Source organism: Tetrao urogallus (genome assembly GCF_951394365.1).
Source record: "Tetrao urogallus genome assembly, chromosome: 13".
Classification (NCBI taxonomy): Eukaryota; Metazoa; Chordata; class Aves; order Galliformes; family Phasianidae; genus Tetrao; species Tetrao urogallus.
In genome coordinates this window covers 15,949,547-16,021,635 of record NC_136826.1, presented here as the reverse complement: position 1 = coordinate 16,021,635, position 72,089 = coordinate 15,949,547, and the positions used below count along the sequence as shown (strand labels likewise).

At 41.6% G+C, this 72,089-nt stretch overlaps 1 protein-coding gene across 1 annotated transcript; it reads right to left on the bottom strand.

The window, feature by feature from the left end:
• Window positions 1-25,785: 25,785 nt before the first annotated feature.
• On the bottom strand, window positions 25,786-55,946 carry KLHL13 (kelch like family member 13; the record flags this gene model as incomplete). Its single annotated transcript, XM_079541863.1, is given in 9 exon segments — window positions 25,786-26,273; window positions 28,425-28,538; window positions 34,974-35,769; window positions 41,106-41,302; window positions 41,392-41,524; window positions 42,650-42,791; window positions 55,281-55,383; window positions 55,386-55,393; window positions 55,867-55,946. Coding segments are annotated over 9 exon segments (2,061 nt in total).
• Between the last annotated feature and the right edge of the window lie 16,143 nt (window positions 55,947-72,089).

Here is a 72,089-nt window from a genome sequence, read left to right as displayed (position 1 = left end):
ATCACCCATCATTTAATTGCATCTTTCTTAGAATGATAGAATCGTCGAGGATGGAAAAGACCACTGAGATCCACAAGTCCAATCCCAACCAACCCCACCATGCCCATCCCCACATCCCTCAGTGCCACATCCCCACAGTTCTGGAGCATCTCCACGGATGGTGACCCCACCATTCCCTGGGCTGGTGTTCATGGTTCATGAAGAGCCAAGAGAGCTGAATTTCAGCACTGAAGCCCTACAAAGCCCAAAATCTCAGCTCTTGGGTTCACAGTCCAGCTCTAACTGAAGCCAAAAAGAAACTTCATTCCTATGCACTATGGATCAAACTTTACTGACGTTTATATTTATAAATATATAATTAATATTTCTGAAGGATTCATTTTGGGAGCTCTTGGAGAGCAGCTTCAGAAGAAAGCAGACTTGAAAAGAGAAAAGAGAGTTTGAGTCAATAACAGTATCTTTATCATCCATATATTAAACAACTGCACCTTTCTGTGCAGTTTTTAAAAGAGATCACCTTCATTTGCCAGCTGTGCATTTGTGAAACACCTTTGCCCTTCAATCCACTAGAAAAATAATTAAAATTTAATAGAATCCACCTACGTTCTAAGGCAGGGATTAGAAGTACTTATATTTAATAGAAAGTGCAGCTTCTAAATGATTATGGTATTTAATTTGCATTCTCTTCGCTATTTTAACTGCAGCTTTATTAGAATAGCATTGCAGGCTGCTGTTTTTATCTTTTAGTGCCATTGTCATGATAAGAAAAACATGGAAAGCAGATGAAAAACAGAGAAAATATAAAAAGACAGAGCGTAAGCAAAGTAGACTGAATATTTGATTTGTGTTTGGAGAAAAAGCATCTCAGATCTCTGTAAAGCTCAAATCCCCACTCTCCTTCTCTGTGAGATTCCAAGAAGTGAAAAGAAGATGTAGGATGTTGCTGGCTCATTTCCATGCCAATTAAACACCCATTTGGCTCAGAAGAGGTTGTCAGTGGGTGTGCACACAGCACTCCAGCAAGCTGTGCCCATTGGCACCGGTGGAGGAGCTGCCTCACATCCTGCCCATCTCCTGCATCCTGAGATGATGAGACCTAGAAATTCCTCCTTCTTTCCCTGCTCTCTCCCTCTCAGATCCAGCCAGGCTTTGTGGCTTGGAGCCATAATGTTTGTGTTTTGCCAGCTCACATCCCCAGCCAGAAGATCACGTTTGCAAACTTTGGTCGTTTTGAATTTCTGTTAATGAAATCATCACAAACAATCATCAAGACACGAGATAGCATCGGGCCCAACACAGCCAGAGCATCTGGCAGAGGGAAATCAGGGGTGAACGAGGATGGAGGTGACCAGTGGGGTGGGTGAGCCGGGACCCCATGGGTGCCCACAGCCCTCTGGAGCCCAGTCAGGAAGACTCCAGCACTCCCTGCAGCATGGGAGCTGAAATACAACTTTTTTAAGAGACTGGAGCAGCCCAGTATCATTCCCAGCTCCTTCATGCAGGATGATCCGTGAGCACACAGATAAAAGATAATTCCTGTCCTTAATCAAGGGCAGGAGCCCAGCTGAAATAGGAGGGAGACAAGAGGAAGCACTGCGGAGTTACTCTTTGGATTTGAAGGAGACATGCTACTGAACAAGTTAAAAGTCATAAAGCAGCCTTATCTGTTCTGATTCTTCAGAATTTGACATTAAATGCTCCTTCAACTTTGGCCACAGCAGAAGATATGCTCAGATTCATTTAGTCATGGAGCATCTTACCTTTGTATAGATGTCACTGAGTTCACGGCCATATGAAACCATGGCAAAGAAAATGTCTCCATTTGCTAAGAAACCAGATTTGCACTAACAAAATGGGAAAACTACCATGATTTCTTGTTTCTCTTTTCTTCACGGAGAAAAGTGACTACAGAAAACTGATGAATGATAGCCTGACTGGGAGACTAACATGTCCACGGGTTAAGATTTTGACAATGAGCATTTATGCCATCTGAGAATGGCTTTTTCAATGGTTTCTCTGTGCCTAAGCTAGAAAGATGCAATATCTGTCTTTGGCCCTTCTTTAAACACATTTCAGGATTTCTTGGTAGAAAAATTAGAAAGGAATAGAACACTTTGATTCCTGCTCTCTTTCCACTGAAAGGACTGCTGTCTTCTCCACCTCCACCTCCTCTCCTCCACCTCCACCTCATCTGCAGCAGAAAGTGGATCTGCTGAAGGGTTTCTCGGGGCAGAATTTCATAGGATAATGATGGAGCACAGCATGCAGCAGGTTCCTTCAGCTTTTGAAGTCTTCTTTTGAGCAGGTCATATCATCTGCTCAGAGTCAGGCAGGTGCGTAGAAGTAGGCTTTGCAGGAAATCATCATGGCAGAGAACTGAAACGTCTATACCTCATCACAATTTAATCAACTGATTTACAATTAGCCAGTTGTGTTAGGGTCCCACAGGCTGCCAGCAAGGCTGGATGAGCCATGCCATGAGGATGACACCTGGAAGAAGTGTTCCAATGCAGAAGACCACGTTCCAACACACATGATTGCCTTCTCCAAGCCCTCAGATCACGGCAGGATCTGCCAGGCTCCAGCTGTACTTTGTTCCTTTCCAACAGTGCTCAATAGTTTGTGCTCGCTTCAAGGTGAGTTCTTCCTTCAACCCTAATTTGACTGTCGGTGTGTTTTTGTGCTCGCATTTGAGTGAAGCTAATTTTACATGGCACTGAGCCAGTTCAGGAAACCGATACACAAATTCGTAATTATTCATGCATAATTCAGGAATTATTTGCATACAGTAAACAGACCATCAGGCTGATGAAGTGTCAAATGATAAAAAGTGCTAATGAAAGAAAGGAGGATAGACGAGATCATGAGACCAAGAGTGAGAAAGCAGAAGTGTAAATCTATCAAAAGTAATGAACTTTTGAAAGCCTCTCCTGTGCCTGACAAGCAACACCCAAGGCACCACTAAGCACAGCATGAATATCCATGGGAGCAAAGACACAATTTCAGTCCAACCTGAGGTTTATATGGTATAAGTCAGATCTTTTCAATCTAACTAGAAATTAGCTCTTCCAAGACCCAGCAATTGCAAAGGCCCACAGTTGCCAGAGGTGAATGTTCCATTATTAAAGGGTTCCTGGGCTGTCTCAGAAGGGCTCTGCGCTTTCCTGGTCCCTCGTTATGCATTATGGATGGGGAGATTCTTTTAATCCTGTCATTGCAAGAGCAAACATTTCCCTGCCTCATCCCAGTCTCTGCTTTGCCCTTACCCACCCTTATCCGGGGTGTTTGTGAGTAAGACAAAGTTACCATCTCTGACAAGGGTGAAAGCAGACTATATTATTATGAATGCTTGTTAACAATCTGATATTCAGTGACGGAGGAAAGGAGAAATGGATTCACACTCTCAGTCTGCAGCACTGGTTTATTCACATTGTTTTACAGTGAGCGTTGCAGTCAGTTGAGCGACCCAACGCTTACCATGCTGCTCTGAAGGGAAAAACAATCAAGGTTTCAGCCAGCACTAAATTATCCCTTTTAAAGTAAGCAGACTTCCTTATTATCACCTTGAGCTTTAAAATTTCCCTTCTTCTGAAAAAAAAATGGCTTGTAGCTTTCAGGATTTGAAATAAATCTGTCTTGTTTTTAATGTGTTTTTGCGTAGATTAATGTATCTACCAAACCATAGGCCTAAGTTATTTCAATATCCATCTTAATAAAATCCTCAGGGAAAGCTGTTGGAAAGTGCTCTGACGTCTTTCTAAAAAAATACTGATTTGAAAACTTATTCTTTTTTTTTTTTTTTTTTTTTTTTTAAATCATAATTGTCAACAAACAATTTTTCAGAGCTAGGAACTGTGCAAAAAACAATTAGAAAGCACAGCACCTGCACAGATTTACCAGGTATGATTGCTCTGTGAACATTAGAATTTGCATAAAATTAAATAGATGTGGTAATGGATTACCCTTGGTAGCAACTCCTGTTGGACTGAACGAGGCCCATTTGCAGTGTGTGGGGCCCACAGGTGCTGCAGGACTTTCTAGCACTTCTGTGCATTATATATACATGCGTTATTGGTTGGTTTCTCATCGATCAGGTTTCACAAAAGACCTGACTTTGCTATCTGCTTCTATTGAAGTGGAAATCAGTGGTATCTCCCCAGCCTCAATATGGATTTATTACACCTGCTCTGCACTGAAAACACACCTATTATTAACAGAGGGCCAGTTGACACTGTCACTACATAGAGGTACCAAAACATTCATTATCTCTAAGCTTTCTGATTATATTACAGTTTGCTCATTTATACTCTCACACCAAGAGCAGCAAGCCTGCATTCAGAGGACAAAAGCAGAGACAGGCTTTCATTGTGCGCACTTCTCTTTGCTTGCTCGCTTTATAAGCACGTAGGCTTTGTGGAGAGGCAATATTATTTACAATCCACACTTGCTGTTGTGTTGTTTTTCTGCCCATGAATGGGCTGCCAGGGGGAGCTGAGATTGGGAGATAAACACACAGGCTGCAGTAACTCCTGAGAAGAGCCGACAATCTGCGCATCCCTCTGTTTCATGCTGTTGTACGCATGATAAAAAGGATATTTTACGGTGAGGATGAGCTAGGAGAAAATGCTCTAAACATAACGCATGGCAGAGAGAGAGAAGGAGACAAAGGCCAGAAGAGAAAGCACTTTGTGCCATGAGAAAAGATTTCAACTTGTCAGAATGAAAGGCAGGGATTTTCAAAGCGCGTAATTTCTGGAGAATTACATGAGATGCGGATGGCTGCAAGGCTACAGCTCCTGCTCTGCCACAGATAAGTTTCAAGGCCAGAGCCTAATTTTATCCTGTGATGTAACTGCCTCTACCATGAAGCTGCTGTTGGAAGGCCTGTTGCCCAAAGCCATTAGTGCCTTGGTTTCCTTGTCTCGCCGAAGCTGCGGACAGCATGAGATTTTGTTATTGCTCGGTGACTTTTCTCATTTTGGCCTCGTGAAGCGTGTGTGTGACACGGTCATGTTCACAGACACCGCTCCGAGCAGCGGCGCAGCAGTCAGTGGTGCCTTTAAGATGTGGTGAAGGCGATGAGGGGGAAGGAAGCAAAGCTGAACCTCTTGCAATGGAAAATGCCATTCTTATCAGTCATCCCAAAGAAGCTTCAGCTTGAAATTTAACCACTTCAGGGCAGCAAACAGAAGTGCAAGGAAAGGAGATAATGTGGGCAGTGGTTTTGTACTCATGAGTTCAAGTTCATTCCCAGCTTGACTGTAATGTGTTTGGAACCGCCCTGGGAGAGCCTCTGGGGTGAAATTTGACTTGGGGCAAAGTTCCCCCAAAATAAAGCAAGGAAACACCAATTGCATGCCAAAAAGACATGAAAGTGGACCAGGAAGAATGGTTTTTGATGTCTGTTCCTGAAAGAGGGCAGTGGGACCTGGATGGGATTACATGGTTGTAAATGCTGGAAATTGCTCCACCTGTGTTCCTGGGATGGGACCAGGGCATGCAGATATTGAATGGTTCCTGCCTCGGAGCAAGCACTGCACAAAGAACCACCTGCACTCTCCATCAGCTCTGCCACTTAATACTTTAGAACTTCCCCTAATTCTGTTGGCATCTGCAGTGCATTCCAAAGAGCCAAAAGGAGCCCTTGTGAAAAAAGTTCTATTAATGTTTTTAAAGGTGCTTAGGAGGCTTTGCCTGATTCTCTGAAACATCCCATGAGATAAATCATGTTGTTGTCAGTGTAATTTCCATAAATCACACAATCATAGAGTCATTAAGGTTGGAAAAGATCTCATCAAATCCAACCCATTATGCATTGATAAATACCAACAATTCCCTGGGAGACGCTCAGACCTCAGAATCAATATGAAGAAGCAAGAAAACAAAAAACAAAACCATTTTGATTCTGGGAGTCTTAGTGGGCAACAGTAGAGAAAGAACATGGAGATTGTGTTCACAGGTATTACAAAAAGACCCAAATCAAAATAAAGAATCAATATTCACCTTCACTCACCTATGAATGTCTTCTTTCAGTTAGGAGAGCTGTGTCAAGCAATCAGAAAATGAAAAAAAGACGAGGAAAGGAGGAGGGGAGGAAAGGAAAAAGAAATCCTCTCATAGTTACTTTACCCATAAGTGATAGAGAGAGAAATGTGTGAAAATGCTCATAAATATATGTTTTCTGAACACAAAACTAAACCTACATATCACAAGAGCCACGTGGGGCTGTGCATCAAGTGCTGGGTTGGATTCACCACTGCTGCCTGGCGCCTCTGCAGGAAATTTCAGGTTTGCTGCCACTGCTATGTTCCAAAGTCAGCTCAAACCAAGGTTAAACAGAGAGATAAACAGTCAGAGGGAGGGACTTCCCCAGTGAAACTCATGGCAGTGTTTTCATGCCTTGACAGCTCTTTCTCTCCTGTTTGTTAGCTTCCCCATAGCAGTACTGAAACAGCTTCCTACTGACAAGATCAGAGTGAGATTTTTCCTTGTCTACACAAGATCACAGCTAATTCCATCCATGGAAAGTATTGACCGCTGCTTGGACAGGGTCACGCCTGGAGCAGCCAGGCAATGCTGTAAAAGACAAATTAAGTCTCTGCTGACAGTGGCAAGCACCAACACAAAGAGAGCTTTTCCTCTGCGTAAGGCTTTGTGAGAGGCTGCTAGATTGAATGGAAAAACAACACGCAGTTGTATGACCTTTGGGCAAAGGAAGAGCCAAGGACGGCTTCTTCCTGTGTGTGTTACAGCCCGAGGAGGTGCGGGATGGGGCTGAAGGCCTCTCTTATTTCCACAGCATGGAGAAGAGAGACAAGCTCAGATTTTGAGCCCTAACAGAGCTGACATCAGCCACCAGCCCTGAGTTTTATACCCAGGGCCATCCACACACTAAAACAGGTGCTGCCACTAAACCTTACATTCTTCTCTGCAAAGCAAAGGCTTCAATGTCTTTCCAATGTAGCCTACGTTTATTTTGCTTTGTGCTTCAGCCTGCATTTAGCTATTCTAAAATCAGCTAACCTTACACCAGTCCGGTGCTGATGATCATAAATTATAAATCATGCCACTAATGATCATAAATTCTTTATGTTATTTTCAAAGTAGGAGAACTTCTCAAGGTGGGAGTCCTCTTCTATAAGCCTTTTACCTTAATCAACCAAGCTTGTAAGCATATTATAAAGCAAACAATCAGAAAACTGGTATCTAATCGGTCCGACAAGGTTATCTCGTCCTCTTTTAATATTTCACTGGTTATGAAGTAGGATTTAAAATAAATGTCTTCAAGGTACCTTCAACCCTAGCAGATGGCAAAAAAATCACAAAGCAAGGGCTGTAATTGAAGAATTCAATACCAAACTCATAATTTACTGCCTCCCACCTCAGTGTTGGAAACAACGAGAGAGGTACCTGTAAGGGATGGAGGGGGAACCCATTTTCTGGACTGACTGATGGACTCCTGCTCCATCATGAGAGGCCTCTGTGCAGGATGGTCACATCCCACTGCAGTGGTTTTGCAAGCCTCCAGACTGCTCCGTTGTTTACAGGACTGATGCCAGGGAAAGAGGAGGAGTTGCATTCCTAAACCATAAAGATCAACCCTGTACCCTCCAGGTCTGCTCCCTGGTTTACTGATGCCCTAGAAGCAAAATGGAGAGAGAAGGCACGAGCAGCACCTTGCCAAGCTTGTGAGCAGGGCTGGGACCAGCACACCTGGCTTAAAATAAATGCAGAGAGACCTGTGTTTGGCTGCTGCGTATCCAGAGACTCCTTCATCTTTGCATTTGCAACCATATCCAGCATGTCACAGAGCAGGGCTGGAGTGCTGGGAAAGCAACCCCAGAAAAACGGTGTTGGCAACTAAAGGAAGTTGGGAACATAAATGTCTTTGGGGACATAACAGGGCAAGTGGTGCTGGGGAACAGGCAGCATTCAGGCAGGAGCAATTCTGGAAACATCTGCAGAGAGGGTAAGTGCCAGGAAAAAGCATTTTCTTTTATTGGCCCCTTTATTTTGATTTTATTGCATCTGAAGTATGCAATAAAAAGAAAAACATTTGGGGCAATAAAACAGCCACAGAGAAATAGCCTGGCATCTTCTGAAATACTGCAGGGGTGCGACCCGTGTGCTTTGAGGAAGGAGCAAGGTGCTGGCTCAGATGGAACAGAATCCATGGGACAGTGCTCAGCCAGCCCTGTGGCATCCCTCTGGATGAAAATCAAGCACCATTTACCCTTTGTCACCATCCCACTTCCACTATGCTTGCCCACGGGTCCCCGTGGTCCATGGGGAACACAATGGCGCCTGGGGAAATGGATGAGGAGTGCCTGATGGGGGGGGCAGCCCTGCGTGCTGCAAGTCACAGAATCACAGAATGGCCTGGGTTGGAAGGGACCTCAAGGATCATGAATCTCCAACCCACCCCCCTCCCCAGCCATGTGCTGGGAGATGACCCACAGATCCTCTGTGCCATCGCACTGCAGCATCAGGAACCAAAGCAGCAAAATTCCGCCCCTGGAGCAGTAATAATTCATTGATGTCAGATTATCCCTAAGTGCACTGGAGAAAGTTCAGCCTCACTTCTGCAGTACACAGGAAAGTCTTTTTTTCTTTTCTTTCTTTTTAGGAATTGTTGAGGTACCAACGGATCTGATGGTGCAGTAATGCCACAGAGCTCAGTAAGGCTGTTTGGATCCCAGTTCCCATCCTGCATGGTGGGAGCACTCTGTGGCTTAGCAGGACCAGAAAGCTCCAGAAGTAAAAGGCTTCAGATGAGACTCTCTTTCCGAAACAGCTCCATGCTGAGCTCAGTAACTACTTGCAAGAACCTCATTTATAGGAAAGACATGAAAAGCAATTTCTGCCTATGCACATGGGACATGGCTGTGTGTAAGGCATACCTGTTATCTCCAGCTGGAGCCGGTACACCTTCTGCACAGATCATACACACTGCAGAGCTGTAAAAGGCTTTTGATTTGGGCAAATTAAAGCTTGGCTGCAGTGTGCCTAATGATCAGTCATTAGTTGAAGATCTCAGCATCAAGGCCAAGGGAGAGATCCTGCAGCAGGGTGAAAGCACCAGAGAGGTATCGGGGAGAGGCACGATGGCCTTTCTTGTGGAAAGAGAGAGCTCAAACTCAAAGGCTGCTGTGCTGTGCCTTGGAAAACAGCTGAAATGAAAGAGGTGATCAAACAAAGTAAATGATGAAGCTGCTGACTTGGGGATGGAACTACAACCCTGTGTTTCTGGCTCCCTGGCACAGCTCTGCCTTGTGCAGAGATGATGTTCATCAGCTCCACGAATGGGAGCCAGCTGGACCAAGAATGGGGATTTGATGGGAACTGGTGACCATAAAGTTTGATCTTCTCCCTCTTTTCAGAACTACTTTTCCCTTATCTAGTTCATGCAAGCACATTCAACAACAAGCAGATATCTGTTACCCAAACCTCTTTTTCTGTCTGGCCCTTTATACCAGGGGCTGGGGTAATAAGGAGAAAATCCACCCTCAGCAAAATGAATCATAGGTGGGAAGCATGGGCTCTGCACCAGGTGCTTGTCTGGGGACTGCCTCCAGTTCCTGCTGAGCAAAGCAGGGAAGGGAAGGCTGCAGCAAGAAAGCCCTGCCTGGGGGGAGGGCTGGAAGAGCACAGAGGGGCTGCACAAGGACTAGGCATTGCATGGGCAACGGGCACGCAGAGGGCAAGTTACTCACTGAGGCTATCTTCCACCTGGGTCATTGAATCCTGCTGATTTCTGCTGTTAAAAGAGCTTCATAAATCCAACACAGGAGCAAAGAACGTAATTAGCAAGCAAATTACACCATGCAATGTGATGAAGAGTGAAAAGGGGAGAGGTAACTCAGCGAGATGATCTATCTGCAAATATGTCTCCTGTTGGAACAGGGTACATGAACCGTTTCTCAGAAACTCATTACATCTGTATGAGTCAGAATGGGCTTGAAAGCTGCAAAAAGGTACAAGTTCACCAAATCCTAATTGGCAGCAAACATTTGATCAGGCTCAGTTCTACTATCATAACTACAGTGTCATTATTAATGCAGGCTTTCCTATAGGTCGGGCAGCAAAACATGAAATAACATCCTCCTCCTTCTTTAATTTAACCAGAGAGCGTAAAAGATCAACCCAAAACCCTGATTTCCAGTAATCACGTATCAAGAACCAAGAACATGAAAGAATTTACGAAGAACATTTAATAATGCTAATGGCTGTCCAGCCAGCAACACCTGATTGGTACCGTCAGTCACTCCATGTCAGGCTTCTGTATGAGGCACAGCTGATGGCACTCACTTGTGTGTGGCACCAAGGAATTGCCACTGCTGGAATCACAGCTTTCGTTTCCAGCAGCTATTGCTGTTTATGATAGCCCTGATCTTTTTGTCATACATTTGCAGATCCCGCTGCTGTGTGCAGATATGGCACTAAATCCATCAGAAGGCATTACGCAGCATAGCTCTTGGCAACGCCGACTCCACCGTGTCGCCCAGCCAAAACAGGGCTCTAAATGAGAACAACTTGGATCATGTTTCACTAATTACACGCAAGAAGATGTAAACAAGCTCCATTAAGATTATTATGCACGAATTCATGTTTTCGCACAAATCACAAATTACCTATAGCTGCTTTTCTTGAATAAATCATGTTGGAACAATAAAGCTGACATTTTACACCCAAGACTATGACTTCATTGTGGCTTTTAGAGAAATTACCCTTAGATTTATGGTCATATTAACCCATGACCCTGAAAGATGTCTAATGAGACCTGTTTATCACCCTGGTCTGGAGGCTGAAAACAGTCCTATTCTTGATCCAGATGACTCAGTGCAGAAGCGTTATGGATCTGAACTGAATCCTTAACGAGGTGGCCTGAATAAAAAAAGACCCAAATTTATCCTCCTGTGGATGATTCTGTGCTGTCTCAGGAGGGAGCACAGGGGGTCATCTTTCCTTTAGCTTTAACAGTGTGCAAACAGATCAGGACAGATTCGTGACTTATTAATTAACTGTATTATCATTTTGACACTATTTTTCCCTGGACTCTTAGATAACAACTATCTAACCCCATGTCACTCTGCAAACTGCTTTAATTTGCTCCTACAAAGCACTCCTCCATCTTCCTAACCCAGTTATTGCAAAACACGCAACTGCAGCACGACTGAGTGCCCAAAGGCAGGAGGACAGGGCCGGGGTGCAAACCCAAACCAACACACACCTCCATGAGCTGCCAATGCCATTGAGTCAGAACAAGTGTGCATACCTACGAATGCATTTAGGCACTCATCTTTCAATTTTGGCTAACATAACGTACTCAAAAGGAGTGGTGAGGCCAGGGAGGTGTAAGGGTCACTGTCCCCAAAGGTGTTTAAGGAAAGGGTAGATGCAGGACCTGGGGACACGGCTTAGTGGGCAATGGTGACAGGTTGGACTTAGATCTTAGATCTAAGAGGTCTAAGATCTAAGATCTTAGAGGTCTTTTCCAACCTTAACGACTATCATTTGCAAGTGGCATTGGTGTTCTCCTTGACCGTGACATTCGTGGCCTTTTAACTGTATTTTAGAATGATACTAATGTATTTGATATCAGGTAAGGCAGATTTCCATTCCATTTAATCTTACTCATCCATCATCTATTTAACTTTGCATATTGTCATTCAAAGCAAGTATTTTAAAATCAAGGCTCCATTAAATCTATTCAATTATCTGTTGTTATGGGTGACTGTTATCATCGGCTCCAATAGCTTTTAATATCTGAAATAGCACACTATGAAAATAAAAATACAATTGTTAACCTTGGAGCATCCCTAGGCCCTCATTTTAAAGCCGCTCAGGCATTAATTCTGCAGCTTATAAATAAATGATTATTAAAAAAAGACCCGGAAAAGTTGTAGAAACAGACAACTAAGCAATGTCTTCCATCATTGATTTTGCTTTTTTAAGCAGGTAGATCTTTTTTCCATGCAGTGCACAGAATGGCTTTGATGTTTTATGTAATGCTGTCACTCACTGAAAGGCAACTTGAAGTTCAGCATAAAATTCAGACTGCTCAGAGCCCAGCTTCCCAGCTTCTGTGCTCCTATTTACGAAATGTTTTATACTTAAGAGTATTAATATTGCTTGAAAACTGTTCAGAGGAGACACAATTGTGGTGACTCAGTCTTAATCACTTTGCAATTAGATTTGGTCTTAGTAACTTCAAAGTAAGGGGAAACATTGGTCTATTTCCTTACTTTAAGTCATGCTTGTAAAAACTTCAAAGAGTTTTAAAAAACAGTCTGATTTCATACATAATTAGCTATGGAACTGATACTTCCAAACAGAAGCCTAAAACAATAGTGACTCCCTTTCAGTCATTTGACAAGGAACACAAAAAGGCAGAGACAACAGTAAGAATCTCTGATACCCAAATCATCTCCCATTCCTCCTAAGTGGGAAAGCTTGGGCTCAGACACCACACCGGCCACAATTCTTTAGGCTTCTCAGAAAAGACATCTTAGGTACTGAGATACAAGGGAAAAGGTCACAAGATAGGTGGCACAGAAACACGTTTTGAATGGAGATACAGAAAAGAAGCACGTACTGAAGGAAGACGTTCACAACTCAACTCTCTGGAGGCCAAGGGTACAGCATCGTACAGCACAGCTGATTACAGGGCTGGCTGGAGCATCGCACTGCTTACATACAGTTTTTGATTCTTTTCTGTGAGAGAAGCACAAACCCAGGACTTGCTCTCTCTCCTTTTTTTAATGCTGGTCTGTGCCACCCCACCTGAACGGCCCCAGCTGTTCACTCTTGGCTGGCAGCGGCTGCACAGCACAACCTCCATCATCTCAGCTGCTCTCTGCTACAAGAATCAATGCCAAATTCTATTAAAGCATATAATTTCTGCCGTTTCTCCACTCCAGCGCAGAGAACAAAAAATATTGGAGAAGATGCACACGTGAGATGAGATGAATTAGGGGCAATATGAACAACACGAACTCGGGTATTGACTAACCTTCCTGCTCACAGCAATTACTGCAGGGTGCAGCGAAGGTGCTGCCATTCCCCGAGTGCCTGCAGTCATAGCTCATTGGCCTCCAGCCAGATCAGCCTGCAAGAAGCTCTTCAATCACACAGTTCCCATAAAAAACAATTTGGTTTCACAATGGTGATGGATCTATCCTCTGACTAACCTTATTACTTACCCCCTTGCCATGAGAACACCCGGATTGGACAGCTTCAGATTTATCCATATGCTTTCAGTATTTTGTTAATCACTCTATCGTTTTATCGATGTTCCCATATCAGACAATTACCTCCATCTAAAGAACACTTTCTAATTGTCAATACGTGTGAGGCTGGGCATTTGTGATAAATCTAATTAAGAGGACAGCATCTCCGTTGCTCTACCTGAACACAATAATCACCTGCAACACAAAAAGATAGGGAAGAAAAGTGGAAAGAAGAACCAATTGTCATATGTTTTCATCTATGGAAATCAGGCCAGACCAATAGCACATCATTCCTTATAAGAGAATTGGACAAGGGGATATATTATACCTGTTCTCATCTATCCAGAGCATAGCAGTCAGTGAAATCCCCCTGTGGGATTCACAGCTCTGAGGTGAAACAGTAGGGAATGGATAATGGGAACAGCTCTGTGGGGTCAGAATTACTGGAGGGAGCAATCCCACTCGTGGTGTCCATTAAGGTGCGCTGGCCCAAGAAGCAGCTGTGATGTTTGAGGAATGTGTCAGGATTCTGCTCAAGGCAATCACTGTCACACAAAGTAAGATGTAAGATGAAGTGTAGAACTGCACTGTACCAGTAGGATTTGGCTTTTTTTTCTTTTCTTTAACCTCAAAACTGTTGAACTGAGGGCCAGAGGAAAGGGGGTGATATTGGAGGGACTGATAGGGCTGAACAGCGTGCTGCGAGGACGCATGGCCCCACATTGGGTTGGTAATTTGGTAATTACTGCCCCAAGCCCCTGGGAAGGGAAGCAATAAACAAATGCATTTCATCTCCTCAAGAATGAAGATCTGAAAGAAAAAAAAAAAATGTAATCAACGATGCTATTTGTTTCTAATTCAGAAACGTTTGTGGTCTGCTGCTGCAAGATAGTTCATAATGAAGCAATTTCTATCACCATGCTGAAAAAGAGAGACATATGGGCCAGGAACAAATAGAAAACCACTCCACCAATATCATCCACCCCGAAGAGCCATTGGTATTGCTGCTGAAGGGTCTCCAACACACACAGCTCAGCATTTATTATCCACACTGATGCTGTGCCAACCAGTCCAGCGTGGTCAGAGTAGTGCTGGCTCATTGTGTCGTGTTGAGCCTGGGGGCCCAGATGGCCTCTGAGCTCCTCCACGCAAGGAGATACGCAAGACACGGAGCATGAGCTGCTCCCATTTGCCTCCGAGAAAAACTTGGTGTCTAAATAATCACGCAGTGGAGGAAAAGAAGGGGTTTCATCACACCAGCTGTCTGCAAGGGCTCTGTGAGCTGAAGGCTGCAGGATTCCTTTGGCTCAGCCATGGTACCACTGTGGGGTACCACCAACCCCACTGGGAGCACACAGAACTGCCCAACCCCACTCATCACTGCACACCTCTGGCAGAGGGAGCTGCTCATCAGGAGCTGCTCGTCAGGAGCTGCACAGGGAGAAAAACTGGTGGTGTTTTTTAATTTTTTAAAAAATTGATTTGTTTTTTTATTGAAAATAACGTATTTTTCAAAGAAGGTCAAAAAAGAGAAAAAATAGGACAAAGCAGCTCATAAACAGAAATTAATTGAAGTATTTTTAATGGGACCTTAAGCACAAAGAGCTTTTATAAATATCTATGGAAAAATTACTGTTATTTTGGACCAGCTGTAGAGTCAGCAGCAAGCAGCAGATTCTGCTGAGCATCCATTCCTCTAGAAATCCTTCCCAGGATAGAAAGCAAAACTCCACAGCTTGTCAGCACACTGAATTTGCCAACTTTGCCCAAAGAAATCTACAACCCCCCTCCAGCAGATCCCTTTGCATGTCAGAGCAATCCCATGGAAAAGGCTTGGGGCAGTGGTGGCAAGGACACAGTAAACTCTCCCAATAAAGACAGAATCATAGAATCATTAACGTTGGAAAAACTCACTAAGATCATCCAGTCCAACCATCAGCCCATGCCTGTGTACCACCCTAGACCATGTTTCCTCAGTGCCTCATCTCCGTGATTCTGGAACACCTTCAAGGATGGGCAACCTGTTCCAGTGCATCACCGTGCATTCAGAGAGAAAATTTTTCCTAACATCCAACTCGAACCTCTCCTGGCACAACATAAGGCAATTACCTGTTGTCCTATAAATAATAATAATACCAGTAATAATAATTTTTAACAGTGGAACTGATGTGATTTGGCCGTACGTTTGAGCTGTCCCCTCCCCAGGGTAAAGCTGTTATACTATCAGTTACTTATTAATATAAGCCCTCATTGTAATTGGGATTAACCTCCTGCCTTGCACTGCTGAGAGCTACACAGAAGTATGGGATATGGGTGCATCACAGAGGATCCATGTCCAAAGGTCCCAACAGGTTTAAACAAACCATGGAGACTGGAAACATTACCAGAGTAGCACTGCTGCTCACTAGGAAGAAAGAGATGCTCAGAGCAGCATTCAGTCTTAGGAACATTAGTGAAATTAGTGGAAATAACATAGCCCCAAGAGTGACTTCATATTCAGGCAGTTAAGATGAATAACAGTTCGGCTCCACATTTGTGTGGTTGGTTTTTAACAAATCCACTGTCTGGACTTGAATAACAATCTGCCACAGGGAATGTTACTGGAACATTCAATCAATTTTGGTACCAAATCTGCCTGAGATAGAAGGACCACTTCTATTGACTTTGGAAGGTGCCACAGCTCAACCTCTGCTTCCCAAAGCTGCACAAAGCTGGCATCCTCCAGACTGACCTATATCTGCACAGGGTGCAGGCTCCATTAACAATAATGATGACAAAATAATTATCAAATCCCTACTCAAACTTCTCCTGGCCACTCGGGTGGGATGCTGCTTCCATTGACCAGAAGAAAAGGACAGGAAGTCAATGAGGCTGGATGGCAACTGTGCACTGACATGAGGCAGAATGAAGTTGTAGGGGTGTCACTGCCACAGCAGAGCTCTGCAATGCAGGCTGCAGGCAAACTTGTTTGAAAATAAAAAACAAATTGGAGAAGTGAATAGAAACTAAGAACTCCAATTGGGAACGTTAAAGACAGTTTGCCAAGCTAGAGAACACAAGGAAAACAAGAGATAAGAGAAGTGAGAATAAAGCTGGGAGGCTTTTAATGCTACATTTGTCAGGTAATCTAAATATAATAGCTAAATCCATTAAAGCACTGCCTTTAGCAGGTTTATGTCCCAGCCGTTTGCTATTTTTGGTGCCCACATGGACTCAATCAGCACCTTGTTTCTTTTAAAACAAAGAGAAATGTTGAATTTTTATCTGCTTTAAGAAGCCCAAATCACAGCGGGCTCAACAAGAAGATGAGAGTGATACAGAGAAAGATGTAAAACCTAATTAACGACCTTTGGCTGACGCAGAATTGAAAACCAATTAAAACCCTCTTTTTGCCTAGAAAAGTCCCAAAAGAAATCCCTACATCTTAATTTGCTCCAGTCCTTATCTCCGTGATGACAGGTCTGTGCAGCAGGAGAATAAGTGAAGGGTGGGCACAAGGGCTGCCTTCCCCTCCGCACGCAGAGTTCAGACCACGAGCTTTAATTACAGAGTGCCATCAGATAGAAAGCACCATTAAAACCAGAGTGCTGTTTATAATACACATGCCTTGACACCTTGCTGCTAAGTACAGCTTTGTGGCTGATGAGGGATGACATCCAGCCCGGGCTGTGCCCCCAGCCCACCTCCCAGTGCCAACAGCTTCTGCTGTCCTCATCTTGGGCCAGGCTGAGTCCATCAGCAGCACAATGAGGAGGTAAACCCACATGTTCAGCTTCATTCCGAAAACAAAAACATTGTAAAAGTCAGCTCGCTTCCGTCCTGCTGCTTGGGGACAGAGCCTCAGCATCTTGCAAGGCTCTTGGTAGTATTTTGTTTTATTACTGTGGAGAACTGTCGAGGAGGAAGGCTGGGAGTGCTCAGCCCTTTTACAGGTTTATATTTAATGTAAGAATCCAATCTAATTCCTTACTAGCTTTTTTTTTCCTCTCTTTTTTCCTTTTGGTTAAATTAAATCTTAATTCTTTCCACGCTCTTTGAACGAATTCACATCCATGGCCACCCAGAGAAGATGAAATTGCAAATTACAGTTCTGGGGGTGCCAGGCAGCACATGGGTAATTAGAAATCTATTTTTTTCTTTTCTTTTTTTTTTTTTTTTTGTCATAGATTTTGACAGTTATTCATTTCATTTAATACTACCTTTTGTTCTGTGTGAACATCTCGTTACGGCACGGATTCGGAAAGTCGCCACCACAGCAAAAGCGGAGACACGAGGGAGCCAGAGAGCTCCACTCACATTCCCACTCTTTTCCTTTCTCAGCGCTCCCTTATTCCTGTTTCTGTATTCCTTTATCCTTCACACTTCCATCTCTCTAGTACATCCCATAATTTTCTCCCCAGCCAAAATACTCAACCTTCTCAAGCTGTGCTAAGACCCAAGGCCAGGTCATAGAACTTTAGACCTGTTGGAGTTGGAAGGGACCCTGGAAGGCCATCTGGTCCAACTGCTGCACTGAGCAGGGACACCCACAGCTCCATCAGTGCTCAAAGCCCATCCAGCCTGACCTTGGGTGTCTGCAGGGGCACCCACCACCTCTCTGGTCTGTTCCCCTCATGGTTACTGGTCAGTCATGATGAAATAGCAGTGCTGCTAGTTACCAGTAACTACATACATCAAATCTTTTCCTTGAGAAATTACTGCCTTTATCTGATCAACATCCCATTTTAAACAGCTGGAATCACTATAGCAATATCTCTACAGCCCAGGCTCTTCCACACCACGCAAGGGGATTCTGCCCACTGTGCTGCCACTATCAGGGAAAGCTGACATGGGCACACAGGGGGCATTAATGTGCACTGCACAAATGAGTTCAGCAGCACAGTGCTGCTGTTGGAGATGTGAAGGCTGCAAATCTTCACTGAGCAAATGCTGCTGTTACAGTGTTGGCCATCAGCAAGCTGTGACCATGAGGCCTCACCTTCTGGTGTGCTGGGCAATTTGCTGCAGTGGTCATTTTGCTTCAGATGGGTACATCTGTAACCAGCCCACTGGGGTCATTTTCAGAAACAAGCTGATGAGCGCTCTGATCAGCAAGCTTGCTGCACAAGTGAGTCTTGCTTCTGCACTTATTACATGAAAAAGGCAGCCAGAAATTGGGGAAGGCAGCTTTAATAGGGGAGGAAAGCCATCAGGAGTTCATTCAGTGGGGTCCGGGGAACTCTGCATGTCAGCTCTCACGAGGTCAGGCAACAGAAGCATCTCCAATCATAAATTAACCCATTTTTAGTTACTGCTAAACCCCTGGGTTTAATTATTTTAAAGGAAGGGTTTTTAAAGGCCTCTTTTTTTTCAGAGACCTCCCAGCCTCTAAGCAGGTCTGTCTCCATAATGGCAACTTCAGGACCTTCTCCAAAGTAGGTCAGACGCAGAGCTCAAGGGCCCATCACCACCAGACCATCCAGGCACACGAGACCACCAGCCTGAGGGGTTCTTTGCACACTGTAAGAGCCTTTTTTAACCTCCAAGTTAATTTTCCTTTATGCTGAGCCTTTGTTCCTGCACAATAGATTGTCCTGAGAGGAGGATGGAGAGGCTCTGCTTGGAGGTTTGTGCATTGTAAGGTCACAGCAGGCTTTCTGTCCCTGACGTAAGGCACTAATAGCATGGCCAGACAAACTAAATGACATAAAAAGTCTGGAGTGGACAATTAAATATAATTTCAAAGTAATACTTATCCTCCTTGGAAAGAGAACTGGATTTACAATGCCTAATGCTGTGCATTACGTCTGTATGTTATATAGGGATGTTTAATGCAGCCACATCTCTTGGTGGTCTGGTTAGTCTATCTTTTTGCTAAAAATACTCTTGGTTTGTCTTTGTGAAGGTAGTTATTCTCATTAGCAAATCGTGGTTGGCCTTATCTAGTGGAACAGTGCAGACTAATACACGGAAAAGACATCAAAGAAATCAAATGATGACTTTATGCTAAGCAGTAAAAAGAGTCAGTGTTCCATTATTTTGGCTCTGAGCACCTGACAGAGCTGTAGGTAACCCCGTTCAATGCAGGGGAGTTGGACTAGCTGGCCTTGAAGGATCCCTTCTAACTCGAACACTGCTGTGATTTCCTGTTTAGAATATAACAGCTGAAATACCCACACCATGACATGGTGCATCAACAATTTCGTGCAGGTACAGGTTAATACTGTGCCCCTCCTTGTGCTCAAGCCTTGGGTCATACCTGCAGCTGCATCCTTCATTATCTGCATGGCAGCTTTTGGAGGTCTTCCAGCCACGTGGACCTGGCAGGGTTACACAGCAGCTGGGAACAACACGAAGTGCTCCACTTCTACACCAAGCTCATTTCAGGCTCTTCCTTTGCATCTTCCTAACGTTTCTCCAATAGCAGATCTTGCCTCTGAACCATAGAGAGCTGCTGGTTGAGTTTCCCCAAAGAGTTTGTTCCTTTCACACCAACCTTGCAGAGACACTCCAGTTTGGGGAAGCAGCACAAGCCCTGCGCAGCCCTGTCAAACATTTTGTCTTCATTTGCAAGAGAGTATGCTTTAGAGAAGTTTGGAAGCAAGTGTCTGGAAATTCTTTAGGTTATACCAAGAGCTTCGTGGGAAGCGTGCTGGTCAGAGGACCCCACTGTTGGACATGGTTGGGTTTGATCAATCAGTGCCTACCTTTCCATCTCTGTCTCTCAAGGTTTGTTCCCCCATTTATACTAGCAATAAGAACTGGGTGTCCAGAACACAGGACAGGAGAGAAAAGAGCAATAACCATATAAAACAATGTCAGAAGGACAAAACCAATCACAGACACAGGGTTTGCTTTTACTGCCCTAACAAAGAGCACTCAGCAATGTGTTGGTGCTTCTTGAAATGCACAGCGATGCTTTGAGGATTAAAAAAATTAGAGAAGAAATACAAAAGGCAAAATTAATTTCGTACCTTTGCTTCATCTACACTTCCATGTCAAACATCATTTGGACAGACTACAGAGCTTCCTTGTGTGCCTAAATAATATATCCATCGTTATGCTGTATGGGATTGCTTGGGAAACTGCTCATGTGGATGCACATTTTGTACAAAGAAGTTGCCACTGTAAACCACAGTCCCTCTGTAGCATCCACATGATGGAAATCAGTGATGGGAGATGGCCCGCAGGAACTGCTTTAGCACTCACAAAGAGGAGCAGTGCTCACACTGCCATATATTTGCCCAGCACAGTGTAGAGTTTTACAACCCATGCTGATGTGGCTGTAACCCAAATGAGCCTCTCAAGTGTCAGAAAACCCACAAACACAGGCTCTCCCCTTGCTGCGGTCCTCACACGCTGCTCACTTTTATTTTCCATGACGACAAAAACAAACAATTAGCACATCCAGACACAAAAAAATCACTGCGCAGCCTTTTGCCTGTCCCCTTCCAAAACACTGCTCTCCATCTCTGAAAGATGCTCCATGCCATTACTACCCAGTATCCTCCACTTGGGAGCACGCTGCCCAGTCTCTGCCGTTGGGACTCAAAAGGGCTGAATCCATCCCACCCTCTTCCTTCAGACAGAGCACAAGAAGTGAAAGGTTGAGAACAATCAAGCAAAGCCAAAGTTCTAAAACTTCAGCTGGTAACACACACACAAAAGTGTGCTAAGTTTTGGCTCCCACAGAATGCATAATGGAACCACAGACTTTCCAAGTGGCTTAGAAAAGGTACAGGAAAAGGAAAGGTCTTCCTTTAGCAAATGGGAGAGTTAAGGAAACCAGGATGTGTTACAGCCTCATGAGATCACCTAGTCCAAGTACGAACCCATCCCTACCACCCCCATAACCATGGCTCCTACTGGGACAACCGCTCAGCTCATGGGCTCTGCTCAACCCATTCCCAGGGGACAGGAGCAAGAGGAACACAGGGTTTAAACTTTAGTGCAAAGCCAGTGTTGTGTGGAGCATGCAGTGGAAAACTCAAAACCATGAGTCCCTATAAAAGGCAAATTCTGTAATTTTTAACTTGTTTACCAGCTGACAGACTCGTTTTACGCTGCTCAAAATGGTAACTATTTCATGTTGCTTCAGCCAGTGATACTGAAACTGAAGTTTTCCCAGCGACCATATGGCACACATCATCTCTATCAAGTTAGCTAGATTCCAGAACATCCATATATACACAAACATGGACAGGAAAGTGAAATGTGATTCCTTAAAAAGTGCATTTTCTGGAGTAATCCTAAGCTGCAAGATGCATGGTTTTTCATGCCATATGGTGTTAAAAGAAAACTAAAAAACTCATCTTGATTAGGAATAGACAGCAAAAATGAGGAGCGAGGGAGAGAAGAGATCTCTGCAAAACTCCCAGATCTAATGCCTAACCCAACAAACATGTTTACAAACAGGATGAGTTTTCTTTGGAGAGGAAGTGAGGAGGAGGGGAGCAAACAGGGCTGCGTCTTTTTGTCTTCATCAGCATCACTACAGAGGACATATGCTTGGTGACACAAGGAAGTCACAGTTATATTCTCAACTGCTTGGCCTCTGTGTGCCCGTCTGCTTGGACTAAGACAAAAAGCATGTAAAATATTCAGCAGCTGAGCAGAAACTGAAGAGAAAACCTGACCTGCTCCGAAATCAGTGGCTGAACCGTGCAAACCGTTCAAAAAATAGTATGGCTTTGACCAGAAATCCTCTCACGTGGAATCACTGCAACTGAACTCCAGCCTACATTTCAGAGAGCCAAGATCCAAATGATACCCATGAACAAACAAGGATTAAAATAAATGAAACCTACCTTCCTCCCTGGGAGCTGAAGGGATTTCCAGAACAGAGCCCTACTTATGTCTGCTCACACAAGGCAGAGGCATAGATGCCACTGGGGCTTCCTACATTTCCTCCACCAACTCCAGTTCTGCAGGGCCGAGACCTTTTTACTTCACTGTCACTTTCATGTCAAATGACATTCTGTCAGCCGTCCCCTCTGCTGCCTTCCAGCACATAGCAGCAATAAAACAGAATGGAATATTGGTGGGAAGGTTCAGCCTCCCTTGCCGCACCACCAACATCCACCTCTGATGTTGTGGGCCAACACAATAAAATAGGAGGCATTACTTTTGGAGTAGACCACATATAATCCAGCTGGTAGCTGGTGCTTCCTTTTCTTTGCTTTTTCTTGCTGCAGGATGAAATATTCACCAACAACCTCCCCCAAAACTCTCCACAGCAAAATCAAAATGCAGCACGGCCAGAAACGCTGAATGAAGAGCCAAGGTCTGACCTTTCACGCAGTCTTTGCCAGATGCAATAATGTTAGCAGTTTGATATCCAGATTGGCTTTCAGCTTTAAACACTGCTTACCAAAAAATCCCCAGCTTACATCCTGTAATATTCCATATAATTTTAAAACGTTACTCAGAAGTGACTACAAAAAAAACCCTGTGACTCACGGGAACAGAGCTTCACTCACGCGATGACAGCAGAGGAGGGTGGCACGTGTTACATGTGAGCACTTGAGCTATCACACACAGCCAAGCACAGCGTATCGCCAGGAGCAGCCTCTCTCAGAGGCACAAATGAGAGCATTTCATAAAATGACTTTGATGGAAGGGACCTCAAAGCCCACCCCACAGTGGCCAAGTTGCCCCCTAGTAGATGCCCAGGCTGCCCAGGGTCCCATCCAGTCTGGCCCTCGAGTTCTGGTGCTCTTTATGTTCCATGGTAAGTCTGAGATTAGCCATTAGCCTTAAGAGATTTGCCTCCTGCACTCCAATTTTAACTAGGCTTCCAAAACTGCAGGCAGCTGGTAGGATATATTCCAATCCCTACTTACTGCTTTTATCCAGATACTTCTCTAATTCAGGTACTGTAAGAGCAAAATGAAAGTGTAGATCTTGAGATCAACGAGAAGGAAGCAGCTGCATGTTATCTGAACATTGCTGGCACGAGATACTGAGGTTGGTTCATCCAAACAGCCTTAGGAGATGCCGCCATACACCCTGCATCTGCAGCTACAGACTCAAAAAAGTTTTGTTACAGTATGGCCAAGGAAAGCATCATAAGCAAAATCATTTTGTACTGCATTACAGAAGAAAACAGCAGCCTTTGGTGAACCTTTGGTGTCTGCTTCTCAAACCAAGTGAGTAGACATTAATGCAATTCTGAACACATTTAAGAAAGATGTAAGAAAAAAACTCAGATTAGTCTTATTGAATGCCATGTTTAATCCACCATGCTCTGTCCAATGCTGATGACAAAGAATTCTTCCACTTTAATAAGGATAACACACCCCTAAAATTAATCTCTGCCCTGTGGCAGTGTACCAGCTCCTGGCTTATTCTCAAGGTTCAGACAAAACCACTGCCTTGACTTCTAAATGCTTCATAATGGTCAGACTCCACCTTAAGCATTGTCAGAATGGAGAGCAGCAGCAAAGCAGCCCACTTGTAAGGAGTGCATCTCCTCACTTCCAGCATGCATTCAAGAGGATACACACGTGCTATCCAAAAGGAGTTTCAACCACTGCAACTGCTTTTCAGTTTAATAAAACACAAATGGAACAAGGATTTCAAGGTTTTCAACTGCAGCCTCTAAAATCCTGTAACAGAGTGAGGAAAAGAATGAGCAGCACATAACACTTGAATGACAGAGCAACATTTTGCTATCTGTGCTTTGCACAGCACAACAAGAGCATCCTTAAGGCAACAAGCATTGCCTGGCTGCACCCCAGTTCCACCAGCATCACATTTCCACCTGCAATAATCTTGCACAGCTACACAGAATCAAGTTTATTTTTCTTTTTTTTTTTTTTTTTTATTAAGAGGAAGAATTGCTTTTGATTTTAACCAAAACAATTATTAAAACCTAAAGCTTACACATACATTTTGGTAGTGATCATAACTGGTCAACTGCATTAAGAATAAATATCAATGTTTCCAAAACTGACACCGTAATACTGCTGCTTGGTTCATCAAGCAAAGGACAAAATACAAACAGCATACTCCCAACAAGTCTATTAAGCTTTACATGGTTATCAGTAATACGCAGCACAATAAAATAAGCCGATTAAAACAATTTTCCCCAGGTGATGCCCCTATGATCGTGTTCGTTAGGAAAAACACTTGTAACATGATGGGAAGTTCAGGAAAATCGTGGTGTTGTTAGCCTTAGAGAAGCACTCAGCTACCATTTGTCAGCAGTGCACTGTATTCTGGAGCAGATAAAAGACCTCTGTACAATTTGCACAGCTGCACACAAGCAGTAGTTGTCCAAGGAAGGAGTTAGGACAGTTTTTGTGGGGTTTCTTTCCCCCCAGTCCTTAACAATAAAACGGACACGTCAGGCCAAAATAGGTTCTTAAAAGTAGGTCAAAAATACCCAGTCATGATCGCTTCTGCATTGGTTTCCTAGCAAATTAATCTACCCACACAGATATACGTAATGCGTATCCTGGAGACAGTGAGGCAGAGGAAGAAAACCAAATACATTCATGAGGTAGCTTAGACTGAATAACTGCAGTTAAAAGTTTTATTGAACCAAAGAAGGTAAAACGTGGTAGTCCAAGTTCACTGAGCAAAAGCAGCTCTCCTGCCGAAGCTGCGCCTTGTGCTGAATAACCCTATTAACAGAGACTATACAGAGGACACGTTACGCAAGTTGGCTCAACAGCAAAGGAGAAAAGGTAGGTTAAATTTCAACTGATGGAACAATTTGGTCAAATTCAGTGGCTTAAGTGAACGTTTCTAGCCCTTGTCCACCTATATTCAGCACAAATGTACAACAGAATATACAGCTGCACCGAATTCCCATTTGTTATAGCGTGCTCCCACGCAAGCAGAAGCCAATTCCTGAAAAGACTCAAAAATACCCAAATATTTTAAGTCTGTTGCTTGAAGCATCACTTAACCGACTCATGAAAAAACACTCCATATGTTATAAAAAAACTCCTGACCTCTACAAGGTCCACTTCCTGTGTAGTACTGATTATTAAAATTATTTATCTCTTCCCTCTGCCTAAGGAACTTCATATGCTCTGAAAGAACCCACAAGATCAGGTGGGTCAACAGATATGTCACAAATACTCGGAAAGGAGGGAGGTAGCTCAGGACCCTTGGCCACCTTGGGACAGTTTATACTGATGTAGTCTACCTCCCTTTGTAATCTGCAGTTGAAAATGAACGGAAAAAGGATTTCAATTATGAAATTCAGTGAAAGAATGCATTCAATACAAAGTTCTAATTTGATTCATTGGGCTTCCAAATGAAGTTACGAGGCACCTCACACCCAGTACACAACATTAATAACGTACCTAATTCATACATTTTACAGACAGTATCTTCTCATCTGTTCAACGCTTGGCTCAAGTGAGTACAGGGTTTTCTTTGTTAACCACTTCACAAACATTCTAGGCCAAACAAACAGCACAAGTAATGTCAAAATCTGTTTTTTTTCCCAGTAATTGTACCAAACGCTGTAGGCTAAGCCTAACAGAAACTACTGAAGGGAAGTAATAGACTCCATGATGCAGTGCAAAGGTGTTACTACAACATCGTAAGTCAAGGGACGTTTCTAAGGTGCTGAAAGAGGAGATTCTCTGGACGGCGACCCTGTATTGTCCTCCGGTGGGAAAACAGTAAGAGTGCAGGCTCGAATGCCACCAAGCGATTCGGGAAGGTCAAATACTTTATGCCACTCATCTTTTTCTGGATCGTATTTCTGAACTATTTCCACCATACAGCGGTTATTCCAAGAATATCCTCCAACTACATAGATTTTATTTTCAAAGACAGCGACCCCAACATCACTTTGCCCACGTAACATGGCAGCAATTGGAGTCCACTGGTCTAGTGTTGTTGAGTAATATTCACAGCTTAGAACATCATCATAATCACTTGTTCCTCTAAAGTGATTTCCACCAATAACATAGAGCTTGTCTCCTACAGTACACATGCAATGCAGACCTCTGACTGTCGTCATCGGAGCTTTCTGAGTCCATTTGTCTGTGTCAGGGTCAAAGCACATAAGTTCCTTCTGGAAAGTATCGTGGGTAATTCCCCCTAAAAAATAAAACATGTTAGAATAGTGCTTACTCTAACAAGTAATAATTAAACAGCAAAATCATATATTTTAGTGAATTCATTCCATCTTACATAACGTAACTCATTACATACTTACTTACATAACTCCCCATTGGCTTAGATTAGTATCACATACGCATTCCATTTCAGATCACATTTTAATGGACTTTGTTCCTTTAAATCTGGATATGGGAGCCATACTCTATGCAGTACTTCATTAAATAAGAAGACTATGGCAGATTAAAAGAACAGAAACTTGTTACTCATTCTTCATTCTGGCAAAACTTTTGGTTTTTTAACTATTTGTTCAGCTCGCAAGTATTGTTTCATACCATGAATACAGAAGACCATTTCTCTGCCAAGTTCTGACTCAGTGGTGTTACATTTTAAATGGTCCTTACCTGTTGCATCCTGACAGAAACCTTTCAGTAATTTAAACTGAGAAGATATTTCACATATCCTGATAGCAATGAGTGCCTATAGTTCTGTATGTTTATACATTCCTAGTGATTCCCTGCAAAGGCTGCTGGAGAGGTTCCAAAGGAAGCAGTGGGATGATTTCCCCTCAGTGGATTAAGTACCCCCATCATCCCGCACCCTGACCTGCCTATTGATCACACAATCAAAGTCTGTAGGCTTATTGGCTATGGTTCATTTCAGATTGTGATAAAACTATCTGAGGTGCTGAAAAATACACGGAGAATGCTGCCACTGAACAACCTCCTGCAGTGCTAACCATTCAGCATTGAATTATGACCCTTGGATTAACTGACAGATTGCACTGTGTCCACAAGCATCGTGTAAGAAAGTACTTGGAGATTAAAAAGTAACCACAGGAAAAACAGAGGGACTGTAAAGCCCTGACACTTCTTGATAGCCATTGTAGTTGACAGGGCTTGGTGGCCTGTCAGAGAGCAGAAGCCTTAACGTAGTGATGAAGAACTGACAAATCAAATCTTCATGTTTTCACCCCTAAAGCGTCCCGACTCATGGGGATAACTGAGGGTAAAAGAAAAATGTGGGACACAGTATTGATGTGAACAGTCACATTAAGGAGTACACACACATTCTGCCTGCACTAAGGCGAGCAGAACAAGAAAAAAGCACAGATAGCAGCACAATGACTACAGGCTAACTAAGATTTGAGCACAGAAACACAAGTGTGAACCTGTACCATGTGGTAAATTTTGAAATAAATTCCTCCTTTCCTACTAAAGGGGCACAAAGCCCCTTCCATGCAAGTTATCCAGAGAATCAACTGGCCTCAGTGGATCTCCCCAAACTGCCTGCAGGTGGATAATCTTTCCCATTTCCTGCCCAGAATTCCAGGTTAGAAAGTAGAGGATACCCCACGAAACAGCAAGAGAACATACAGAGGACTACATCCTTCTTTCACCTTCTGTGATCACAGGATGGACCTGTGGATGACGCCAGACACTAATCTACAGGGAAATATTTAGATCAGCGAGCAAAAACATAGATTCGGGGTCTAGTTTTTCCCATTAGTAGTGAAAAACATCACTACTAGCTTTATTCCAACTTGATCACCAAGACTGAGACCAAACCTCCTTTAGGAAGTGAGCACATACCAGACTTTCAGAAAACCTACTTCTTCAGTTCAGGGAAGAAATGAAATGAAGCCATAACCTGGGTGATACAAGACTAGGTATATTACACTGAAAGACTACTGAAAGCATACACATCATTTGTAAATTGTGTTTAATATCAGTGCTTATCCCTTTGAGTCAGCTCAATAACAGCAAATGTCTGCCTTCAAAACACCAGAATTTCCAATGCTTTCCAAAATATACCAATAAGGATGTGTTTAATGGTCATTTGTTTAATGGTTATTGCCACATTAGTGACACAAAAGAGATGTTCTGATGGCTTAAGTGAATAATTGCTTTGCGATTTGAAGCTGTTATTATCTAAATGCATAACATTATTGGAAATCACTTTCTGGGACTCCACAGTATATAAGCCATTTATTTGGCTTCATACAGATGTGTGTCACCAGTTGGTATCGTGGCAAACATACTGCAAAAGGAGACTATCTCATCATTTCCCATGAACTAGGAGAAGTCAGATAAGTAATTATTTCATAGAAGTAACACAATTCCATGCAATTACCTGAAATGTACATTAAACCTCCATATACAGTTCCAGCATGACCATAGTGGGGTTCGTTCATTTTTGCAACGTAGCTCCATTCGTTCATTCTGGGATTGTAGCATTCCACAGTGGCTGTTTAAAACAAATGAGAATATAAATGTTGAATCTAACACGGTAATTTGGCTTTCAATACAGCAGCAGTGGCATTAATATATTCATAAATGCAAGAAGTATTAATAGGAAACATTGTATAGCTGAGAGTTAAGGGAATTAGTAAATACTATGTGTAGAGACAATATAGAAAAGCCTCAAGCATCGTCCCAAAGGAACAAAAAAAGAGAATCTTGCATTCTTGCCTTCCATTAATCCCTTTCCCATTCCTTTTTGATACATAACCTTCCCCAGCTAAAGAACTCTGTCAGAAGCAGAGTTGTGGGACCCAGTGCCCACGCTGTGTGCATCCAGCTGCTCTGCTCTTGTCTCTTGGAGAGTTTCCTCCATTGTCTGCTGGAGATTGACAGAGAACCCGAGCAAGCTGTAGAGATTGGCAGCTTGAACAGCACCATATGACCAGAAGGGTAAAAGACCTGAAAAACCTGCAATACAGTGACCTTCCAAGTACAAAGCAATTACCAATAGTCGTGCTATCTTAGAATTATTCAATCTCCTTTTAAATAATTAAAATGACGAATCAGATTCTAATGCTTATTAAATGACACTTGAGAGATGTTTGTGGACCACACATACATAATGCAATCTGTGGCATTTTACTTGCTTCAGAACAAGCTTTCGTTCAATCAAGTGTAGAAAATTTCAGGCACCTATATAGAATCAGCAGTGGTGACTGACAGTGTGGGATTTCCCATCAAAGAACACAGAAGCTGATATTCTTGACATTATAAAGGCAGAATCTCATTACAGCATCACTGTAAGGCTGCACACCAATATCAGTGAAGCACATCAATCAGGCCAGTAACACTGACACAGTGACTGCAAGACACCTCGCCCTAAACTGCTGATCTGTCTTTAAGAAACCCTTTGGAGCATTTTGGAAGAGATAAATTAAACCACAGCCACAGACTATCTCCAAAAGAACCCTGGTCAAGGAAAATTTAGTGAAGCATGCATTACAGTGGACTTCTTTTAATCCCTTTAAAATGTATAACCTCCTTATAGCCACAGAACAGGGTATTTTGCAACTCCATACAGTTAGCATCCCAAGGAGACACACATTCCAACCAGAAGCTTCCAATTCAAGTGTCAGGAATACCATCTGAGAACTGCTTCAGCACCATGCAAGATTAAAAGAGAATGACATTGCACAAGAGAACTGTTAAATTGTTTGTGTTTTTTTTCAGCTTTCCCTCCCACAGGAGCTGAAATTTAAATCTGCAAGATAAACTGAAAACCCAAAACTGATGTAAAGTAACTGAAGTGTCTCCATACACTACTGTTGACATGTCAGATCCGTGGCTTGTAAGACCAGCCCAGGTGGTGGTCAAGTTTCCAAGCTCCCTCTAAGGGCTCTCTCCCTCACTGAGCACTCCTCACTCCCCACAGCTCTCTTCTTACACAACAGCCCCATTTCAGCCATTGGAAATAAGTCTTTCACATCGTTTACACACAGATAGTTAAAAAAAAAAAAAATGCATGAGTGAAGGGGGAAAAAAAAGCACTCAAGCATTCCTCTGCAAATAAGAGCTTAAAGTCATGCTATATTTTTACTTGAAGTCCAAAATCTCTACTTACAAAGCTTGTTTTTATCCCCATTTAATCTCCTGTTACATCCATCTGGGATTTACACTGCCATGATGTCAGCAGGGCAGAAGACAGAACCTTACCCAGTTGGAAGCACAAACAAAAAAAACAACTCCATAAACTGAGTGTAAATTCAATATCTCAATCCAAGTTGGGTTTAGCAGTGGGATTCTGGTACCATGTGCAGTACCAGCCCAACTCTCAAAAGTTTCCAACCTCCTTCCTGTGTGAATGTATTCATCCATCTCAATAGCCTTTCCTGAAGAGGAAAGCTCCTTTATACTCTGTTCTACTTAGAAACCAGAAAAGCAAAGATATGCAGAAATTTCAAGAACAGAAAAAGATCAGACATGCAAGTAATTATAGGTGTCCCAGTTCCAACCTGACAGCAGACCCTTCCGACCTCCTGCTAGCTGCCATGGTGCACCAAAACCATCACTTGCTTTCACAGAAACAAAGGCATCTTCCTCCCCACGGTGCTTACATTTCTTGCTGAGGTGAGAAACTTACATTTCTAATACAGTATAGAAGCAGGAAAAGCAGAGCATGTATAAAAATCATGAAGCCACTGGCAATCAAAAAATGGCAATGGACCAAGGCAGAGGGCAGCTGTTTCTCTCAACTGGCACAGCACTTCTATTTGAGAGAATCTTTAGTCAAAAGGCCGCTTTAAGACACAAAGAGAAAATTAAAGATGCAAAAATGGATACACATCACTCTGCTGGAATCACTATTGCCACACAGTAAAGACATCAGCTCTCTGAGCAAAGATGCTGTTGAGTTCAAGATCCCTCACCTCCGATGAGGCTTCAAAAACTCTCCTGTATATTAGCTGTACACATAAAGACATGCTTGATAAAATAACAGACAAATCATCCAAACTTAAAACTCACATCCACCATGCTCTAAAACCACTCTGATTACTTCTGAGCTGAGAAAAGCCTACTGTTCTGCTTGGGTTTTCTGCATAGTTGTGGCCCTGTTTCCCAGTAAGATCGTTCTATCTTTGCTTTAATGCAATCTCCCACTGCACTGAAAAAGTAACTCCAGCTATTACTTAAAGGTGCCATTGTTTTAAGAAATAATTCTGTGTATTATCTCTGGCTTGAACACAGTACACAGAAAGGCTCACTCAAAAGAACTATGTTACTGAACCAAAGCACATATTTTTATAGGATGAGACAGATGGATTCATTTTCCAAGAGCGTGAATGATTCAAATCAGGCTTTGTGTTTTAATGGTGAAACTGCTGCTCTGGTCATTACCAATAACACAGGGAGGACAGGTCTCATTTTAAAGGACACAAAACTTTGGCAGCCCCATGGAATGCTCAGTCTGCCCTCACTTTATTTTGCCATATGCGATGCTACTTGAGGATATATAGATATGAACCACTTCTGTAGCCTCTAAAGAGCCTTGAGGTTTATTACAACAGCACACTTCAGCAACTGTGAACAGTGTTCAAAAACCTGGAATTTTCATGTTGCCATATTTCCTGACACAGCTTGCTGCTGTAGAACTCAAAGCCTACTTTGTTAAGCTGAAAGAGCTCTAAGTAATTTGGTTCCTAGCATGGTGAGAAAATCGCTTCAAAATAAGCTTGCACATGAGATCAAGCCCAGGCTGGATGTGGCTCTGGGCAGCCTGGTCTGCTGGTTGGCAACCCTGCACACAGCAGGGGGTTGAAACTAGATGATCATTGCAGTCATTTTCAACCCAGGCCATCCTATGATCCTTTGGTTCTCACTTCAGTCTGATATTTACAGGACTACACAGGCAGCAAACAGCCTAACATCTTAACAAGGCAGATTTTTCTTCTTACTCAACAACATACATAAAACTATGTATAATATGTACATCTATACTGTGTTCTTCATTATTACAAAAATATGTTGCTTGAACTCAGAGTTAGCATTACATGAGCTACGCAGAAAATGACTTCCCATTTAGAGGGCAAGGGGTCAGGACAAAGCATAGCTGTCTTTCCCTAAACTTGAGTAGCCTTCTGTCTTTATTGCAGCATGATGGATCTGCAGTTCAAACAGTCCAACACCCTCCAAAGCCCTTAAGAGAATCTCACACAATGCCAAACTCCAGTGAAGGCAGGCAACAGCAGAGCCTGAAACATCAGAACACGGACTGCTAAGTTCCTTATGCAAGGAGCAGCTTCTGCCAGCATCAGGAACAACTGAGTTCTTTCAGAAACAAAAACACACTTTTTTCTTTGAGAGGAAACTAGAATCCTGTGTTCTACACAACTAGAAGTGCCATACAAGCGCTGCTTCTGAGCATCTTTGTGACCACACAGTCTCTGTCTCCTTTCCCAAAAAGGGAAGTCTCTGTCTCCTTTCCTCTTGCATGCCTGGTTTCTCCAAGCTGCTCCATTCTCAGTGTCTTCTGCCCTGCTTAGACGCTTAAAAAGAACAAACCAGAACTACACACAGTCCTCCTGGGACCAGTGCATACTTGGAAGTTTGAATTACAATTTTTGAGTTCAGCACATTTCATAAAACATTCACCATACTCTGTTGCACCCACCACATCCACAGCAGTTTACTCATCCTTATCACTGAACCCAATTTTTCTCCAAGTGCCATAGATCATTGAACAGCAGCAATTTATTACTGCTAAAGTGCACACTGCTGAGGAAGGAAGTGATATTTACAACACAGTCCTCAGAAGATTGATCATTTGAAAACTGTTTGGGGAAGACTTGCTGTAGAGCCTCAAATAAAAATAAAATCTTTATCCCAGGACTTTGTCAGGAGGTAAAAAAAAAAAAAAAAAAAAAGAAATTCATTTTGTTAACTTGAATCCTTTGGCCCTTTTCCATAAGAGGTGATCTTCTGGAAAGCTGAATTGAGGTTTCTGTAATTTTTCCTCTTACAACAGATTGAAATTAGTTTGAACCCAAGGCCAAGTTCCTTAATACCTGTCCAACACACACCTGACCTTCTCTTGTATGAAAGCTTGAAGTTTTTCTCCTCTGATGAGAATGGAAAGTTTAAGCTGGATTTCATCTTTCAGCTGCCAAGGTTTATGAAAGAAACATGAAAATGAAAAGTGACTTGCCTCACAATTAACAAGAAAAGAAATTGAAGCCCTGAATCAAAGCATGAGACAGCTACAATGCTTAGCATTTATGGAGTGCTCTTCCCACAATGATCCAATGACATTTTCCAGCTCTGTGAGGAAACCGCTGCAGTATTTTAATGATATCTTTACAGAATAGTTTTAAACAAGTGATAGATTTTGTGTTTCAAAGTTGCAGAAGAGTTGAGCTCAGCAGAATGATACTGCATGATCAGATCTAAGAAAAACACTGCACTAAAAGCTTGCTTTAAGCACTGCTTGCAATGGCTCAGTAACAGCCAAGCAACATTTTCAGTGACATTTGTGCCAACTGCATAGAATAGGGTTATGAAGTACTTAAGGTAAGTAATCCGGCTGGCTGCTATTAATTAATGTCAGCAGAAAACAGTTCAATGGATGTCAGGTTTTCTGACATTCAAGGCAAGGATAAATACAACTCTTACATGGTAAGAAAAAGCGACATGTAAGAAAAGCTATGAGAAACTCCTGATTTAAATAGAAATATTGGTCAAGAAAATGAATTTTTTTGCCAACTATTTTCCAATGAAATTTTTTTAGGAAGCATTTTGAAATCTCATTTCGAGGAGATTGGATTCTAAACCTCACGCAGCCCTGTGTTGGGTCGTACCAGCACAATGCACTGATTCCTAAAAGCCTGCAGAAAGTTCATAGAGGACCGTTTACCTGAATAGAAGAGATGCACTAGTTTAAAAAGTTATGAGCTGCTACATAACAAATTCATGTCTGTATTGTTTCAAATAAATATTTACTCGAATTTATAAAAAAGCAGGGCTTAGCAGCTACTAGAGAAACAAGGCAGCTGAGTATTGGGATTAAGTGGCAAACAGAAAAAGGAAATGTTACATCCATATTAGATATATTACTATGATAAAATGCCAAGCATAATCACTGTAACTTTCCAATTTTAAAGCAGAGACACGAATTTACAATTGACTGCACAGTCCCTGATTTGGGTGTAAACTTTAACATTATCGCTTTGGAAGATCCAGTGGGTTCACAGGGGCCATCCACTACTGATTTCTTAATTAAGAGTTACATGGTAACTTTTAATTTAAAAACTTAGAGGAGTAGTATTAAGTATCTTTTGACAAGGAGAGAGATGGAGGCAACAAAACAGTCTTTTGTTGTAATGGTACATTACCTGTGTAGTCATAAGATTAGAGGCAAAAAAAAAAATAAATAAACATTAAGTGGTTTAAAAAGCACAGAATGTCAGGACATCCAAATCTCATTAGCCTGCCTTAAAAGAAAGCCTATCTAGCATTTCAGAATGACTGCTCTAGGAAATGTGCTCCTTTTAAAACACAGCCTTCCTGCAACAGTGAGTTTCAGTTGGAAAGCTGCATCTTCCCCTAGAGCGAGAAGAGTTGCTTTGGTTTCTCAGCTCAAATTATATAGCTGTGCATACACTTTTCATACATATTATTTTACATGTAGATACACTGATGACAAAGTTGAAGAGACTGGATATTTTGCATCAGGGTGTGAGATACAGGTATCTTTCTGTCTGTATGGAAGTCCTTCTAAAACAGCCAACTAAAAACAGCATCCAGACAACTGTATCTACGCATTTCCAGGATTGCCAGAAAGAAGCTGCATGCTCACAAATTCAGTTCTCTCTCCCTCCATTCACGGGGCAGCAGAGTACTTCAAGGCCTAAAAAGAAAGGCAAGGAGTCATACTTCAAGTGCTTACCTAGCTCACCCGCTGCATTTCGACCACCAACTGCATACAAATGTCCTTTCAGGGCACTTAGGTGGAAGAAGGTGCGCTTCTCATTTAAAGACGCGACTTGCATCCACTTGTTATAGCGGGGATCGAATCTGAAGACTGTGTCAACTGCTGTCTTTCCTTTTGTGTCGTAATTGCTCTGGCCCCCAACTACATAGAGAAAGTTTCCAATGACAGCGATGCCATGCTGGTACCTCGGTGCATCCATGGGAGCTAATGATTTCCATTCATGGGCTTTTTCGTCATACATGCGTAGTTCTTTGCTGACAACCAGCTGCTGCCTCAGCACTCCCCCCAACGTTACCAAGTGAGTGCTGTCTGATCGAATGGCAGTTCTCTCTGACTGCATAACCGGTTGCATGTATGGCATCATTTGGTAGTTGCTGGCTTCCAAAAGCAAGTTTACGCAGGTGTTGTCAGTTCTCATGAAGTCCACTGTTTGAACGTAGTTAATAAGATCCTGGGGTGTCATCAAAGGAAATCTGATGTTCTTCATTAGCTTTGCAGCATATTCCATTCGAGGCTCTTCAAACCGCAGCCAGCGACAAGCCGCCTTGAAGAGTTCAAGTTCAGTGCAGTGCTTAAGGCTATTACTTGAAAGCACAAAGGCGAGACGTTCAAAGGGGAGTTTCACAAATTCACCAGTACTTAATAATGCGGGGAAGTTCTTTAGGATGAAATTATTAACATATTTATCCACTTCTGTGAGATTGTATGTGTTGGCAATTCGCCCAACCTCAACACAGTTTTCCAAGGAAACCTAATGAGTAAACAGAAAGAGGAATTAAAACTCGTTCTTAATTCGGTGTCTGAATGATGATGTTGAATTTAATGAATGTTACAGAATCTGCAGTATTTTCATCATTTCACAGTGCTCAGGCCGATTTTCCCATGAGCAAAAATATTCAGTTGATGTATATATTCATGACCGCAAGGGGAGAGCCAATGTCAGATGCATCACACAATGATGATACATCGCAATTATACAGCTCTTCACCTTTGAAATGCTGTGCAAATGTCTTTGTAAGAAAGAAACATGGAAAATACAGTTAAAGGAAAGTTGATTAGCCTAAGGTTACAGAGAATTATGTAAAAACAGGGCTTGCCATTAGGCATTTTCAACCTTATTAAACTTCTATTGTCATAATCCCTTTTCCCATGAAAGGCTGGGACCTGATGATCTTTCGAGGTCCCTTCCAACCTACAAAGTACTCTGATTCCACGATGCAGCCAAGCAGAATGGCACAGTTACCTCCTCCAATGCTGTGAATTATGGACAATTTATTTACAGGGCTCAATCCCATACATATATTCCTTAGGAATGAATAAAACTGCATCTTTGCATCTCTGGTAGATGAGATTGAGTCTTACCTACTGCCTTCAAATTACAGACACAGCATACTCAAAAATAACACAGAGCTGGCACTCTTAGATAATCAACACATGAAATCCTTTAGTGTGGATCATATCCTGTCCGCAGTCAATACTCAAGTGAGCATAATATTCTCTTGTCATCCACATCTTTTCCAGCATCTGCCTTTCCTACATCCTTCTTACATTTCAGGATCCAAGAGGGAGAGAGAAAAAGACAGGAGGGATGGGACAGAACCAAGCAGGACTGCAGCAAACCCACACATTTCAGTTCTGCGAGACCTGCGTTACATATGCCAAGCAAATCCACTTCCAGACACTTCTTGTCAACAACTGCACCTTCTTTTTGCACTCAATTTTCAACCCCAAACTTCCTTCAGACATGCTTTACAGTCTCCTTACAGATCAGCCAACAGCAGGTCCAACCCCGCTCTGCACTGACACCACAGCTTTAGGATTGTCACATTTGTAATTCCAGAAGAATTTTAACTTCTAAATCTTGTAGTTATTTAAAAAAAAAAAAAAAAACAGTTGTAGGGTTGAAGACTGACTTGAAAACATTCAAACATGTTCCAGTCATAACAGATTACATTTTAGCACTATATTACTTCAATCTATCATTAACTTTTGGAATTGCCTGTTAAAGGTTAACGAGCATGGGAAAAGCAGACTTCTTTATTCACTAGAAACTCATCTAACTTATCCTGGAATTGAGATCTGCAGTCACTAAGACTCATTCACAACCCTGAAACACCTTCCTGGAATCAAAGGTTCCAATATCTTATTCTTATCTCATTCTCATCTCTAATATAAATCAATCAAGCCCTGTCTACAAGATGAATGTGTGGCAGACTGTCAGCATTTTTATTACACAACATCCATGCAGTACATACACAAATCATTACTGAATTAGAAGACTGCACTATTTATACCAAAATATCATCTTATCTGCTAGCAATACTTATAAAACATTCTGTTACTCAAGGAATATTTTGGTCTGTCTTCCAACTGTTATTGAGATACTACCAATTATCTGCGCATTTCCTTTGAGGCTCTGTAATACACATGAACTAAACAGAAGTAATAGCATACTGTAAATTAAGCAAGTGAAACTGGACACATTTACTCTTAAAATTTTATTCAAGATCAATAATAAAAATAAAACAACAGAAAAATGGCCCTCAGCAAACTGATTACATACTATAGGACAACTTTTAACTCCTGCTGTAATGTTATGGCATTCAAAAACTTACTTTGCAATGCACCTACTGGCATCCAACTACAGAGACAGCACTTTGTCCATGTCAAGGTAAGTAGAAACATATTATTGCATATAGCCAGAAGACATGTTTGGAGGAGAAAGATGATCAAGCAAAAGAAGGGGGACAGAACTGCATGGCATGGGTACCAGGCATTAAGGTAGCAATGCAATATTTACATACACTTTGGGATGCATGTCAGTTCTCAAGTGCCCAACATGCAAGACTATTCTAGGCTCGTCCCAGTGCTTGCATCCTAGTTAATGTACCACAACTAAGTTACATGGGAAATCTATGCAATTCAATATATTCCTGGAATGCCTGCACTTGAGAAATTTATTGACATATCACACACTGTTAATGACAGGAACATCACATCAGCAGTTTCCAGTGCCTCCTGACCTCATAAAATCTATGCTATTCTGCTTTAATTAACCAAACAGGATTGGACAGGAATCAGGTTTTTTTTTTTTTATTATTGCATTTGCAAATCCTCCCCGTAATGCTTATGAAATGATGCACTTTTTTGGCTTATTATCAATAAACCTACCATTCAAATCTGAGTACTACATTTAGTATTTCCTTAAAGTTTACTTTCCTCACCAAAAGTACCTTTACCAGCTTTACTCTGGCCTATGATAACATATCACAGTAAATTATAAAGCAAAATCTTATAGTTAAGAAAATACACTAGAGACTCCAAAGTCCTGGGTCAAAAACTCCCAGAACAAAATGAAATAGTTACTCACACAAATATACAAAATTGGACAGGTTAAGTTACAATAAAGGTATTTGAATAAATTTGAATAAATTACTTGTTTATTTTCCAAAAAAAAAAAAAAAAAAAGTGTGACTTCTGCTATGATACTTAAGAGAGGTGCAGAAATTGTTCTCTGTGGGAGTCAGTCAATCAGGAGCTCATCAAGAAACAGAAGGAACTGCTACTTCTGGCCATCCTACTGAATGGGAGGAAGGGAAATATCAGACAACGAATGCAACTGTTTGTACAATCTATCCAGTAAACAGCAAAGGTAGACACAGAAACAGCTAAAAGCCAGAAGTGAGCAAACACCGAAATGACTTTGTACAGTGCTGAGAGTTTTGGGTAGATCCTATTTTACCTGGGCACTGGTCACTGTGCAGAGCCACTCGGACACGTTGCTCATTGTTAATTGCTCGTTATACAGCACAAGTTCCAGAAAATATTTAAAAAATGTCACCCCAGCACTATGATACCATAGCCTGAAAAAATAAGAGCTAACACAGAAGTGCTTTCTTTAGAAAGCAGCTGACTTCATTCTTGGGAATTTTAAAACAGTCACTTCTCTTGTAAAAACTTAATTGTAAAATACTACAAAACTGGATATGGAGCAAAATGATTAGAAGTATGTGGATCCCAGAGAACAACATTACAAAAGGCTGATTTCTGGTGCTTGGCAGAACCAGCCCCAGTGTCAGGTCACTTTCCCACAAAGCTGAGACCATCTTGCAAGCAGACAAAAAGGTGTCGAAGGGCCCAATGATACTGCATCATCTCAAATTAAGAGACAGTTTTTGAAACACATCAATACAGAAACAGTTATACAGGGCTGAAAGAACTGAAATCCCCTTAGATATCAGTATAAATCAAAGGATTTAAGAAAATAGTGCAAGATCAAAGACGATCCCAACATTGTACATGGAGGAACCTTCAGAAAAAGAGCATTCAAACAACAGAAAATGTCCCAAATAAAGCAATTTAAGATGAAAGTAGCTCTTTCCCTAAGAAAGCAAACTCACAACAGCTGCCCTCACCCAACAGTGCCAAGAGCCAAGGAACAAAGTAGAAACAGGACAGAGCAGAAAGCAGCAAACAAACCCTGGAAGCCAAGAATTAGTTGTGGCACAGCCCTGATTAAAGAAAGGGAGGCTGCTCCAAATCACTGATTTGGATCTACAAACACCAAGCCCTTAATTCAATTTGGTGCTTTATAGAAATGTAAGCCCTACAGAGGCACACTACCTCATTTTGGAAGGTAAAACAACCTGAGCAATGCAGAATAGATTGTATGGGATTGAAGAGCATAAATTAAACACTATGGTGACTCTGAGAACTGGGGAACTAGTAAGCATGCCAAGATTAAACACAAAATAGTAGTATTACAGAGCCCAGATGCATCTTAGTTCTGCCATGGAACAGCTTTCTCTTGGTGGCATTTTTGAGTCCTCGTATTTACACGCTCTCAGGAGAGAGAACACATTGAAAACCAATGCTTCTTAATTTCTTAATGATTGCAAGAGATTCAATTAGTATTTTAATTCACAACTCATTTTAATACACCATGTTATCATCCAGATAAACGATGGGGTGTTTTCTTGTCATATCCTTCCCTGCCCATGAAGACAGAACTCTGGACAACACTCGCACGAGAAGGTGAGCACTCCAGGAAATGAATCTTTAACAGTTGTCATCTTCTTGGAAAAAAGGGGTTTTTGTCTAGAGAAAACTGCAAGAACTGCTCAGACATTCAGCCTGAATGGAGCGCAGCACTCTTCAAAGCACAGATATGAAACAGAGGATGCTGTTTGTTACCAGTGTCCCTCCCACGCTGGAGGCACAACCTGAGATTTTAATCTCTGTAACAAACAACACATTACCAAACTGTAAATATTGTATTGCATTGCAACTACAGCATGCTAGTTTGAAGGGCAAACTTCTTGTCTGTTCCAACGGCAGAGAAGTATCCGTGTTAAAAGCCCCAAAATATTCCTCTTTTAACAAACACTGACAGTAAATGAGGAAATGATTGCTACTTTGGGGGCTGTCCTCTGCTTACCAAACAAAGCACTTTGTTTGTTCATTGTTAAGTGCCCCAGTAGCCATTCAAGGCCACTTTCAGTTCTAGCAAAACATGGAAATCAACACAAAATTCTGGTAGTTCTCTCTTTCACGTAACCAATATTTCTGTAGCATCTTTGTATTAAAATATATCCTCTAAACAGACTACTAAAAGAACAGACACAAAGTCCAATGGTTTACAAGAATAATGATGGAAAGGTCTCCATGACAGTTGCTACTACAACAAGCATCACTCCACAAAAACAAAAAGGCTTTGAGAAAGTATATTAACAGACTATAACAGCCAGCTCTATTTTTTGTTCAAGTTTAACTCAGCAAGTCTCTTTCTTATGGAATGATATGGAATATGAGGGCAAGCACTAAGAAATAAAGTAAGGAACCTGGAAACTATAATAATATCACTACCATTACTGCAACTAAGGGAAGGATTTTAATGTGGTAAATATTTATCTCACACTCATACTAAAAACAACGCACAAAAAAACCTGCAATAAAATTAAAAAAATTATCCTGTGAATTCAAGTTCTAAACAATGGTGAAACAGAGTTCAAGTATTATAATGCCACAGTTCTTGATCTAAAATTTAAACAGCTTTTATAAGTGTGAACTACAAGTAGCAAGTCTTACCCCAGAGATAAGAAACACTTTACAGAAGTCCAAAACAGGTAAAATCTGCAAAAAACTGGCAGCTTCCAGAGTGTCCTGAAGGTTGTCCATGTTAAGGGAAAGCTTTGCAGTATAAATGAAATCAATGATCTTCTTCAGGCCTATTTTGTTGACACCATGAAGCTTGATGCACATTAAGTCCTGTTCCTTCATTCCTCCTGAGAAAGACATGCAGGTAAGTTTATAAGATCGTTTTGATAGGATTTGAATGATCTCAAACCTGTATGAACATCAAAATAAAAAGCACCTGTGAACATGGCCTTGAAGTAGTCACTTGCAGAAGCCATCATTGCTCTGTGGACAGGAAACACCTCATCACCATCTCCTGGAACCAGGGTCACATCACATAGCAAACCTTCTACTCGCAGCTGGTCAAAACCCTGCAGGGAGAGCACAATGCAAAGCAGCTGTTTGATTTGAGAGGAGAGCAGGAACTAACTTCTCCTTTCCTTATGTAAATACTAGTTTCATTTTATTTACATATGTATTGTAGTACCAAAATGAAAATCACTGAGGAATAAGCTGTCATTTTACAATAATTAGATGTAATTTATTCAACGAGAATTATTCATTGAAAGCTTAACCAGAACATTTTCTATAAGAGGTTGAAGACTACAAAGTACCCTGAGCCTTAGAAAGTTGCTTTATTCAGTTAATTAAGGTATTTCCAGGAAGGAATTTGCTTTGAAAACATATGTTCCAGCAATTATTTGAAGGCAGGCACTCGTATTTTTTTGACCTGTGCAGTTCAGACACACATGCACTCTAGATACAAATCTGCTCCATGCCACTTTAAGTGTTCCACCAATTAAGAGACTGTAAAATACCAAGGCTTGAAAGGAAAGCCGCTATCTGGTTCACTGCTTATCAAATTTATTAGCAAAGTTTACAAGGCAAAACTATGAAAAGAGCTGGTCTACTCCAAATTACTGAAAATAGCTAACTGTAATAGAAAAGGAAGTGGTCTGCAGCAGTACTTTAAAGTAAAATTTTCCTCTAAAGACATACCCTGCTGGGCACACTGGAAGATGCATGGAACACTGGCCTCCTTCATGTACTACAAAATAGAAGCTCCAACAAAATGATTCCCTTCAACCAGGCACGTCATCAGGCATTTTTCTCGTACTAGCAAGGCAAATACTGTCTTTTTAGATTCAACACTTGGAGAAGTCTTGGCCTCACCTCACGTCATTTAAGAGTTAAGATATCTTAAGGAAAGCCTGTGCCTTTAAAATTACATAGGTAATGCTTAAAAAGTCTGCTTGTAGCATATACTTAGAGACTATGAAAATAGAGTAGTCACTAAAGATTCCTAGAACTGCAACCTTTAACTTGCAGGAAAAGAAATTACAAGCGATGCTTGCTCACAGGCACCACCAGCACAGCACACCAACATGTTTTAAAGAATTCTTAGGAGTTACAGGTATGGGAAGGTTGTTGAGCACAGGTATTCTTTAGAGCATCCAAAATTCTCAGTGCGTATCTGTACTGACACAAACAATTACCTGTAACACCACGGAACTGTGAGTATTGCTGGTGAAAAATCTCGTGGTCCCTGTCTTCGAAGACTGCAGATGGGCAGAGACGCCCATATCGCTGCTACCAAGAGATACTTTCATATGAGGATCCTCCTCTTCCACCAGAGATCTAAGATGAGAAAAGAGAGATCTTACGATCAAACTCGTATTTTCATTAAGTGCTCTTTCACATTACAAACACAGTCCTCTGGGATGACAAGAAACAGAACCGAAGCAGTAGGTCATGAAAACCAGCAGGCAACAGAATCGATTCTTTTCGGTCCTCGCCAGCTCATCTAAGGAATTGAAATACCTACACAGCATCATTTCAAAAAGCTTATTTACAGGCAATAAATCCTGGTCCCCTCCCCCACATTAAGAGCCTTGCACACTTATTTCCATGCGTTCTCCCAGTATTTTATGATGCTTGCAGGAGTCCCATTCCATTTTCAAAATCAACTATTGCATCAGATTGCAGAGCAAAGTTAGAAGATTCAAACATTAAATATGACATTAAAGTTCAGTGAATTGCTTCTTATGGCATACATCATCTCACTCACACGTGAATAATAGCAAATAACTGATAGAATCTCAGCTGTAAGCTACTACAACAAGAAATCCTTCAGGACACAATACTCAGAGTTCTGCTACTAGAGGCAACCACTTCATAACCTTAAATTAAGATTTGCGTGTGTGAAGTTGTCACACATTTTGATTCTAAGTAATTACTGCCCAAATTCAGATGGAAAGGACTGATTTAAGTAGAACTGTTAAGGATTACAGCTCTGTTATTAGCCTTCCACTTGCATCTTGTGATGTAAATTGGATTTACATAGAGATATGCATATGAGATTCTAATTACCCTAACCTGTAATTATTATAAAACGTAAATAAATTTCCTCTCCAGAAATGTTACTAGTTCCCATGAATTCTTTAAGCTAATACATTACCTATTAGCATGCATACCAGTCTAATGCATATATACACAGTATTAATTAGCAAAGAAAATTCTCCTGTCTGTGGATTAGTGGCTTAATCATTAATAAAGACTCCATGTTTCAACACATATTCATAGCAATTTAAAATAAATGCTGCAAATCTCAGATGCAAAACATTTCCCAAATTTTAAACATGCAGGTAAACACACTGGTCTCCAAGCTAGTTTCAGAAATTACTTTAAGTGACAAGAACGTGTTTGAATTATTTGGGTTTCTTTCCCAGTTTTGATTGGGATTGCTGTGTAAGGATGACATGAGAGTCTGCAATTGAAAAACAAAGCGTTTGCTTTCTTTTTGAGCAGTTATTCCCCCCAACTTGTTCTGGTACATTGCCTACAGAGAGCATTTCTGAAACTTTAGAGTTCTCGATAGCACCTTGATAGCACATAGCTTTGTTCAAACCCATGGTTACATTAGATACAAAAAACATATCCATACAAATTCACCATTCCACAGCACACATGGGTTTGAAACAGGGAGACTTTATGCATACAGACAAAACAGATTGTAGGAACAAGGGCACATCCAGATAGCTTCGACTTGCAGTGTAGCAACCCAGTAGTGAGACATCTAAGAAAGTTAATCAGCACAGATGTACTGCAGTAAGCAATTCAGTCCTGTTTGAAACCAAATCATCGTATTTGTAACATAAATCCACACAGTGACATAAAAAAACTACAAGGTGTGTTTTAATTCAAAGTGCTTTCTAAGTCCCTTGCAATACAATAAATGCATACAACATAATACAGCAGCAAAGACCTAAATTCACTTTGTTCTACAGCATTTTGTTGGTTGTTTTTTTTTTTTTTTTTTAAGCTTGACTACAGTCTCATCAAGGAAATTCTAACAATATCAAGAGACATCTAGCCTTTAAATTTGGATGTCTTTCTAAGAGAAGGAATATGAAGTCACATTAGGAGATGTCTGAGCATGGGTGGAGAGGAACCAGAGTCACCTGGCATGAATGTCACTATATTTGCTCTTGAAAGACCTCTCAGAAACGTCACATCTGATAGCTGTTCTATGAAGGGGCTCTAAAAGCCTTGTACTAAACTTGGGTACATTGTTTTCTTACATTTCATGTGAATCTCTAAAAAGAAATATTGGGTGGATAGAGATAGGACGAGGTGGAACGGTTTTAAACTGAGACAGGGGAGGTTTAGGTTGGATATTAGGAGGAAGTTTTTCATACAGAGGGTGGTGAGGCACTGGAACAGGCTGTGGATGCCCCATCCCTGCAGGCATTCAAGGCCAGGCTGGATGTGGCTCTGGGCAGCCTGGGCTGCTGGTTGGTGACCTGCACACAGCAGGAGGTTGGAACTGATGAGCATTGTGGGCCTTTTCAACCCAGGCCATTCTAGGATTCTATGACAAAACTTCCACTGCTTTGTCCTAATGAGGTCCCTTATAGCATGCGACCTCTTGTTACTGCTGCATAGCCAACAGAGGGGATACAGTCTATGCTGAAGTACTAGCAGCACTCCTAAAGACCCATCCAACAGCTGATCCCCTGAATCCAAGTGCTGTGACATTTGTGGGCAATTGTTCCCAGAGCAACCAGAAATTAGGAGCATGTCATTGGCACTGCACCAGTGCTAACACTTATCCACATATAAGGCCAGAAATCCATCTTTGTAAGACGAAGTAAAAATGCATGAGCTCTTCCATACCGCGTGATACCAATATAGAAAACAACAGAAACAAGTCCTGCCTCACAAATAAGATGAATTTAAAACTGTCCTTCAAAGAAATTTCTGACTATTCAGAATAAAACTTTAGTTTTAGGGCTGTAAAGTGAATCCTCAGTAATGTCTCCACCACTCATGTCCACAACACATGGGTAACATTGTTCATATCCCAATGAATTCCCAATCAAAACACAGTACATACATCTGTCACATTTGCATGCTGCCACCACAGGCATTATTTATATTCATTAACATAGGTCTGCTAAGCACTATAATTAATTAGAGTATAATGAATGTAAATATATTGATTGGTACTTTATTGCAAGCACAGTATATCACAATAAAGCATACTACCAAAAAAGAAAGCTAATTCATTTTCCAATTAATTCTATTGTCCTGATCAATAGAAGTCATTAAACAAGAAGAACAGCTGTAGCATTCTTAATTGAGGTTCAAAAAGTTGGAGGAGGCAGCTACCCCTGCAACAAGACGTACTGATAATCCACCAGTAGCTGTAAACGTGGATATTACATCACTTTCAATGCATACAATTGCTCTGGATGGGCTTTTCAATTTTAAGCGTTAAGAACGAGGGGATGCTGGAGTTCAGCACACAGCATCAGCATTGCAACAGCAAAGCAGAGCAGCTTCCTGACTTGCTGCAGTCTCTCAGCAGTTCAGGGAAAGCCACAGGAGGTTAATTAGTTGCTATCACAGAAGAAGCTGTCATTCAGGAGTTGCGTTTTGGTTTGTTTTTGTTTTTTTTTAAACCTCATGCCAACTCTTTCAAGTTCTTGCCTATGCCAGTGTAACCAAGCATGCTTTGCATTCTCATGGCTCCAAGTTAATCCTCCAACTGATAATTTTGTAGCAATGAAATATGCAAAGCAGCGTGTGTTCTATGGATGTTATACAGCCTAATTCCATTGCCCCTGTCAATCTGAATGACAATTACTTTGCTTTTCACCATTTTAAAGAAATAACAAGACCTGGACTGCCCACTAACTCCATTTATTCCCTGTAAGGTATAATTTCTCACCTTTTACTAGATGAACAACGTATCTAAATACTCCAGTTGTGCAATCAGCAACTGGAAAGATGGCCAAGCCAAATGTAAAGCTACAAAAAAATACTGGTAATGCTGTTGAACTACTGCAAACACATGAATACACAGTGACTTCTTCAGAGTGCAGTATGCTGCTTCTGTGCAATCACACCTCAGCGGAGAAAAAGTTCAAATCCCACAGTACTCTTTAATCACAGGATCAAGGTGGGGGCTTGATGAGGGCTGAGTGCACCCCAGCATCACTTCTGGCATGTGCCAATACCATGGCATTCAGCAATAGAACTTTGTTCTACTTCATGCTAAGACATTCCTATAACAGTAGAGATCTTTACTATTTCATGATCTGTCAAAGATACGGAGTGGTACAGGGCTGCTCTGCATGCAGCTGTACGTGTATTTTGGTAATGAATCTATTAATGACAAGCCTAGTAAATACAATGAAACTCTTCTATACTATTAGATATAGTAATTCTTTGCTTTGTATACATAGTCCTCCAAAAAAAAGCTTACATGTCACCCGTCTTTCTGATTTTCCATTACAAACAGACGCTCCAGTTCCAGAAATAATGAACACAGGAGCTCTCTAACAAGTTACATGCCACCAATGAACATAACTGATAATGGTAGCACTGTATCAAATAAACTCATAACACTTCTGTTAAGAAATCCTAAAATCAATCTAACAAAGAGGAACAAATTACACTGTCACTGTACTCCACATTACTTCCACTCTGAATCTCCTAGTGACACAGCTTCAGGACATGTTTTATTCTGGTAAATAAATAACTTTCACACTTGTCCCCCACTACAACATCTCGTTTTTTTTCCTATTTCTAATGAAGAGTTTCTAACTTCATTCCTTGGTATCCACAACCCAGTAAAAGTAACTCATTTTATCAGCTTGCTATTTATTTCTTAACAGAAAATATCACAAAGATAGCACAAGGAATGCAAGCTTGCAATGAGCATGAGCTCAGCCAAAAGAGAAGGACAAAAGGCACTTTTTTGGGGGGTCAGGTTGACAAACCATCAAGAATGTTCAAATCTATTACTGTGCATGGCATAGGGCCATCAGTGTTGTATTCTGTACCCTCTGCTGTGGCTGAACACCTGGAAGTAGGAGAAACACAAGAACAGCACTGGAAGGATCTACAAAATGACCTGCCATGCATGTTTAAAAGCCATAATTTTAATGGATGAATTAGCAGCTGACATACAAGGAACACTTGTACTCATGCAGTTACCATCATTTCTCCAAACTCCATTTTCACGCTGCTCACCTGAAAGGCTGCTGCAATCAGAACATGCAAACCTTTACCCGATGAATCAACACTGTCACTGCTATGGCTGCCATCTTCAACAGTAGTTACAGCAGTTGGTGCAGCACCACTCACACCTTAAGATATTGCAATATCTTTGGTTTTATTCCTGACCTTTATAAGTTAGAAGGGCATTAACAGCTGAACACTTCAATATTTGTTTAGTACTATCCTGAGTTCTTTGAAATCTACGTTCAAGGAGCAAAGGCACAAAGCTTGAATTTGTTTCTTGAATTAAACAAATATTGAATTAAACAAATAGATGCTCCTGCATTTATTTCTCCACCCTTCCTTTAAAATCAGGTTGCACCCTAATAGTATAATATTGCACAATGAGAGCAGAAAAACAGTTTCAGTGTAGGAAAACAAACCATGAGAAGTTGCATATTACTCTCAGTAGGATAAAGGACTCCAAACCCACCAAACCCAGCAAAAGAATGACAAGGACAGCTCATGGATGCACGCTGAAGGGCAGTAAGCAGAGGTAGGTGCATCCCTGGCTCTAATTGCAGCTTGGGCACAGTTACACATGAAACGTACATAGCAATGAGCAGCTCCTGCTCCCAGCCCAGCTGCACAGCAAGAAAACGTTGCTTCAATCTGCAGTTGTCCTTGCTCCTTCTGCACACCAGGTCTTTGCAAAGAAAAGCTGTTGGGATAACTGCCAGAGAAAGCAAGCTACGACAGCAAGGAAAAAGCTGTAGGCAATATATAAGAGCAAGCCTACCATAAGGAAAACAGTGAATCAGTTCTGTAGAAAGAAAACTCACATTATATTTTTAGAAAAAGCAAATTCTCACTGAGCGATATGCACTACCTACTTCTACAACATTTTCACCACAGATTTAGACCGCATCTGAGGCTGACATGAATCAGGGAAGCAAAGCAGTCCGTGCCGTTCTACAAGCACCATCACCAGAATATGAAACCACCCAGAATGGCTCCGACAGAACCTCACTAACCAGTCAGGCTCAAGAGAATCTACTTCAGCTATTCTAGAGATACAGTTTTTAATAAACTTTGAGACAAAAGCATAGAAATCGAGCCATTCCCAGTATTTATTTTTTAAAAACAGGAAGTATGTGCCAAACAATGCCATTTGGACTCCAACACATCTCACCATCACCCTGACATGATGCACACAGCATGGCACAAGCACACGATGTCAGCAGACACCAACAAAAGCACTGGGAACACTCAGGCAATGAAAGCTGCCATTGCCATACTGAGTGCCAATGGAACCAAGCAGAACGGGGGATGTGGAAGTAAGGGTAATCCCAACATCTCTGAGCATTTTTGTATTACATAAAGCCAAGCTGGGACCAAAGACCAGCACTAAATCAGGTCCCACAAAGTCAGTAAAGGACTGAGCAACTGCTTAGGCCTCATTTTCCAAGTCGCATACATAGACCAAAAACATTCTCCACAAAATTATTTCTTCAACAACTAAAAACTATCCAAGCTCTCAAGCTGTTTGTTGAATAATTACAGCCCACTGGTTGAAGCAAACATGCTTTCCACAGAAACAAAGCAATATTTGGCTCAGTCATTGCGGTAAAGCTTTTGTTCCTCGCAGTACGCAGCCACCCCAGGAGCCTTAGTGCCACATCCACGTTTATCTATTTGACCAAGGGTTTGCATTCATTGAGCCATTGATAGCTGAAATTCACAGACACTGTTTAACAATGCTAAATTACAAGTGGCTCTCTAATGACATTTTGCCCAAGTTGGTCTTAGCGCATTGGTTCCCACCATTAAAAAACAGAAAGCAAAGCACATACACACGCTTTGTAGTTTTTCTAAAGAACTATTTTATGTCCTTGATCAAAACTGCAGAATTCAGTGACTCAGAGGCTTCATATTTTATGCTGCACTGACACATCCTGCCCCTGCCCTTCACGTTTGGTCTGAAGAATCAGAAATGTAAGCCCTAATTCTGTCTGCACAGCTCAATGCTTACTGCACATTACAGGAAACACTGAAATTATTCTGCATGCACCATTCTGCCCAATGTCATTAAATTTAGTTTTCATATACACAGAAATCAGTAAATTAGCAGAATGGTCCCATAGAATGACAGTAAAGCTACTGGACTAAAACCCATTCGTATTTGCAATGGCACCTGCACATTTAAGCTATGGTGATAAAAATATATATATATATTCCACCGTATCCCTGCAACAATTCCCATCCTTGTTCTCTGTCACAGATTGGTTGTTCTCCTGTATGCTACAGAGGATAAATCTGAGTGCTTCGAGGCCAGCAAATTAATACCCAATACTCCAACATCATGACTTGCTAATTAACCCTTGCTCTTTCTGCCTAGGACCTTCTATCACTCCTCTTGCTGTCACTTCTCACAGCTGTTTAGTATTCCCTGACTACGTTTCCCCTGGGAAGACTGGAGCTTTGTGTTTGGTTGGCTTGGTGTTTTGTTTGTTTCGTTTTAAGGTTGGAATTGTAAATTGTTTTCCCCCCACATTATTTAAGAGTTTAAATGTAAGCACAGATAACAGCTGTGGGGTACTTGTCAATTCCAGGATAAAGGATAGAAACTCATTTTCACAGCTTATATTGCAACAGTCTCAGTCACTGCTGGACTAAACATTACAGCCACGCTATGAACATGCACTTCCATTTTAGTGCTCTAACCACACATGAACCCCACTAATCTCAATCAGAACTCTGTTATTTTAAGACTCCACTATTCCCCATGTGCTCTCTACAGAAACACACAGCTACCCCCATCCACACTCAACAGAAACTACTGCACAACGCTGCAGCAAACATAAAGCAACTGCGCAGCAAGGTTTTCCCCACAATAATAAAATCAGGGCAAAAACAACATAGTGGTAGATGTGGTATTCTGGCTGAACAGGTCAAATAATATATTTCAGATAATACAGTGGAAGTGATTCAGCACAGCACGATGCCGTTATTGCAAGATTACATGGAAGGAGAAGGCAACTGGGAACATTTAAGTCATGGAATCACCTCTGAAGATCTGTCCAGAAAAACATCAGTAGCATTAAGACACCTCATGACAACCACTTTCTCTCTTGTTTTGCCAGTTTATTGTTACGATGAAGTTTTACATTTCAAACTTGGAATTAACTTATTGAAATACCCATTTTAAAAGCAAAAATAAGATTAAGAGAAGTCTACGTACTGGGATTAAAAGTAGCCTTCTATTTACAGAACAAACCTCTTCCAAACCCTACCTCCTCTCTTCAACTGTAGGCATGCACTGCTGGATCATTTCTAAGCAGTATTTGGGTTGACTGACATAACAGTCAGGAAACAATTGCTTGGAGTGGAAATCTTGCCAAAGGTGAGTGAATCTTTGCTTTGGTGTGAATGGAGCACTGTCTGTCAAACACAGGCGAGAGCCCAGCAGAAGGGTTTGCTACAGATGCCCAAGTGAGGCAGTAGACACACAATGTGGTCACAAAAGCCACCCGGACTCTGAATTACGCACACACACACACACACACACACACCTTGCCCTGTTTAAGCATATCATTGCACAGCACAAATTCAAAGAGCTCACTGCAGAGCAAATCAGAGATTCAGGAAAAAACAACACAAAAAGCATTAACCTACATAAGCAGCTAAAACCAACACTGATTGCTCCGGAGCATTAAGAACTCATTCTACTTTTCTACACACAGACTTCCATTACTTGCACCACATATCCAGTCGGACACATTTCAAAACCAGACCACTCTGGATGGAAATACTGTGCAACAACCCTTCTGACAAGGATATCTTCGTGCCACTGCATTTGTTTACTTCTCCTACCATCAGTCATTGATGAAAATGCATCCAAAGAACAGCTTCCATTTAAAAATATCAAAACACTGCTCAACAGAAAAGGATAGATGGCACTAAATTTAGACATTATTTCACATGGAGATTCTTCTAATTCAATTTCACTTATTTTTAAATACGGCACGTCGGGGACAAAGAACACTCAAATCAACATTTAGCTTTCCAGAAAATGTTTTGACTCAAAATAGGATTACAGAGGTTCTCATTATCCTTATTTCTACTATTGAATTATTTCTTACTATTTTTGCCACTGAAACGTTGCTATTGAATTAGTAGGTGCGTATCACAGTACTCTGATCTCCAGGTTTCTTCCATTCCTGTAAGAGCAAGACGTGCACAAGCCTCAATGACGTTCCCACTGTGAATAAGAACATTCTCCATAAGTCCCTCACGTACAAAATGACATTAGGGGATGACATTGTGAGCAATAGCATCTTGTGAGCGTATTTCATTACGCCTTAAAGCTGCTATACATAACCACACTGACCTGCCGTCCTCTGATTTAGAGCTTTCAGTCTTAACTTCTGCTTACTTCAATCTACATTTTGTTGTTGCTTTTTGTCTGCTTTTAAATTGCCTGTTTTTAAAACATGGCCATCAATAAATACCTACAATTCTGAGAAATCCTACATTTAGCATCATTCACTACTTCCTTCCCCCCGATTTACTCGCTGGAACTGCTCGCCTGCCTCCACCAACACCAAGCTACCTGTGCCCATCCCTGCACAGCCAACACAACAGCAAACACAAACACTTCCACCAGCACAGCATACACTTGCTATAAGAGCTTTGGCACTTATTTCAACCGAGGGCATTCTAAGCCCTGGAGAAGAAAATGCAAAAGGACTCCACGAAAGCACACACCTGCAAGTATATCTGCACACTGTGAATATTCACACCAAATCACAAGTTGCATTATACCCATGTATGCCGGTCACATGCCAGCAGTCCATTTCTGATATGGACTCTCCCTATGAAACGTTCCTGGATCTCTTGGTGGACTTGGGGCAATCTCAAGCTATTTGCGACTAGTCCCACCAGGAGACAGGTTGCCCATGCTTCTCTTCAGAGGGACCCTTCTCCCTCTGAGTAACATGAGGGCTTTCTGGAAAGGTCTCTAAAACTGTCACTATACTTGTAGCTATGGGAAACCAACAACCAAGCAGCGGTGAATCGTTGCTTCTCCTTCCGCTGCCTGAAAAGCAGTACCAGCCCCAGTGCAAAAAGCACATTTCCCCATACCAGAACCACGTACTTGCCTACAAATCCATTAGCTCAACTTCAGCAGGTCCCTTATTTCATATACTACCTGGACACAAGTTTCCTGCAGCAGAGGACTCTCGCAGGTAAGCTCTTTGCACGCATTCTGCAGTTTGGGAACAAACTTTTAAAGCAGAAACTGCAGTCAGACTTATCCAGCTGCACAGCCCGCAGGACAATTAACTGTTTTACAGAGGTACTTTGTACATAGATGCCTGCTTCATCTGAGCACTTAACGTGCTCAAGAGCCACAGCTCAACATTCCAGTACAGGGAAACTAAGGCAGAGTTCAGGTATCAGGTACACAGACCTCATAAAAATCCGCGAGTCCCGACAATGGGTTTATTCTCTAGATAAGTTACTTATAAATCAGAACTAGAATGAAGCTTCTCAAGCCAAGGCCAACTTTAATTCAAGAAAAAACCTGAAGAATTGGAATTTCAGTAAGGATGACAAAACCCAAGCCTTTAAGGTCTCTCTCCTTCACATTACAAAAAATCACACTACAAACCCGTAACATTAAGTTGCCAAATATTAAAGGGACTAAAGTTCCAGTTTAGGTTTGTATATTCTGGATCCAAATTATCAAACGTGGATGTGTTCATCTGTACATTCAGTAGTTTTACGGTCATATTTTACATCAATAGATGCACTGTTTTACATGTCACTTCTGAACATGTACTTGAAAGAAGCCCTTTGCCAGCACGCAGAGCATTACTTGGGGGGAGAAATCCTACAGCCGTGAAGGTGAAAAAATGTACCACAAAGCACTTAGCAAATTTAGCATCTTCTCTGCAACAAAAAGCATGATTCCAACACTGATGTTACCGATCAGTCTAAATCACAAGGTTGGCTGTGCCAGTCCACACCTCAATCTAATCAAATAGATGCCATTTTGTAACATTTCTCTTTTGTTTTTCCCCCTTATGAAGCACATGAATAACTTGGATGCTACATTTGAGAGTCCTGCTGATGTGAATAAATATCTCCATAAGCATTTGGACACACGGAGTCATTACAAAAATGATTAAGGCTGCTGCTCACATATTTCTCATGCTCCAGATAAGCTCAGCATCATATAGTTACGTCTGATCACTAAACCTGTTCCCATACTTTCAACACATTGAGGTAATCAGCTACACGATCCCCATCATAAAAGCTGAAGCACGCACAGAGCTAGATTAACAACTTAAAGGCAACATACAAAAGGGTTCTGTTCGAGCAGCAGACAGATCAGACCTGGCTATTTCTGATGTTGCTTACATTTAGCAAGTTCTGTAGTTTTAAAAACACATCAGACAACACCAAAGATGTTACTAGCATGAAATGACTTTCAAAGCCTCACAACTCTTTGGGTATTTTGCATTTAGTCATTAAAAAACACCTATGGTAAGCAACGATTTATTGGCAATAGCTTATTTTCTGGCAGCCTTAAGCGCATTGGATGTACTCTGTGACATAAATGCTTTAAGCCTTCCCGTGAAAATTCATCCTAAGACAGAAACATTCCCTGCTCAGGGAGTTGGAAAACCCATTTCTTATAGCACATCCCTACAGCAGCTGCAGCAAAGAAATAAAAGCTGGGAAGCACTAATCCAGTAGCTATCAGGCTGCAATACTATCAGAAAGTCGGTTTTCATAGGGATTTCCCAAATGCAGAAGTCACCTACACAGTTACTTCTGCATCTTGAAACAACTCATGATGAGAGAGCTGCTTCCTTAAAGGCACAAGCAGTTTTTCTTCCCGAGGTTCAGCTTTATTTCACAGAAGGCAACAAAGCCACCTGTATATTCTAACGCAGAACTTGCAGCAGCAAAAGGTGAACAAAAGCTCCGCCAAGATTTGGCAAGGCAAACAAAGCACGCTGCTCTCATGGCCACTGAAATACTCCTTTAGGTAAAGCCACTTTACAGGGACAAACTGAGAAAGTGCACAAGCATTGAGATACCAATGATTTCTATTTCTCTTTTAAGCATTTGTTTTAGTTTTTCAAAATTATTGAAGGCATTCAATCTGTATTAAGGCTACAGCTTGCAAGCATAAAAGACCAAAGCAAGATGATTTCTTGCTTAGAGGAACACGAACAGAAGTGCACTACAACGGAGCAGGTGATTCCACATTCAGTCTTTAATCAGGAGGAAATGTTAGCATATATACCACAAATTAAGCCTGCCTCACACCTTAAACTTCTCCATTCAGCTCTACAAATTAACATGAACTTTTCAAAAAAAAAAAAAACATTTACGATATTACAAATATTGGCTCGATCTGCACAATTTCTCTACGTTTCGACAAAGAGGGAAAGACTCGACACGACATCCATGATAAAAATCTCAGGGTACAAAACAAGGTAAAATTCTGGGTGCCAATGTCATTCAATACATAACAAGGTATTTTGCCACAGGGTAGTCTCACGAAAGAATTCCCACCTTAATATCCTCATTTCTCTCACTTACATGTATGCTGGAGAAAGTGGCGATGACCTGGATGTTTTAAGCACAGGAACTGGGAATTTCCAGATAGCAGGAGAGCTCGTTTTCCATTTCAATGGCATGTTGTCACCACGGTACTACAATAACAGTAAACAGCGTTTCCATAACAGACTACCAACTAGGACTTCCATTCCACACACTACTGACACAGCAGTGGCTGCTGCTAAGAACAAGGAAATGATTCTGCCAATGCCCTCAAACCGATGCTTCCAATCTGTAAGACGGGGCTGCAAGGCATCTCCTTTTAAATCCTGCTGTCCCCTAAAGCAATACGATGATTCTATCGTTCTAACTCAACAATAGTGCCACCTCGTTAGGGAAGCGCTGACTGCAGTATATGGATAAAAAAAGAAAGACTGCACCGTGCACACCAGCACAATGCAGCCTTATTTAATAAAAGCAACTAATTCTTTTAAAGAACTATTCCTGATGCTATTGTTCTACCTTAACAGGGACACTGCAGCACTGCACTGTATTCTCTCCCTATTAACCTCATTTCTGACCAATGAAAGCAGAAAAATGGGTTTCATATAAAAATGAAACAACGTACCTACTCAGAATACACTTGTCATCCTCTGAACATTCTTCTTTTGAGCTGCAACAATACAAATGGGATATAAATCTCAGCATAGCCTTAGGCCACGGCTAATAGAGATCAGTGACTAAATTCAGCAGCCTGTTTTCCTCCTGTGCAAGCTCTGACCAAACAATACAAGAAAGCCATTATGGAAAAAGCCCATTGCAGAAATCAGTCCTTCTAATCCATAGCTAGGAAGACAAAATAAAGCATAAATTGCTGCAGGTTTCTGCACGCTCTTCTAATAGCTTCTGCTTCAGGACGCTCTCATTTTCCTATTCTCATTTCCAGGGAGGATGAGCAAAATCTCATGCATTTTACAACACGCTACGGGAACAGAAATATCACTCTGCTTTCCGCAGCACAGAAGCAGAGCGGCGTGCTGTTAATAGCAGTCCTCGGAGGGACGCTATCAACAATCTAATCCTGAACGTCCCCCGGCCCCCCCAGCCCCGCAGCTCACGCATTGCCTGGAGAAGTGGGGAGGCAGCCAGGCACGCAGGTGTCCATCAGGGACCACTCTGCAACTCCGTGACCTGCCGGGGGCTGACGACAGCGGGGAGTTTAGAAGGCGAGCTATTAAAAATGGACTGGAGAATTTAATAGCGCGTTGTGCCATAACCCGATTGGGTTTCTAGGAAGAAAAAGGGAAAGCTTTGACCATATTGATTACCTCCCTTAAGGAAAAAAAAATATATCAGATCCCGCTTACGGCCACTGTAGACAGTATCAGCGCTATTGGAGACACTTATTCTACAGATTTCAGAACAGTCTTTGTGCAGTGTGACAATGTTTCTGTTCATCAGGACAGCTTAATCCCATCACAAAAAAGCCAACACCCTGCCGCACCGCTCAGCAATAAAGAACAGAACAAAGAGCAGGATTCCTATTAATTTTTAAAGCAATTTAATAGCGCTTAATAACACTCTGATGAGTTTTTCCAGAGGTGAAACCCACATTGTTAAGTTTGAGGGATGAAGTCACCGTGCAATAATTGCTGCTTCTGATGGTTATTATTGAAAGTGTTTCCCAAAAATAGTTTTGTGCATTTAAAACTGTTACCATAGCCACAAGCACTGAACTAAAATAATCCAGGAAGATCACATCCCAGGATGAATTCAAGGCTAGATCCACTTACTGAGCAAACCCAGTTCTCTGGGATTCATAATTACGTATTAGCAGCATTAAGACAGGAGCTGCTACTCAAGGAGTGCAGCGCGGACATGAGTTAGGACAGATTATTCATATGCTATGAATAATAAGAAACAGCAGTCCCACAAACAGCAAGTATGCATTTTCAGCATCAAGGAGCCCTACGCTTCCAGTAGAACGTATGCATCCACATGTCAACACCCACACTTGTGCACCCACAAATTGCACAAATGCCCACATGTGTAGCAGACTGCTAGATCGTCCTGTCCTGCACTGCTACACTGAAGGCCTAAAGCTTCATTTGAAAGACATCAGATAGCAGGTCCTGTAACCATACAGAAAACCCCAGGATTTTGAATGTGTATGTGAATTTCCTTTTTACATTTACCATCACATACAAACTCCTTTATAACAAGCAAATGATGCTGTTTTCTTTCTTCATTTTGAGCTAGTGCCATCACCTATTAGTCATCTGAAGTCTGCACCCCCCTGCTCTACCCAACCCAAGGAGTTCATTACAGGTTGCACTGAGAAGCGGTGGTGCCCCATCCCTGCAGACACCCAAGGTCATGGGCTCAGAACATTGATGGAGCTGTGGGTGTCCCTGCTCAGTGCAGGAGTTGAACCGGATGGACTTCAAGGGTTCCTTCCAACTCAATTCAATTTATGATTTCGTTTATCAACTGCAGCACTGCTAATATGTGAGAATGACACAAGACCAACCCATGCACCACCTTTTCAGAAGTAGCTGTGTTAATACTATCTGTATCTGTTTTTGATGAAGAAAAAGTCCACTTTAGCAGTACAGTCATTGCCACACATTGATTAGCACCAAGTCAACCAGCACACATCCAGAAAGCAGATGTGCTCCTCAATCCCAAGGTCAACAAGATCACTGTTCATAGAGTGCAACATTTGTGCTCAATACCTCCTCTCCTTTGTATGCTTCTGCCCGTGTTTGTATTTCAATGTAGTTGACAAGCAATCTAATTTAAACCCTTACAGTGGGGAAAAAAAAAAAAGAAATCGATAACAGTAAAGTTAACATTTTTAGAAGTGTATAAAAACCTGAGCACCACCCGACTTAATCTGCTCCCAACACTGCGCACTACTGATCAGTCAGTGCACAAAAAGCACAGATCTGAAGGAAGCAGCAGTACGAGGTACTCCAAATGCCTTTCACTTTCAAAAGGAACCACATGAGAAACAAATCCCCTACGAGCGCATCATCATAAATCAAATGTCTTCCCAATGGTCCCAAATCAGTTAAGTATTCCCTGATAAAATACTACCTACTAACAAGTCCTAGCAGAAGATCTCAGCATACTGTTCTGAACCCTGAAAACACCACATTTTCTGTTCTCACATTACATTGCTTCTCCTTTCATCCCCAAACTCAACAGTCCTGATGGCCAAAAGCAGCATTACAGCACCATGGAGATTCCCACTTGCTGCAGAAGGGGTTATTCCTGGGTGAGTGCTAAGAAAACACCACATTAGAGCAGCAAACCAGAGCTCTGCTTTGCTTCAGCATTTAAATGAATTTTAAAGTTAAGGAGTCAGAAAACTGCACAGAGTGAGCAGCTCCTTGGGACCATTTCCTCATTTAAGGGGTGTGACTTCAAGCAAGTTTGCTTTTAAGTTTAATATTAGATTCTTTCAAACTTGAAGTTATATTCCACTTATTATCCAAGTGTCTTGTTGATCTTTTATGTTGTACACAAAAGACAAGAAAGAAACCTTCGCTTTTTAAGCAATTATTTCCATGCTGCTCTTTCCAAACCCACACTGCACAGACAGACAGGGGAGGAAGCAGAGTGGCACAGCATCAAGCATGGCTGCTGGAAACTCCTCCAAGTAAATCAACAGGTGGCACAAGAAGGAAAAAAGAGCACAGCCCAAGTCCCAAGGAGCCAATTCACAGTCTTGAGCTGTTGACATGGTGGGAATTGATTGAGGCCATACAGCAAACCTTGCAAGCAACACTTACACGAGTGCTGATCATTGTTGGGCTACTCCCCATCATAGGAACTGTTCCCTCTGTGATTCTTTCCCTTCTCATTCCATCCTCCTCTTTCCCTTGTGTTCCTAAGACACCAAGCTATTCCCATGTTAACACATGCACACGGTTGCTACAATTGCCTTTGCTCCCTTTGGCAAAATGCACCATATTATAAACTACAAATTCTCTTCTAGCACAGCACGCTCACATTCCTGGGGTAGGTGCATTTCCCACACAACTTTTAAACCACCTTTGAATTCCCTATCAGACTTCCCTCCCTTTGTGGTTTTTCAAAGAAGAAAGAGTCATATACAGAATGATGTGACCAAACACAGCAGCACTGTTAATACACACTCAGTTGAGAATATTTGAATCTTGGAACGCCATGTGACTCCTATAGAAAACCAAGCAGCTTTAGCTTAACTTCCTCCTAGATGAAAATTCAGTGGCACATCAGCTTTAAGACAAACTTATGTTTTCATTCTTTAAAGTGTACAAAAAGAAAAGCTAAAAGCATTTGCTCAGCCAAATCATTTGCTGTAGGTTACGTGATTCACTGCTCCGCTCCTGCCAGCTGCTTACATCCCTCCTTTCATTCATCTGCTGTGCATCTGAGAGCTGAAGCCACTAGGTGGAAATAGGGCTCTGCTGTACAGGAGCTTTTTCAGTCTTGCAAACCCTTTCTGGCAGGACCTGAGAAATCATCACCAACTCTCAGAACCCTGTGTTCATTTTAACCATATAGAACATTCAAAGCTACAGTAAGTGGGCAATGCACATCTCCCACTTACATTTAGAAACGTGGACAGGAAGGCTGAAATATTCCATTGCATTGCAAATTATGTTTGCTAACATTTGACTACTTTTTACTGGCAGTGCTTAAGATAAACCTCCAGATTCAGCGACAGCCAAAAAAGAGGTTCTAATGCTGATGCTCAAAGTCTTTCAAACATCTTTGAACTTTTCATATTTCATCCCCATACTTGGTCTTGTAAAAATTAAGTGATTCAAAGTCTTTAAAAATTAGTTAACGCTTGTTTTAAATGATTTTAACCCCAGTTAAAACCCAGGACAGTTTGCTTCAGGCTAAAGGCAGAAACTCCATTTCAGATTGGAAGGAACTGCTCTGGACCTTTGTTCATCTTACAACTACCAACACATTAAACTGATGCATACTGCTGAACGAGGCCATTTTAACACAGAAGAAAACTAAAATACAACTCCAGAGCTCAAACAAGATATCCACAGTGACTTATTTAAGTTACAGCATCTCCTGCAAGCAATCGCACCATAGAAGATATACACAGCCTCTAAAATGAAAATGAGTTACCTTACAAAATATCACAGAAAACACTTCATTTTAATTCTCTAGCTTTATTCTCAAGACGACTGCTCAAGAAGGACCAAGAAATGGTAATTCAGTTTCAGGTAAGTTTTGTGATGGTGCAGAGTCCTCAGAAATAGCAAATACAATGCTAAGCGTGCTTTCCTGGCCATGAAAGTTGCTTTTTTTCCACAGCACTTCTAGAAGTGCTGCACGGATTTTTTTTAAGAGGGCTCTGCTCTAAAAACAGAGGTAAGATTTGTAGTGGAAATCACTTCCAAGAGTCAAAGACGTGATTTCAACTCGGTGTCCAGCTACAGGTCACAGCAAGGCAAAAATCAAAAATCTTCAGCTTCAGTTGGGCAAGCTACATAAAACCATTAGGAAAATAAGTGTTAAATCCTTTTAGTAGGAGTTAAAACCAAACAGTTAATGGAGGTTTCCAAGTTTCGCTCTGAGCCCATGTATTCTGCTGACAACACACAGCTCTAATGAAACGGTTTTAAATTAGCAGTGATTTAGGGAGAGAACTGTGCCCACCTTCCCCAGGTGGTTATATTTAGTAAATCACCACAGAGATTTGGATGTACAGGCACATTAGCCAGGCTGACCCTCCTGAAAACAACTGGTCCAAAGCGAAAGGTTTTTACTGGGTCAATCTGTAGGCTACAACGAATTTATTTTGTAGCAAATTTCACACAGCTGCTAGGGTTCGTTGGCTGTGCAATTTGTTTTAGTGAAGTATGCACAAACGTTTACACACTGGATGATACAACACCAATATATTAAGCAGTTCTGTAATTAAAAGGGCTCCTTTTAAAGATCCTTGGACAGAGGACCAATCATTGACAACATACCCCACGTACCAGACAGCAAGCTGCAAGTGACATTAGTGATGTTTCTATTGATGTCTTTAAGAAATATTCTGAAATAGAAGTACACAGGCTTTTTATTTCCTTTACACAGAAGCTACTAGTCATTTTGCATTCCCTAAACCTTACTACCATTAATCAGGATGGGTTTTTGTCCTCCTGCACACATGTAAGGCAGTCCCTGTTTGGAAGGCCAGGCATGGAGAAGCAAGGATAAAGCAGACTGAGTCACTATAGAAACACACAGTAAGAGCAGTGATTAATTTCTTTAAGAGACAAAAAGATCAACTTTCTGAGCACAGCAGCTCCTGCTGTGTTTTCAGCATAGATGGATCCAGTCTGCTGACCTGCAATCCTGCACAGCAACATGGGCAGGCTGAAGGCTACATCCCAAGGCCAAACTCCCTCAGGGAAGACTGACACAGACAAAAGGTTCAGAGAAAGATGCTGATGCTACAGGTCATTAACAGTCATTATGTGTAACCTGTGAGCCAAGAAAAAAACATCAAGAAAACAGTGGGAACACTCATTCTAGGCAAGACTTGAAGCAACTCTGCCATGCTGCACATTGTTATTTCACTGCTGCTTGCTGGTTTACTTTAAGTCACAAAAGAAATGATAATTAAGAGAGTTGATCAACTATATCACCAGTCTGTCTTACGTTAGATATAAATTTTAATAAAATAACTCAAGCTTCAAAGTTCAGCTTGTTTCCATGCAAAGGCGCATGAAAGCTTACATAGCAAAAAGCTGAGAGATTTCTCACTATCATCAGCACTTTCCCCCACCAGAATGAAAAACCAACAGTTTCTCTATCATCTAGATTGTTCCATCTAAATGGAATGAGGAACTGGTGGGATCAGGACAGAAGCTGGACCAGCTGAGTCACAGACAGTACAATACAAAAAGTCCTTCATATAAGATATTTTTTCCTTCATATAAGCCATAGCTGACCAAGTATCAACTCCTCCCATTTGTTATAGGCAGGTGGAGTCCAAAAACTTCTTCTCAAAACATACATGGGGAATCCTCCCTGGGCTGTTTGTTCAGGACCCTTCCTAAGAAATTAGGTCAGCAATAACCTATATGCTACCTGTTTGAAAAGGAAAGCAAATCCAAACAACCCAGTTTGATGTTCTTCTATTCAGAAGCAAGCACAATCTTCACGGTTAAGGTGGATAAAAAACACAGGACTCCAAAAGATAAAAGACTGAGCACAAAAATGATTGCGAAGTTGCTTTAGAAATGCACTCACATTTAGTTCATCATCAAATGCCAAAGTCCCTGCTTAATATAGAAAAGAAAGTACCAATTACATTTTGCATTGGAATTGATAAGACTATAATTTAAAGCAAGCTGAACTTTTCCAAGGCAAAGTTTCAAAAGGAGCCAATTATTTATCTCAAGTTTGTTACAGTGGGCAGATGTATAAACTGTGAATTTGCTTCCAGAAACAAATCTAAAATGACAGCTTTAGGATATTCACTTAGAGTGAACAACTCTGCAGCTATAACATCCCAATACAGTGACAACATAAACATAACTGCTCAGATAATTTAGGACCAAGTCAAGGCATTCTGCATAGAAAACCATGCACAGCAAAAGCAGCAAAAAGCTGTTTTTAGAAAAATTCATAATGTTAATCTTGTTTGGATTTTAAACACTATTAAGTATTCAAACTAAATAGCTTAGTCTCCTAATCATAAATCTTCATTTCGTAACACTTTCAGGCATGCTTTATATTGCAGAGGAGTGCCTCAATGAGCTTTGGCTGTGCAGAACATCTTATCCCTAAGGAAAACTGGAGGTCAGTGCTTTCAGGAGCCTTCGCAGCAGGTGCTTTCTGACGGAAGAAGTGTCTTTTGATATATACACACACACAGCACCAAGCAACTGCATGAGCTTTGAACCAGGCCTGGCCTTTCTCTGAAGCATTAACTCAAAGCAGCTGTAATTCAGGTGTTTGTCTGCCAGAGGGAGCTGGAGCCAAGAGAAAAACACGATACAATGCAATACTTCCAAAGTTCTGGGCTAGTTTAGCACAACACGAAATCATTTCACTATTCAGACAAAGCACGTCCTGCTGTGAAACCACCACCATCCACATCTCCCTCCATCAGTACGCCCCTTCAAACTCTGAATTCCATCACCTACCTTTAGGATATATGCAACTGCTGCTCGAGATCCACAGCATAGCTACTCTAGAAATAAGCTTCTCTGACTAACAGTGCAAGCCACAAGTTAGATAACCACATCTAACACCTTATTACATCAAGTTCTTCTCACTCCATGCATGGAAACACTGTGCAAAGACCAAGTATCCAGTTTGATAGATGAAAATAAAGAAAATCCGTTTCCAGCTTGATGCTTAAATGCTTATGTGCTTTTTTCTCCCCCAAACACTTCCCACTTACTGCTTCTAGAACCCGAGAAATGCTACTGCATACAACTGAATTACCTTATCATTAATTTGTTCCTGCAAAGCAGCAGTTCACCCAAAGAACTTAAAGGCAGGAATTGGCTTCTTCTTGCCAAATAGCAGAGCAAAATGCTCTCCCATCAATGCAAGACAGGATATTTTTAGACAAGATTCAGAAACACATCTTGGGAAAGAATTCCCCTGTATGTTATAGACAAATACTTTCCAGCCTGCACTTTAAAGTGCTTCCAGCTTCACAAACTTTCATATCTAAAGCCAGCATTAATCCCACCAGCTCTCGCATTTAGAGAACAGAACAGGATGTATAGAGCTTTAAATAGATCCCTTAAACTCTGAAGGCCAACCCTCCTTAGATCAACATTTGACCAACAGCTTTACCATGAACTTAGTAGCATCCTGTGTATTTTAGGAAAATCAATTATGCCACCTTCTGGTATTCATAAGAACTGCTCTACAAGACAAATGCACTTTTCATAAATCCCCTGTTTTTTTAAATGGGAAAAACAGGACAGCCCAGAAAACTCACTCCATCCAGGTAAGACAGTGATGCAGAATGATTTTTTTTTTTTACTTGGTTAATTTGTGCATTGCCACCTGTTTGGACCAGCTTGTGCTCAGTCGCAGTGTCCTTAGGCACGTCCCCCCTTCCTTTCCAGCAACATCCATCCACATTCCATAGCTTGAGACACAACCTATTCTGCTACCTGCCCCTGTCTCAACAGCAAAGGAACTGGAAGAGGCAGAGCAAAAAAGAGGAGTAGGTTGGGTGTAACAGCAGCAGAGACACAGGAAAAAACATTAACAGCCTGAAGTGTCACAACGTGCGTGACAAAGGTGAACAGGGAGTAATTACTCACCAGCTCTAACTGAAATAGGAAGCTTCATATGAAACTAGCAGATGTCTGGCGAAAAAAGAGGAAGCATCACACAACACGTGCTTCAGTTGTGACACTACCAGCTTTTCAGTAACTTTTTCTTTTTACTATACAAAAATCCAAAGCAAAATGTGAAAAGTAACGAAATTAGAGCTACAGAACAGGACATTCTGCTTCAGTCTGGAAGGCCCCTGAGCACAGATTGCCACAGACTGCAAGGGGATACTAAAGACATCCAGGTACGTACTAATACTGCAGCTGGACCAACATATGGAGCTGTGGGATTAGCCATCAAAATCCTTCTTTCTGTAGCGCATCTGTAATTGTCCAACAATTCATACTGCTAAGCACAAAGGATGAATTTCAGCCACAAACCATTTCAAGAAGCTTTTGATTACATCTGAGCCTTCAGTATAGAACTCTTTCCAGACTGTAAAGTTTCACCCAGACAAAAAGCAGTGCAGCTTTGGTAGAGGAAGGAAAAGGGAATGGCAGTAGGCACGAGGTAACACTAATAGAGAACCTGCATAACTGACTCTGATGGCTCACCAGATGCATACCTAGCACTTCTGCAATCTGTCTGTCTGACCCACAAGTTAATTACTCCTGGTGATAATTTTCCAGTGTAAGTCTGAACTACACAAGTTCAATTACACAGATTGCAAGAGTAAATAGAAAGCTTGTTGGTGTCAGCATCAGATAAACCCAAGCCCATGTTCAGGTACTTACAATGCACAGGATACAGATGAGCATCCCCACTTGCTCACACAGCCTCCCATGAGCCTGCATACATCCTTTAAAATTATATATACACTGTGAAGAGCTGGATATATGTATATATTACTGTCTAATTAGTTCTGTATCTCCAGACAAAACATACATTAAAACTTTGCTCTAACATGCTCTCACAATTGAGGTCTTTATTCTTAACTTCAGCACTTGGTTTTCTGGAGATGCAGTAATTATTTTGCCTTCACACTGCAAAATGCACACAGCACAAGAAGTGCAAAGCATGGCTTTCTTCAGAAACACCACCAGACTGTGCTGTGACAGCAGTCTGTTTACCTGAAGGACATTCCAAGAACCACAGAGATAGCAGAACACCATCACTGCACATTTTATGCAAGAACTGAGATGGGGAACTACAGCCACCTGAACAGAGCATTGCTGAGTACTGCCTCCAGCGCCGCCTGGAAATGCAATGCAATCATTCCACATAATGAAGTGTTAAGACAGTTTTTAAAAAAGCAGGCACCATCAGTCATGCCTGAGTTGTCCCTCCCTGCCCATGTATTTACAGACACCCAGAACTACTACTAACTAGATACATTTTTGTAGTTCAGCAGAGCGTTTCTTCACTCACGTGGAACGCCGATTCCAAATCTCAAACCCCAGACTAAAAGCAGACCTGGTAAATCAAAGGCAATTTCAAGTGAACTCAGTGCTTTCATGACTTTAAATCCTTGAAAGCTGAAGCTTTTGAGGCTTTTAAATAGTGTATACTGCAAGCATGAAAAGAAGGCAAAATTAATTCTGGAGGCACCTGGGAAATCTCTGCTGAGCCACCCAAATCTCAAAGGACAGGATACAGCAGTCAGATTAGGAAGGCAGGAAGGCAGGGCAACACGCCAGGTATTTATTCAATAGGGTCAGCACTGAACTCAAAGCAAAACGCAGTTAGGAGCTCAAGATAAGACGAGCATTGGCCACAGAAGTCTCTGTAAACACTGAATTAAGAACTGGCTATTGAATAATAAGCCTCTATGGGGAAACCAAGAGTTACAGCAATTACTGGACCACAGGAGTTTTACATAAGCACCATTACAGAGCAGCACCCTTTGAGTGCTTCGCATCAAATTTCTGCTAACTTGTGTTCTGGCTCACGTCCTGAATCAAGCAACAACATGCACAAACATACCTTTTTCTGTTTGATTTCTTAAGTGATGCAGAAATGTAAGCAAGTTACCGACATCTCACTGCATGAAAAGCAGCTGTTAGAAGGAAAGGCTATACAATCTATAAGTCACATACACCATTAGGAAAATATGAGAAAAAAGCAAAATGAGGTACTATTATTGAACCTCGGCTTTCATGTGTCATACACACTTTCTAACACAAAATCCAGTAGTGCAGTTCAGCCCATTCACTCATTTTCACTCCCTTTGCCTCCAGTTCCTGGGCTGCAAGTCTTATAACCCGGTACTTTTAACTGTCTAGAGAACAAGGCAATTCCTCTTTTCAAAGAACACTCCTCATCACTCCCAAGTTATGCATAGCAGAGTCGGCCAGCCTAACTTCAGATAAAGCCAGCACACATCATGTAATTACCACTCAGTGTCTTTGTCACGTCGCAATGAAAGGGACATCCTGTTCACAAGGACAGACCAGTGATGCCCTGGCAAAGCCTGCGAGCAAAATACAAGTAGGACAGCTACATAATTTACTACACAGGCCTAGTTTTAATTACCTGAAAACAGAATTAAACAGTCACATTGGTTCTCTCATCACTGGGGGGACAGAGCAAGAGGGGGAGAAACCTTAACGTAAGTGCTGATAGGAACCCAAACAACAGCCAGTGATGCTGTGCCAGCCAGGAGAGAACAGCTTTACAAAGCACGCAAGCTTCTCTGCTTCTGTTCCCGTGTTCTGCTTTACTCCCACACGACTCTGACTCACCCAAGTCATGTCAATCCATGTCTAAGCAACTGCAAAGGTTTTGCTACCCTCATCCAGCTGGGATACGAGGAACTTGCCGACTTGTTGATACATGACATCCTCACTCTTTGAGAGCATCTGAAGATTTAACACATTCACACTAAGTGAACCTTCCCTTCCAGATCCTCGGCTGATACACCTCCACCCACCTGGCTGTCAGGTACGATTCCAATAGCCTGGAGCAGGTGCATCAGTGCAGAAAAGTGAAACTAAGTCCGGAACTTGGAACAGGGCAGTTGCAAGCTGGAAACATTTGGAATCCAAAATGGAGCCGATGTGATAACATCACTTGGGAAGATGGAAGGATACCAGCAAGATGCTTAGATTTCAGACATGTCACAGGTAGGCACGAATACACACACAACATTGTAATGAGGCAGAACAAGTATATCAACTGCAATAGAAAGTTCTCTGTGACAGATGCACTCCTGACTGGCTTCCAACAACGCCGAATTTTCAGCTGTTAAATTTGCTGTTACCTGCAGAAATTACACTTATCTGCTCTTCAGATTTCAGTATGCATTTATTTATGGGACTGGTAACCACCAGGCCATAGGACAACACACTACCTGAAAAACTGAGCTGCTTCTCCTCAACAGCCTTCCCTGGTCCTGCAAGATGCTTCTGTAAATCAGAAGATTATGTAGATCATGTGATAGCTCATTAGCTGCTTCAGCCTTCACTGTTCAGGGCAGGAAAGAATGCAAGTAACCTAATACTTCTCATTTTTACAAAGTACAGTTAATAATGTTACCAAGCCTAAAGTCCATCTAATTAAAACAAATCAGAGATCCAAAGCTAACAAGCTTTCTTTACAAGATGAATGCCCAAGCAAGACTGAGTATTTTGTTTCCCAGCACAGTCTCTACCACTGCATGACTATTCTCTAAAACATGCCTGATTTTCAACCAAAATCTGAATCACTGACACATCCTTGATATCCAAAGGCAACAGGAAGAAGAATTATCAAGCATGATAAGCGATGAGAAGAGAATAACAGCACTGTATGGGTTTTTGTTTGGCTTGTTATTCTGTTTTAATAACATGTTCTTGGTGTTTGGATGTGGGCTGTGTTTCAGATCCATTTTTTTTAAGGTAGAAAGCACTAGCAAGCTATTCAGCACCCATCAGGAAAGGTACACTTCCCTTTTCAAAATTAAGTTGCTTTACTTATCAGTCAAATGAACTAAACAGATCTAATTTTCTTCTCCTTCCATTTATGAGTGAGTAATGTCTAATTCTTCTATACTTGACTAAATAAGAGATTATAGGTGAAAGTTACCAACAAAAAACAGCTCCTGGGAGGAAGGAACCTGAGAACACATTTATTTATCAACAGATGGCATCCTTGAACAGACAACAAGAGGAATTTAAAGACAGCACTGTTACTTTAGGAGATGACAACCTTTATTTTGAAACATTTATTCAGATGATCGGCTGCTAGCAACAGCAGATTGAACTGTGCGGTAAAATGACTCACTTCCAAAACAGCTCCTTAAGTTTCCCAAGTTTCTGTGCATTATCAGTTTAATAACCATACCAGTGTGTACCCAGAAACAACATGCAGTTTAAATACAAGGTCATAGTAGAGAAAAAGTGCAGGAAAGTTCCATTCTTCCCCAAAGGGAAAATACTATAGCTGCAATTTGAGCAGACTATTTTAGATTTTGGTCACTGAACCACCTTATCACAAAGCATGAAGATGCTTTGGATAAAGCCTCTCGAAATTTGATGCATTCCAACAAACACTGAACTGTGCAGGAAAAGAATTATTCATCCTACACCCACCAAACAGTTGCCATCAGAAGATGAGTTTGAACAAATATATATCCATCCAAGCGACAGAAGACAGAGATACGAAAACAAAAGGGAAAATGGCAATCAGCATGTCATCATGTTACACCACTAACAAAGTCACCAGGTGGACAAGTTCCCCATCTTGTACTTTCAGCAAAAACAGTTCATACAGTACTGAGAACAGTGCAAAGCAGTCTGCTCTCCCAAGCAGCTAACCTGTCACCTTGTCTCTAAGCACAGGATCATAGAATGGCCTGGGTTGAAAAGGCCCACAATGCTCATCCAGTTTCAACCCCCTGCTTTGTGCAGGGTCACCAACCAGCAGACCAGGCTGCCCAGAGCCACATCCAGCCTGGCCTTGAATGCTTCCAGGGATGGGGCATCCACAGCCTCCTTGGGCAACTGTTTCAATGTGTCACCACCCTCTGTATGAAAAACTTCCTCCTAATATCCAACCTAAACCTCCCCTGTCTCAGCTTAAAAGTTTTCCTTGCCAGGAAGCATCAAAGATTAAGATGAAATTCAAAGCTGAACTGGGTCCTCAGACTTTTAATATTATAAAGCCTTAGGTGAATGTGACAACACTTGGATTAAAATAAGCATTCTGGATGTTCTTCTCTACCCATATATTACTTGGAGTCTTTGGATAGTCTGCATTTAGGCTTTTCATCTGTCTGCAGTACTGTATCATTAGGGATGAGCAGTTTTGGTAATTTGTTTGCAAGATGGGGGGATAGGGAAAAGCATTTGTTTGCAGGAACTTTTCCCTTGGCAAGGGAGTGAACTTACAGGAAACATGAAGAGGTGCTGTTTCTCAGAATAAACTGATTCATACAAGCAAGACTCTTCAATGCATTCTGTGTCTTAAGTGACTTATCAGTTCATGCCATCAAACCCATTAGGATGGGCAGAAAAAGCCAACTTCCACTAATGTGTCTGCAGAAGGAGCTGCTGTGCAATGGGTAACTCTTTCAGAAGCATTCGTACAGCCTCTTCAAGATGTAACCTATATTCCCTCATTTACCCCAATAAAATTCAACTTTCACAGAAATATTTCTAATTTCAGGCAAGCTCATTGTCTGAAGCCTTTGAGACTCTACTGAAACATCTTCCTGCCTCATCCCTTCAACCACATTATTTACTGCAATGCATTCACCCAATACTCCTGCTTCTCTCACCACATCAAGCTCGAAAAGCTGCTTTTTAATGACCTTAAGGGCTCAGCTTTGCTGTATTTGCAACATTTGTTCCCCTTAATTAGATCAACCTTTGGCAAACTGTCCAACAAGCAACTCTGGTTTCTTTCATGTGATCATTATACACAAAGGTGCCTCAAAAAAAAGAAAAAAAGCAGTGATAATTCCTCCTTCAAAACAACCATAAGTATGACACACAGCACCAGACATCAGTTGCAATGACTATTTCTTCTGAGCCATTCAGTTTGACTTGCTATACATCCCCCCCACCTGCATTCCCTCTTATTTTCCACTGAGTTTAAGAGTTTTAGATGAAAGCTGTTTGGACTTACATTTGTACACCAGCAGCACTGGTCAGATGAGTAGGCAAACAATCTATTGCCTAAAGAGGGCTTCTGCAACACAGAGATTGAGCTGCATTTCCCACTGCAGAGATATTACGAAGCTGCTGCTATATCAGAAAAGTCAGTGTATTTTCTCCAAGGCTGTTCAGTTTAGGCTCCTTGAAGTCAAAGCAAGTGATCATTGTTTAAACCAAGTTGTGTGAAACTGTCCAAGGTCTAAAACAAAAGGAAGATACTAGCTGTGGAAAAAAAATAAACAAAAAAAGGCCTCACACTGCCTGTGGGAGTTTATTACAATTCAGAAACAGATGCTGGTCAGCTCAAACTTCCTGAAATACCATCATTTACAGACAGCACCATTTCAGGTATACAGCATATACTAACAAGGAAGTGAAGCTGTTTAACAGAACAGGATCCACTGCACAGAACTCCATAAAACATCATATTTAAAGTCAGTGCAAGTAATTCTTGTTTTATGTAAACCATTCTACAGAGAAACATGCTTCTGTAGCAGACCAAGAATATTACTAAAGCAACGTATAAACATTTAGCTTGTAAAAATACACTCCAACATGCAGAAGAACAGAGAATGAAATAGTACCAGTGTGCATATTACAAAGCTCCAGAAGATCTACTGCCTTCTCCTTGCATCACCCTAAAATGCGTCCTACAATGGCCCAGGAAGACATCTGCACACAAGCTAGTGCAGAGCATACCAACTGCAACCATTAATGATGTTGTACAGGCAGCGAAAGAAGCCCCTAGAGTTGTTACATGGAAAAAGAACAGCCTTTATATAGGTTTGACAGCATTAAGACTAATCTCGAAACCATTCAGCAATTTCAGCCTGTGCACAGCCCTTAAAGGAGCACAATCATGCTTCTGTGCTCCTGAGCTAAAGCAGGATTATTTCGGTGCTAAGCACTCGTCAGCTGTGCCCTAACAGATCTCTGCTTCAGACAACCCACACTGGGCAGTCTCAGGCTTCAGAACTTGAGCTAATGAATTGAAGGCAACAAAACCTTCAGACTCACGCCCTTGAATTTAACCCATCACCTCGGGCCTGGCTGCTATGACTGCAGCTCACAGCTTCAACCAGAGAAAAGGCAAAGAGCTCCTCTCCAGCACTTCACATCCTGTGCACATCACAAACAGGACAGGGACCTGATGCTCCTCTGCTCCTACAAGCAGCTGTGTGACACCACATCAGGGCACTGTGCAAAGACAACTCAACTCGCTGAGATGGAAGTAGCAGAAGTTTTTACAAGCGAGGTGTGTCAAAGCACTGCTGTAAATGAAATGCTCTCTTGACTTACAAGTCAGCCAGACAGCTGTTTCATGCCTGGATTTGCATAATGAAACAAGTTTTAATTCTCATTTACAGCAAGATGACTCAAAATGTTATCAAGCTTCTCAGCTGGCCACAAAATATTAAAGTGATTTAGAAGTGTTGGTAAAACATTCAAGTCTTTACAGATT